The following is a 71,037-nucleotide window of genomic DNA, read 5'->3' as shown; positions in this document are numbered from 1 at the left end:
TGGGAAATGGTCTGCCCCTTTGTCCCTACAGGTCTGGATTTAGGGTTCAGTCTGAAACCGTGACTCTCCACTTCCTCGCCATCTCCTTGCCCCAAATACAGAAGAGTGCCCGGCTCTGGAATGCAATTCTAGAGTCTAAATGGTAGTTCTTAACCTGTAGGTCGAGACCCCTCTAGGGTCGCATATCAGATATCCTGCATATTAGATATTTACATGACTAGGTAGCAGTGAAAATAATTTTATGGTTGGGGATAACCACAACATGAGAACCGTGTTAAAGGGTCGTAGCATTAAGAAGGCTGAGAACCACGGGTCTAGAGCTGAAAGTGTCAGGGGTGGAGGTGTGGGGCTGGCCAGCAAGGAGAGAGGCTGATCGTCTCTCCCCTCCTCTTCCCCGTCTTCCCCCTCCTCCCCTTTATCTTTCTCTTCTCTCCCTCCCCTCCTCTTCTCTCCACTCTCACCTCCAAATTTCCAGAATCTACTTTCAGCCTCTTTGAGGTCAGGGCTGTGTCCTGTTTTGTGAGCGGTGGAGGGGAAGCCAGGTGAGCCACTCTGGCAGACAGAAAGAAACCTCCTAGGGCATGAGCATAAGGAACACGCGCCACAGTGAGCTTGGGGTCCCGATTCCCAGGCTGGGAAGGAAGACGGAGAAGTCGTGTCTCTCTCAGCAAGATAAGCCCACCCCATCCATCCTCCCTGACACTATCTGCAGGACTAGCTGTCTCCTCCTGGGGGAGGGGAGAAGCAGGACTTTAGAAACAGGATGCCCTGGCTGGCCAACTTCCCCCAAGAAAGGGATTTCCAAGCTGAGAGGGTCGTGCCCTTCGCTCGGGCCGCCTTGGCCTGCCCCAGGTGCTGGGTGCTGAGCACTGGGTGCTGGAGACGCAGCCTTGTCTAGTCCTCTCTCTGAATCTCCTCCCAGCAGACTGGAGCCACTTGAAACTGCAGCTTGTCTCTCTCAAGTGGCAGGGGAGGGGAGAGACCCAGAAAGAGAAAGTGAGGGAGCGGGAAGGCATAGTGCCGCCACTCTAGTGATCTCCAGACCTTCCAGGGTGTACTGTGGCCATTCTTACTGCTGTGAAGTGGGTGGGCTGTTCTCCCTGTCTCAGATAACAAAGTTGAGACTCAGAGAAGTTAAGTAACTCGCCTGGGGTCACACAGAGGACTCACAGGCTGGAACAAACCTCTGACAACCTCACTTAGGAGGCAGCACTCTGGGGAAAGGCCGAGTTAATCAAAGGACGACCCTACACCAAATTGGAGTCGGCTTCCTGAAGCTTCTCCCTGTTAAGTCAGCTGAGTGACCCTCACTCTTCATCTCCCCATCTTCAATATCCAATCCCCATTTATGGTCCTCCCATTTCTCCAGCAGGCATCCTGGTGGTGGATGTGGCCAGTGACTCTTGAGGTTCCATCTTAGCCATGTCTGTTCATAGATGCTGCCATCCCTGGGCTGATTGCCCCACCCCTGCGCACACTGAGCCTGGCAAAGGTGAGCTTGATCTCTCACCTCCCACTGCCTGATCCAGTTGAGAGCTTCCTAAGCTGTCACTATTGATGCCACCTTGAATAGCACCTGCAAGGCTAGCCTTTCAAAGTGCCGTGACTATTTTCCCTTTTCTTGTGTGTGTGTGTGTGTGTGTGTGTGTGTGTGTGTGTGTGTGTGTGTGTATTGGTTTGAATGCAACTGGTCCCCCATAATCTCATAGGGAGTGGTATTGTCAGGAGCTGTGGCTTTGGTGGAGTGGGTATAGCCTTGTTGGAGGAAATGAGCCACTGTGGGGGTGGACTTTGAGGTCTCCTGTGCTCAGGATACTGCCCAGTGTCTCAGCTGACTTCCAGTTGCCTGCAATATGTAGAACTCTCAGCTACTACCCCAGCACCATGTCTGCCTGCATGACATCCTGCTCCCTGCCATGATGATGATGGACTGAACCTCTGAAACTGTAAACGAATCATCACAACTATGTTTTCCTTATAAGAGTTGCTGTGGTCATGATCTCTCTGCACAGCAATAGAAATCCTAAGACAGTTGGGGGGGGGATGGAGTGAGAGAGGGAGAGGAGGATGGAAAGAAAGGAGGCCAAGGGACAACATCAGATGTCATTCTTCAGAAGCCATCCCTCCTGTTTATTGTTGCTTTTGTTTTATTTTTCTTTTTGTTTTATTTAAATTAGAAACAAGATTGTTTTACATGTAAACCCCAGCTCTTTCTCCTTCCTCTCCTCCCCTGACCCCCTATCCCATTCCCTTTCTGCTCCCCAAGGAGGGTGAGGCCTTCCATGGGGAATCTTCAAGACTGTCATATTATTTGGAGCAGGGCCTAGACCCTCCCCTCTGTGTCTAGGCTGAGAGAGTATCCCTCTATGTGGAAAGGGCTCCTGAAGTCCATTCATATACTAGGGATAAATACTGATCCACTACCAGAGGCCCCACAGATTGTCCAGAGCTCCTAACTGACACCCACGATCAGGGAGTCTTGATCAGTCCTGTGCTGGCTGGTTTCTCAGCCATAAGTCTGAGCTCCCCCTTGTTCAACTCAGCTGTTTCTGTGGGCTTCTCCAGCCTGGTCTTGACCCCTTTGCTCATCATTCCTCCTTCTCTCCAACTGGATTCCAGGAGTTCATTCAGTTCAGTGTTTAGCTGTGGGTGTCTGCTTCTGCTTATATCAGCTACTGGATGATGGCTCTAGGATGGCATTTAAGGTAGTCATCAGTCTCATTATTGGGGAAGGGCATTTATGGTAGCCTCTCTACTATTGCTTAGATTGTTAGTTGGGGTCATTCTTGTAGATCTCTGACATTTCCCTAGTGCCTGATTTCTCTTTAAACCTATCATGGCTCCCTCTATTATGGTATCTCTTTTCTTGCTCTCCTCTATTCTTCCGGGACTCAATCTTCCTGCTCCCTCATGTCCTCCTCTTCCCTCTTCCCCTTCTCTTTTTCCTAACTCCCTCTCCCCTCCCTCCATGCTCCCAATTAGCTCAGGAGATCTTGTCCCTTTCCCCTTCTCCGGGGGACCATGTATGTGTCTCTTAGGGTCCTCCTTGTTTCCTAGCTTCTCTGGCAGTGTGGATTTTAGGCTGGTAATCCTTTGCTCTATGTCTAAAACCTATATATGAGTGAATACATACCAAGTTTGTCTTTCTGTGACTGGGTTACCTCACTCAGGATGGTTTCTTCTAGTTCCATCCATTTGCCTTCGAATTTCAAGATTCCTTTTTTTTCTGCTGAGTAGTACTCCATTGTGTAAATGTACCACATTTTCTCTATCCACTCTTCAGTTGAGGGGCATCTAGGTTGCTTCCAGGTTCTGGCTATTACACATAATGCTGCCTACTGTGATCACAGCTGAACAGATGTCCTTGTATGAATGTGTATCTTTTGGGTATATGCCTAAGAGTGGAATTGCTAGATCTTGTGGTAGACTGATTCACATTTTCCTGAGAAACCACCATATGGATTTCCAAAGTGGCTGTATGAGTTTGCACTCCCACCAACAATAGAGAAGTGTTCTCCCTTCTCCACATCCTCTCCAGCATAAACTGTCATTGGTGTTTTTTTTATTTTAGCCATTCTGACAGAAGCAAGATGGTGGTATCTCAGAGATGTTTTGAGTTGCATTTCCTTGATGGGTAAGGATGTTGAGCACTTTCTTAAGTGTCTTTCAGCCATTGTAGATTCCTCTATTGAGAATGGTCTATTTAGTTCTGTACCCCACTTTTTAATTGAGTTGTTTGGTGTTTTGGTGATTAGCTTCTTGAGTTATTTGTATATTTTGGAAATCAGCCCTCTGTCACATGTGGGATTGGTGATGATCTTTCCCCATTATGTGGGCTGCTCTTTGGGTTTGGGCCACTCACTGGAACCTGGGACTCACCTATTCAGCTAGATGAGCTGATCAGCGAACTTCAAGGACCCAGCTGTCTCCACATCTCCAGCATACACTACCACATCCACCCTTTTTTTTAAGTGGGTCCTGGGGATTGAACTCAGATCCTCAAGATCCTCACCCTTGCAAGGCAAGCACTTAGCAAATGAGCCATCTTGCTGATGGATCACTTTTAGCAACATACAGCTACCTGTCCTCTGTTCATTCCAGGAAGAGTTCTGGACCTTGCCTCTGACTGTCCTGGATGCTGGGGATTGGGAAATCATCAAACTGCTTTCTATAGCTTACGGAAAATGTCTCTTTAGATCCAAGACAAACCTGTGAAGTCCATGGTGACTCAGGGCTGTCATGTGGGCTTCCTAATATTTGAAATCTCTAAACCTTCACTTGGGTATTTTAGTACAGTAAGATGCCCTAGGAGGAGACACTGTCCTGCAGTGAGGGGCTCTAGAAGACACTGTCCTAAAGTGAGGGGCTCTAGGAGACACTGTCCTGCAGTGAGGGACTCTAGGATACACTTTCCTGCAGTGAAGGACTCTAAGAGACACTGTCCTGCAGTGAGGGACTCTAGGAGACACTGTCCTGCAGTGAGGGGCTCTAGGAGACACTGTCCTAAAGTGAGGGACTCTAGGAGACACTGTTCTTAAGTGAGGGGCTCTAGAAGACACTGTCCTGCAGTGAGGGGCTCTAGAAGACACTGTCCTAAAGTGAGGGGCTCTAGAAGACACTGTCCTGCAGTGAGGGGCTCTAGGAGACACTGTCCTGCAGTGAGGGACTCTAGGAGACACTGTCCTAAAGTGAGGGGCTCTAGAAGACACTGTCCTAAAGTGAGGGGCTCTAGGAGACACTGTCCTAAAGTGAGGGGCTCTAGGAGACACTGTCCTGCAGTGAGGGACTCTAGGAGACACTGTCCTAAAGTGAGGGGCTCTAGGAGACACTGTCCTAAAGTGAGGGGCTCTAGGAGACACTGTCCTAAAGTGAGGGGCTCTAGGAGACACTGTCCTGCAGTGAGGGGCTCTAGGAGACACTGTCCTAAAGTGAGGGGCTCTAGGAGACACTGTCCTAAAGTGAGGGGCTCTAGGAGACACTGTCCTGCAGTGAGGGATTCTAGGAGACACTGTCCTGCAGTGAGGGGCTCTAGGAGACACTGTCCTGCAGTGAGGGGCTCTAGGAGACACTGTCCTGCAGTGAGGGGCTCTAGGAGACACTGTCCTGCAGTGAGGGGCTCTAGGAGACACTGTCCTGCAGTGTTTGCTGTTTAGTTCACCACATTGATGTTGACAACTGAATGACCAGGCTAAGGCTCATGCCTTCCATCCCTGTACTTAGAAGGCTAAGGCAGGAGGATGACAAGTTTGGAGACCAGCATGGATTGCAGAGTGAGACTGAATGAGAATCAGTAAAACAACTGAATGATTCTTTTTTGCTCTGGCTGTCCTGGAACTCACTTTGTATACCAGGCTGGCCTCTAACTCACAGAGATCCTCCTGCCTCTGTCTCCTATTTGTTTCTTAAATATTAAGTTCTGTGTACTTGTATATATCTGAGTGGGAGTATATGCATATGAGTGCAGGTGCCTGTGGAGGCTAGAAGACAGTAGAGGATCCCCTGGAGCTGGAGCGACAAGCAGTTGTGAGTTGTCTGGTGTGAGTGCTGGGAACCAAACTCAGGTCCTCTGCAGGAGCAGTAAGTGCTCCTAACCACTGAGCAATCTTTCCCACACCCAAAACTACAAGATTCTACATCATCTTTCCAAGACCCCAAGAGATACCCACCCCTGATTTTTAGCAGACTCCTCCATGTATCTGCCTCTGGTCAACATGCAGACTTTTGCAGCTAACTCTAATTCCTTGTATAGGCATCAGACTCGGGGACAGATGGATTTCTCTCACCTACACAGTGTGTTCCAGATGGAAGGCTGAGAAGCCAGTGCTCCTAAAATGCAGAGTCGTAAAACCACCACTTATGATGCTCCAAGATTCTAGCATCTGGATAGGGACAGAATGGGACAAGGGTAGCTTGACTTAGTGCCATGAGAAATCCTGCAGCAATGTGGAAGCTCTTGGCTCCAGAGATGAGTGGATGGTGCTGCCCCTAGGCTGGGGACTCACCTCTTAACCCTGTGGGCCTCAGTGGGCTGGGCTATGCCTCCTCCCAGCATGGGGCTGGGTGTCAAGAAGTGGAGGGGGCCAGGCTGGAGAGATAGCTCCATGGTTAAAAGTGCTTGCTGCCCTGGTTAAGTTCCCAGCATCTTCATAGTGACTCACAATTGCCTATGACACCAGCTCTGGGGTATCTGGCCTCCGTAGGTAACTGTCCTCATATACACATACCCACATAAAGATACACATACATAGATAAATGAAAATAACTCTTAAATAAAACAGATCATGGCTTAAATGAATGAGTTCATCCTATAGAGAATAATAATAAAAAAGAAGTCTCCATTTTCTTAAAAGGAGTTGAGGATGTGTCTTCCACTCTCAGTGCCTAGCTAACCTGTGGAAACTACTTTCGGCTGAGACCACGGCACTGGAGCAGGATGCTCAGTCACACTTTGTCTGAAGACGGTTTCTGCACCCAATGCCTCAGTCAAGGCAACAGTGCAGCCCCACACCAGAGAAATGCTGGAAAAACGTGAGAGCCTGGAAGATGGTTGGAGCCTTTTGGGGAAAAGCAGAGTCATCAGAGAACAAGTGGAATGCCTTGGCAGGTGTCAGTTACTAGTGATGTTCTTTTTTGCCTTTAACTTGTTTGTTCTTTGTAACCTGGATACCCCTTTGTGACTCTGGCTGACCTTGGACTCAGCTCCTTCTGGCTTTGCCTCCCCAGTGCTTGGATTAAAGGATTGCACCAACACTCCTGACACAGTTGTATGCATTTTGAAAAGCAACCTCAGATTCCTGAGACAGGATGTGGGTACCTAAGCACATGGCACACAATGCCACGGTTGACTGAGAACTCTTCATGGGGAAGTAAATGGTCTTTGGCTCCATAACTCATCATGCTGGAAGTGCTCCATATCAAGGATGAAGAAACAGGGGCTAAGAATATGACTCAGCTGGCTGACCACCTGCCTAACATGTATGAAGCCCTGGGTTCGAATTCCAGCCCTGCTGCATAAACCAGGCACAGTGGCAGAGTCCTGTAAGTACAGCTATTCAGGAGATAAGGCAGAAAAAAAAACACAAGTTGGAGGCTAGCCTGGGCTACAAAGGAAGACTCTGTCTCAAAATAAAAAGTAAAAGGAGGGTCGGGGGTGTAGTGCAGTGTAGAGCATTTGCCTAGCATGCACAAGACCCTAGGATAAAATTCCCAGTGCATATGTACGCACACACACACACACACACACACACACACACACACACAAACTTCCCTTTAAAAATCTATTTTTGCCAACCTTTGATCCACTTAGCCAAGGTCTTTTGGCCAAATGTTGGAGTTGGCAGATCTAACGAAATGCAGTCCATGGAGCTCAGTGGCTGAAACCTTGGGAGAAACCCCTCATGAGTGGGTGCTGGGTGAGGGCTATGGTAGGGAATGGTGGCCTCACGGAAGAGCAGGTGGACCTGTGCCTCTGTTGGCACCGACTTCTGTTCCTATTTTTGATGGAGGATGTGGGAGACTCCAGAAGACAAACAGCTTCGTTATCCGCTCTTTCACTACTCTTGGAAATACTCAGAATGCCTGGCCCTCCAGTCAAGCCCCAGCTTGGAGCCTAAAAGCTAAATCCAGATATGTCATATATTTATCCAAGGCAGCCATTGGCCAGGAAATGACTATAAAACACACATTTTGAATAAAACGGGAGATTTATGGTGCTTTTGTGAATCTGAGCCATATCTCTCTGCCTCCCCCAGGCCAAGATCCCCTTAATCACTAACATACCCCCAGCTTGGATGCTCAGTGGGCACAGAATTACTTCCTTCTGGTTCTGTCCCAGCAAAGGATATGATGGGGATGGCCCTAGTTCAGCTGCAAATGCATCGTTGGTTCATTTGGAACTCCAGTGGGGGCTTCCCCCCCCCCTTTGGAGGGCAAAAAAGAGGGAGAGCTTTTATATAGATCTTTGATCAGACAGGACTTGAAAAATATTCTTCTAGGGGTTTCTTTATCCGTAATACCAAGGGGCTTGGGGGGAGGGGGTTACTTGCCAGAAACAGCTTCTATGTGCATGGAGTTAGAACAAGGTCTCCACCCCCATAACCTCCATCTTCTTTCTTCAACTGTACTTTTATTCAAGGAAAAGAGGCAGGTATTATCAAGGAAAGTTGGAGAAAGCTGAACTTACAGATGTTTATTTCAAATGGAACAACAATGCTGAAAAAAATGACTATCCTATGAGTCTCCATGATCTACCTGGCTCTGCCTCTAGCACTAGGGATGCACCATGCTAGGCTGCTGTGTGGGTGCTAGGGAGCTGATCTCAGGTCCCCACATGTGAGCGGCAGGCTTTGTAGCTCATCATGGCATGTGGATAATGGCTAGAGTCACCCATGTTTCTGTAGGTAGTTCCAGCAAACTGAGTGGGTCACCAAGCTAGGCTTGGGTGAGGTCATTCTTACTGGTGGTGCCCTATCTGAGGTGAGCAGATGTGACTACACACACACACACACACACACACACACACACACAGGTCATACGACAATAGATACATCCTATGACAGACAGAACCCTTCCAAGAGGTGGGATGTGTCCTCTGAGGAGCACATCTGTGTGTGAACAGTTGGGATGTTCTTGCCCCTGCAGCGCCCTCCTAGCTCTAGACACCTGCAGTCCTGGAAATTAAAAAGAGTCAACAAGGAAAGAAGGTTCTCCAAACTGCCTTGAGGAAGTGAAGTGGTAGCTGTGATACTCCTGGTGATGATGGTGGTGATGGAGATGATGGTGATAGTGATGGCAGCAATGGTGGTGGTGACGGTGATAATGATGACGGTGGTGAGGGTGATGGTGGTGGAGATGGTGATTACAGTGGCGATGGTGGTGATGGCGGTGGGGATAGTGATGGTGGCTACAGTGATTGAGATAGTGATAACGGTGATGGTGGTGGTGGTGACGGTGATGGCAATTATAATGGTGGTGATGGTGACGGTGGGGATAGTGATGGTGGTGATGGTGGTGGTCATAGCGATTGTAGTGATGATAATAATTCCAATAATGCCAGTGGTGATGATGGTGACAGTGGCAGTGGACACAGTAATAAGTGTTATGTTTTCCTCACCCCGACTCAGCTTAAATCCACTGTAAAATAATAAAAGATTGTGGGGTGACTTTCTGAAGAAGAGAAAGTCAGGGAAGAGAAAGGAGAGTAAGAAGCAATGACGGTAGATGCCAATTGCTGTTCTTATCAGCTGAGGGCTCCCGGGCCTTTCCTCTATGCCAGGCTTCTGCAGCCTATGCTCGTGTCTTCCCTGACTCCTCACTACAGTCCTGCGATAAATGATGGAATATTCCATCCCAAGGATAGTTAAATGGAAGGCCACAGAGGTTAAGTGGCTTACCCAAGGTCAAGGGGACAGAAAGGGGTGAAGTGAATGTAACAATCCAGGCCACAAAACGGAGATAAGTGCCTAGTACAGAGTTGTGTGTGCAAGAGAGGGTGTGTGTGAGTGTTGAGTGTATGGGTGTTTGTGTGAGTATGTGAGTGTGAGTGTATGTGTGTGAGGGTGTGTGAAGGAATGTGAGTGTGTGTGAGGCTGTATGTGTGAGTGTGTGTGAGGCTGTGAGTGTGTGTGAGGCTGTGAGTGTGTGTGAAAAAGAGAGGATGTGAATGTGAGTATGCGTGTATGAGTATGTGTGTGTGAGGGGGTGAATGTGTATGCGTGAGAGGGTGTGTATGTGTGTGTGTGTGAAAGGATATGAGTTTGTGTGAGGATGTATGTGTGAGTGTGTATGAGGGTTGAGGGTGTGTGAAGGAATGTGAGTGTGTGTGAGGCTGTATGTGTGAGTGTGTGTGGGTGTGTGAAGGAATGTGAGTGTGAGGGGGTGTCTGTGTGTGAGAGGGTATGAAGAGATGTGAGTGTGTGTGTGTGTGTGTGACTGTGTGTCTGTGTGAGGGGATGTGAAGAGATGTGAGTGTGTGTGTGTGTGAGAGAGAGAGAGAGAGAGAGAGAGAGAGAGAGAGAGAGAGAGAGAGAGAGTATTATGCTTGCTAACAAGGAACATGGAGCTCAGCCCAGGACAATAGCCTCCCTGCACCAAGAGGACCAAACAACCACACTGGGAAGTCGAGGCATAAATATTCAGGCATCTCCTTGACTCTGAAACAGAACATTCTGTGGTTAACAGCTGGCCAGCTGGCACTGACTCCAGCCTGTCTCGGATCAGGCCGACAGTGCCACAAGTGAGGAGCTCTACCACGGGCAGTGCGGTCTTAATGCGTGTCTGTCGACAGAACAAATGAGTGCGGAGTAGACAGCCACCGCTGTGCACCTGTTTCTCAGCCTCCCACTGCTGCCTGCCTTTCTGCGTGAAATGCTGATTCTGCCAGTTCCCATTTATCACTAGACACAGCTCAAATGCCACACACACACACAACACTTTCTCTTACACACACACAGATGCATGCACACTCACACGCATATACACTAACGTCCACACACACACATGTTCACATCCACACACACACATACATGTTCACATTCACAAACACACACACATACATTCTCAAGTTTACACACATACAAATTCACACTCACACACCACCACAGACCAGGTTAGGTCTGTTTGTCCTATCCCTCAGTGACACTGTGAACTCTATCTTCACAATTTCCCAACACTACCATGGAACCTTAGGGTTCAATTGCTGTGAAGAGACACCAGGACCACAGCAACTCCTATAAAGGAAATTAGGGGTTTAGTTCATTCTCATCAAGGCAGGAAGCATGGCAGCGGGCAGGCAGACATGGTGCTGGAGAAGGAGTTGGGAGTTCTAAATCCGGATCAGCAGGTGGCAGGAAAAGAGAGCATTACTGGGCCATGCTTGGGCTTCTGAAACTCCAAAGTCCACCTCCAGTGATACACCTACTCCAACAAGGCCAAACCTCCCAACAATGCCTCTGCTTATGAGCCTGTGGGGACCAGTTTCATTCATAAGACTAAAGACCTTTGATTTCATTAAGGTACAAGCATCCAGGAATACTGAATTCCTATCACCTTATTTGTCCCTGCATCCCCAGTATGTGTACTGAGTCCAGGTCAGAGAGAGCTCACCCTAGACAGATTGAGAATGTAGCAATGACTGCTGTACCCCTTAACAGTCACAGAGTGAGGAGACATGAGCATTTGGGTATTACACCCCAGCCCCCCTGGTTCAATGGAAAACTCCATGGTAGCCAGGATTGAAGTATAAAGACAGATTTGAGAATTTCCCTTTAAAGATTAACGAAACTTGCGAACGTGCTCCTAGTTAAAATCCTTAATGATTTTGGGGGTGGCAGCAAGTGTTTGAGGGGTGGAGATGGGAATCAAATCGCTCTGTGACCCAAAGAGCTAACACCTAAAATGTTCCAAAATCCAAAACCTCATGAGTGCCAATCTTTGACCCTGAGTAGAAAATTCTACACCTGATTTCATACACTTAGGCAATGGTTAATGTTGAAACTCAAGTGTGCTGAAAACGGTACACAAAATTACCTCCAGACTGTGTCTAGAAAGTATACGTAAAACGTGGATAAACTTCATGTTTGCACCTGGGTCCCATCTCCCCAGATACCTCATCACGTAATGGCAACTATCCCCCAATACCAAATGCCTAGAATCTAGTCCCAAGCTTTCCCAGTAAATGATGCTCCTGTGTTTGGAGAGCCACTGCCCACCCACCCCCAAACCCCCACCCCTGCTTGAGCTTTTGAAACCACAAAGTGTTTGGGTCAGTGTTTGGAGTTCAGTTTGTTAAATGAGGTTTTTTTGGGGGGAGGGTCATCTCTTCAAAGACAAGCTGTTTCTCAAATTAACGCAGAATAATAAATACATGGCACCATTCAGTATTTATGTGGTGTGACCTTCCTAATTCACACCCTCGGGGACAGCAAAGCCATTGACCTAGTTTCTCTATTGTACATGAAAGATTTTGTGTGCTGTTTCATCATGATTAATTCACACTTCTCTGGAAGTCTGTGCCCAGGAAAGGTACCTGGTGGACCTGATTAAATAAATAATGTGTAATCAACAAGCCAATTGCTTTTTTTCCCCAAGTGGATGAGACACACATGGATGTTTTGGTCATCTGAGGAGTGTGGGAATCAAAACAATTACAACAGTAGATGTGGGGCATGGCTCAGTGCCACAGTGAAAACGTTCCTAATATTTATGAGGTCCTGGGTTCCAGCCCCAGCATCAAAAACGAATTATAGAAACAAAACAAGCTGGTTGGTGTGGCACCTGTCTTTAGTCCCAGAACTCGGGAGGCAGAGGCAGGGGGATCTCTGTGAATTTGAGGCCAGCCTGGTCTACAGAGCGAGTTTCAGGACAGTCAGAACTACATAAAGAGAGACCTTTGCTCAAGCAAAACAACAACAAAAATACTGGTCCATAAGTTGTAGGCATAGAGAGCCTCTCAGCACAGCTCACCTGAAAACAGGAAAAGACACCTTAGAAACACAGGCCAAGGTGGTAGCTATTGTAGGATAGAATCCACTTTTACACTAGCTTGCGTTACGGTTCGATTATGAAATGCAACCAGGCTGGATCCCAGGTGAATTCAGTTTTAAACACATCGCATCCCAGGGTTCTAATCCCGTGAGCGATGTATTACAGCCCACCCTGCTTGGGAGCGGTGAGTCTGAAATACCTGTAAGGATCAGCGGGATAGAACGGGATAGAATGGATGGCGGGCAAAAGTCAGCTGCAAGCCTCCCTGCTCCCCTGCCCAACAGCCATCCACCCCCTCTGCTTAGCCGAAAACAGAGAAACAAGCAAAAAACGGTGTCCACGTCTCGTGTACTCTTAAGCACATGGTATTTATTAGGCATTAATGGGCACACAAATGTAAGAAACGAGTACTTGATTCTCACCCACCCACCCCATTAGAGACACAAAAAAGACAAAAATCGCATAGGACACTCACTTGCAAACACACTCACTCGCTCACAGAATTCCACATCTTCACCCACACATATTACCCTGTTCTGTTTATTAGGGCCAGTTTAAAAAAAAAGGAAGAAAAGAGACACAATATTCTTTTTTAAAGACCAAGAAAGGAAAGCACATTCAAAAGCAAGAGGGGGCAGGGACATAAACGCAGTTTTGAGTTCCAATAAAATTAAAAGGTCTTGGTCAGCCCCCAGGCTGGGTTTCATGTTACTACTTAATTAGAATTCCTATTTATAAATAAATAGTACCAGTAAAATATTACATCTGAGAAACCCTACAATAATGTAGTACTTACACACTTTTTGTTTTTAATACTGCTTTTCTGCTTTTGATGCGTGTGGTTTTGTGTCCCAGGTGATTGGCGCTGGGGCGACTTCTTGCAGGCGGAGGCACCGGTAATATGGCTTCCTCTCCTTCAGCACCTGGAGCTGTTTCACTGTGCATCCCGATGATCGGGTCACAGAGAGGGTTTGAGCCAGCCTGGGGCTGACTTCCTGGCTGTCTTCTTTGCTTTGCTTTTTAATCACGAAGTATATCTATTCTTGCTTTTCTTTTTCCTCCCCTACAACTTGGAAGTGGGGAGCTTGTCCCCTTCTCTGGATCACAGTTCTGTTCCCCTGTGTCACCCAGGGCTCTTTCAGTTCGTTGAAGCAAGGTTTCCGGCTGAGAAGCGATAGGCCCCGTTCTAACCATAGATGGCTGGGGAGACCTGGAGAAATTGTGCTAAGAAGACGACGTGGCAGGTGGAGTCCGATATCCTAACTCCATCCACTCAGTAGAAGGCAACTTTGAATGCCATGAAGCTGGGGAGGGCGGATCAAAACCAAAAGAAAAAAAAAGCAAAACTCAATCCAAAAACCTAGCAGGTACCTCTGGGACCTTCGTAGACTTCTCACGTGACGGAGGTAGGCATTTTTGTTAGAGGAGGGTGTTGGATGTACATTTTAGCTCATTTATTGAAGGGAAGCCCCAAAAGTACTTGTTTTGAGACATACTTGTCTCTGCTCTCCCTCCATTAAGGGACTGGGTCCCAGTAAGAAAATTCAAAGAAAAAAAATATATTATTATTTATTATATAACAAAGTCAACATTAACACCAAGACAGAGAATGTCTCTCAGCGTGCACCGGGGTCAAACACTCAATGAGGCAGTATGTTCTAGAACCCAAAAGAAACAATCGGGGAGCAGGTCTGGGGTGCTGTGAGTGCGCCTGGTTGATGACAGTGGGTGTTGTGGGGGTAGGACTCGTCTCTTTTCCTGTTTTGTAGGTTTTGAAACAAAACAACAGAGCCACAGTTTCAGAATGGCGACTTCACTGATCGGATCAGTGGCTGTGGGAGCTTCAGGTCCAGAGGTGACGATAGGTGGCATGAGTTTCTCATCTGTGGGGTTCTCATCGCTACTGTCCCTCATCTCTCTCTCTCTCTTTCTCCTGCCCCGCTCTCCCTGGCAAAAGTCTGCCTTTAACTATTCTCACTCCACTCTGGCACCATGCCAACACCGTGTACTGAGTGATACTGGTGTGGGGACAGGGTCCTGGGCACGCCATGAGAGTAGAGGAACTCGGGGGGCTGGAGGCCACCTGGAGACTGAAGGCCAGTCTGAGGCCCGCATTGCCTGACCACAGGCTGATGGGCCACTGATGTCTGGTGCTGGAACATTCCCTCACCAAGCTGAGGAGACCCATGGTTGGCCATGCCAGCTAGCCGGGGGACCAAGGGCCCCGAAGAGAAATGAGCAGAGAAGTGCTGGTAGGGTAGACGGTCCATGGGCTGCACTGTGGTGACCGTGCAACTGCTGTAGGGGGGCATGCTGGGCCATGTGTTACAGCTGATGTCCTCCAGGCTGGGCACAGGCTCGCTGGGAGGTGCCGAGCTGGCATACATGCAGGCCTGCCGCTGGGCGGACTCTGTCCTGTAAGTGGCACTCAGGCCCTGCTGCTGGGGGTAGCCCGGGCGGTAGAAGGCATCCTCCTCACTGGGGGATGTCTCCATGTATGGCTTTTTATAGGGGTGCTCGGTGCTGGAGCATTCTTCATCTGCAAAGACAGGAAAGAAACTGGTCACCCCACACCACAGCCAGGACCAGAGATAGTCACTTGACCCGAGACTTGAGGCTATCAGCTCCAACCTTCATTCTGACAAAAAAAAGGTGGAGCTACGACTTTTGACCTTGAACTAACTAAAATTCTCTACTTACAAAATTCCCACAGAGAGAAACATTGAGAATTAAATAGGAAAATGTGTCCACTAAGCAATCAATCCAGAGACTGGTACAAAGAAAAGTGCTACAAAGCACATTATCATCATCACCATCACCACTGCCATCATCATAATTGTTACCATCCATCATCACCATTACCATCATCACCATCATTACCATTACCACTGCTGTCATCATCATCACTACCGTTATCACCATCATCACCAGCCTTATTATTCATGTTAATAATTAACAGTAGCACCATTGTTTCAACCCTCTTATACATTATCTCGTCCATCCTCTATCATCCCAAACCTGGCATATATGCAGCTATATTGTTAATAACAATAGTACAAGCAACAACAAGAAAAGCAAACACATATAGTGCCGACCATGCCTGGCTGTGTTCCAACCTCTTCCCTCAAGGTGACCCACTCAATCCTCATAGCAACCTTATGAGGTGGGTTAGTCCTGTTTTATACATGAGAGAAAAGGAACACACAGGTTCAGAAGCTTGCCCAAGGGCTTACATAGCGGCTGATAAAGGTGGATCTGTGACTAGTGATCTGGCTACCTCACTATAAAGTGATTGCTCATCAATGTCACAGTATGTGAAGGAAACAATAAATATCCATGCAGTGGATAGGTGGATGAATGGTGGATTGATAGGTGGGCCAGTGGGTGGATGAATGGTGGACAGATGGATGGATAGACTGACGGTGGATGGGGAGCTGGATGGTGGCTGGGTAATGAGTGGATGGATAGATGAGAGATGAATGGATGGATAGCTAGATAGATGCTTGGGTGAATGGTGGTTGACTGGATAAATGATGGATAGATGGGTGACCGGATAATGGATGGATAGATGGATGGGTGGGTGACTGGATAAATGATGGATAGATGGGTGACTGGATAATGGATGGATAGATGGATGGGTGGGAGACTGGATAATGGATGGGTGGGTGACTGGATAATGGATGGAATAGATGGATGGGTGGGTAGATGGATGTAATTTAAACAAATCCTCTTTACTAGTTGGTTAGTTAATACCAATCCCTGTATCTGTGTCTTAGGAAATGGATCATGCCCCTTCTCTGGGTACTAGTTAGTCTCAGTACAGGGTAATTGAGATAACTTCATCTTTAGAATATTCTCCATTAGGTACTTTGGGACTCTTGGCCCTCTTGGGAGATAACCAATGTGCTGGGGTGGGTCATTTTCTAGAAAAATTCCCAGAAACAGCATGTTTTAAAAATTGCATGCACACTCAGTTTTCTACAGCTTTCAGGTGGGGGCAAAAACTTACTAAAACAGAGTCCCAGACACATTTGGAATTATCTGACTCTTCTCTTAGTGTGTTGTTGTGGGGAGTGAGAGGTGGGGGGAGGAGTCAGACCTCCAACAACCATCTCATCACTTCTGATGCAGGTTAGTGATGTGGACCTCACTCGATGGTAAGATGAAATTGAGGAGAGAATGGGGAAGTGGATTTGGGCAAAACATATCACATGTATGCATTCCAAAATTCATAACAACAGAAGGAGAAGAGGAGGAGGAAGAAGAGGAAGAGGAAGGGGAGGAAGAGGAAGAAAGATGGATGTTGCAAGTGCCCTGATAACCTAAAAGCTGGGACAACATGGCACATCATTCCCATGGAAGACCTTGTCTCTAACTGCTGTCAGCTGCTTCCTTAAGATCATACCTGGAGGTACCTGCCAAGCTGTCATCTCAAACTCACCCATTTCTTAGGATTCCTCAAGGAGGTAGGGATTTGACTTTCCTGATTGGAGATTATCGCTCCTTGACTTCTGATCTCTTTCTAATCAGCATATGCCGACAAATTACATCTGGAGCTGGGATTACAGCCCAATGACAGAATTCTTGCACCAGATTTGATTGATTTGTGTGTACGTGTGCGTGTGCGTGTGTGTGTGTGTGTGTGTGTGTGTGTGTGTGTGTGTGTGTGTGTGTGTGTGTGTGTGTGTGTGAAATGAGGAGGGGAGGTAAAGAAAGGTGAGGAGTCAAAGGATCTGTATCAAGAAAAGAAACTCCATCAGCCCCTTCTGGGAGCCAGGACCGTGTGCAGTGTGGCTGAGTTTAGTTTATCTGAACCTTTTTTTTTTCTGTGTGTTTTGACACAAGGTCTCATTCTGTAGCTCAGACTTGTCTAGAACTTGCAATCCTCCTGCCTCGGCCTCCTGGGTGCTAATCCTCTCTGGGTTTCTCACTTTGTCAGTGGGGACAAGGCGTCTCAGAGCACTGGTTAGCATCCAGTAGGCTGTGACTTCCCCAATAGGTGGCCCACCTTTGGGAGTCATTGTGAATACGGGCTAACTTAACTTCGGACTCCTCTCTTAAATGAGACTGCACTTCAGGCTCCTGGTGGGATGTGTCTTTGGGGGTTTGGTGTGAAGGTACAGGCTTGTGGGTATGTTGTGTGCTTGTCTGGGGTGAGCTCAGTCAGTGGCAATTGTTTTGTTCCAGAAATTAGGGAGGAAGGGAGCAAGGGAGGGAGAGAGGGAAGGATGGAGGGAGGGAGGGAGAGAGGGAAGGATGGAGGGAGGGAGGGAGGAAAGGAGGGAGGGAAGGAAGGAAGGAAGGAAGGAAGGAAGGAAGGAAGGAAGGAAGAAGAAGGGGAAAGATAGAGGAAGGATAGAGAGGAGAGGAAACTATGACTGTTTTTGAGATGTACAAAGAAAAAAGTGAAGCATTGTCTTGTCCATGCATCTTTCTTGGATTGTCAGTAGTCATGAAGCTGGATGTTAGACTAAACAATATGAGGAATAAACTACTTACTAAACACCTATAATGCTACCCTGCACCATCTTACAGTAGCCCTTCAAAGTGTCTGTCTTTGTTCCCATTTCTCAGAAGCAGGAAGTGAACCTCAGAGAAGTGACAAGTACGGGAATCAAAGTGGGTGCTGACATCCTGTGCCTATGAAGCCCTGTCTCTGTGCTTTCCAGCTTTCCAATGCTAATGTCTTCCACCTAGCCACTCAGCAGGTATTTCCTGAGCTCTGCCAAGTGCCAGACAGTGTACCTGCTGCTTTGGATGGAGCTATGAGCCAGACAGACATATGTTCCCCCAACCCCACTCCATCCAACAGGGGACAGTGAATAAAGAAAGCTAACTATCTTGTCACTCAGAGAAAGTACTGGAGCATAGAGCTTTAAGTAAGCATCCACATGCCGGTGAAAACCCTCAAATGGATAGATAATAAGTGTAGATCTGGTTTCAGACACACAGCGCCACAGGTAACTGCATTCTCCAGGTGACACCAGCAGGCAGCTGGGAAGCCTCCCCACACACTGTGGATTATGCCTGCCTAATGGCATGGCACGCACGTTTATTTTTAGCTAGACATTTTGCAACACATCTGGGAACCATAGGGTTCCCAAACTTTGGTACCAAAAAAAAAAAAAGAATCAAAACACACCCCCAAGAAAACTGCAGTCACTCCTGCAGGTGTCCTGTGCACACAATGCCAACCACGCAGATGTTTGAAGACATCCAGATGTTTTGCAGTGTTTACTTTTTATTTTTCAACCTTTCAACTAGCTAGGGCTTTGGGACTCTTGACATTGCCACCCTCGGCTCACTTCCACGCCTGCCACCTCCTCTCTTAATTCCTTCCTTCCAATCTTCCTTCGGCCAACCTTAAACCCAAAGATCTCACTGTTGCAGCCTCACAGCCTTGGATTTTTTTTATTATTATTATCATTAACTAGGGCGTTCCCCTCCTCAATAACAGAAAGTACAGCTGCAGGGTACCCTTGGCAAGAGAAAAAAAAAGGCGAAAAGGAACTTTTTTTTTTTTAGTTTTTGATCCCTTCCAGATTCATTACAAGTTTTAAAAAGGGGTGGGAGGGAGGGGGAGAATAATAAGAAAAAGGTCGGAGCACGGTTTGGAAAATCGTAAAATTATACATTCCAACCTTTAAGGCTCAGAAAGGTCCGGTGCAGGGTGCTCAGAAAAGCTCCAAGCTGGGTCGCTGGTGAGCACTGGCCCCGAGGAGTCTCACATTCCTCCCAGGCTTCATCATACTGTAAAGGAGTTCTACCAGAGGGGCCAGGCTTCAGGTCAACCATGATCAACGCACTGTGTGCAACCTCGGTGTTTGTCTGGGGGGAAGACCCAGTTTCATTCTTTTTAGCATCTGGGTCAGGTTAGCTTCCCTGGTTGTGGAAAGAGCCATAACCAGGCGTCAAGCGTTCTAATGGGACTAGCCAAAGACCTGACGATTCTGCTTCACACACAGTGTGCTAAGAAAGAACACTCAAGGACACTTGCAACCCGTGAATCCAGGTAATTCTTTTGTGTAACAGGGAAGTTCTTCCTGAGTCTGACCACCCAATTGCAATAAAGTATCATGGGAAATGTGGGACTCCAATGCTTATGCTCCAAGTAGCCATGGATGCAGGCCTGAACTGGTCCAAGCTCAGTCCCTGACTGTACAAGGGGACAATACCCAAACTCTTCCTTAGGTTTAATTAAGGAAATACCAAGTATGGTCTCCTGTCTGTCTGCCTTGCACAGTAAGTCAGCTCAGCACTTGAAGTAAGAAATCTCTTACTTCAAATCTTCTCTTTTCGTATAACCCATGCCTACTCCCTTTCTCTAATTTTCTCTCTTAGCATACTAGGCAGATGGCTCTCTGAAGGTCATCCCGTACTCAGAGGTATTTGGGTGGATTCCAGAGCTGGAAGCTTCCCAGGGCCACTTTTCATGTCACTGATCCCATTGAGCAAATATAGTCACAGTTCCCAAGTGGGTCATATCCCTTGCTGGCTGAGTTCATACAGGGAAATGTTGTGGCATCTCCACATACAGAGACCCCAGAACCCAGCGGATGGAACTCTCAGCTAAGAGATCTGCAGGGAATCAGGAGATGGTTGTAATTCAGACCTTTAGAGTTACAGAACAGTGAGGACAGGTGGCCCTGGACTTTTTGCTGTTAATGTAACTCAACAGGTTCAGCCAACACAGAAAGTTGTAACACCTTATACAGATGGACAGAGAGGTGAGTGGATGGATGGATGGATGGATGGATGGATGGATGGATGGATAGATAGATAGATAGATAGATAGATAGATAGATAGATAGATAGATAGATGGGTGGGTGGATAAATGACCAGATAAATGGATGGAGAAGTTGATGGAAGGGTGGATAGATATATTGGTGAATGGATGGATAGATAGGTGGGCAAATGGATAGGTGGGTTAGTGGATGGATGAACAAATTAATAGATAGGTGGATGGACGGATGGTTGCTAGAAAGATAAATGAATGGATTGTGGGCTTTGAGCATATATTATCCAAACTCTCAGTACTCAGGTTAAAATGGAGACATTGGAATGACATCATAGGTAGATCTCAAGTAAAAACAAAGCACCTGTCTCAGAACCCAAGCAACCAGCATGAGTTTACCCACTGGACTCATACCTGGCTCCCACACAAGAATACGTTTCATGACAGCAGGTCTCTCTCCAGCTAACTGTCTATTTACAGGGAGGGCCCAGAAAATACTAAGTCCTCAGTAAGTATGCCTTCAGTGACTTCACCCCAGCTCTGCATTCATCCATCACTCATCATCATTCATATAACCTTAGAATTCGATATTAGTGTACAGTGCACCATTTGCCCTGGGAGGAATGAGGACTGGGCATTTCTCCAGCACAGGCTGCCTTGAATAATTCAGTTAAGGGAAAACCCTGAAGTTGCTTTTAGAAACACACAGCATCAAGTTGGCATGGTGGTTTAGCCAGTAAACGCACCTGCTAAATAACCTGGCAACTTGAGTTCGATCCCCGAGGCCCACACAAGAGAAGGCTGGAACCAATTCCCACAACTTGTCCTCTGAACGCTACATGTTTACCATGGTAAATGTGTACCCACGCACCTACACATACAGGCTCACACAACATAAAAAAATGTAAAATACTTAACAAGCATCATAGCATGAGAAATAAGAACGATTTCCGGTGCTTCCTCTGTACTGTTGACTTCCCTTTGATAGCCAGAGCTGTCAGTATCTTTGCTGCATCTTGATTTGGGTCATTTTGGTTGCTGACAAGAGGATGATGAGAGTCACTGTACTCAGAGGAAAGAAAGACAAACAAGTACTCTCTAGGACCCTCAGATGCTGCATTTGATGGAGCGGCATTGATAAAGGACCTTCCCAGCTTTTTTGACTCCATCCATTGGGAGAGATAGGCTGGAGACAGCCGGGTCCAAACACAAGGAAAGGCTGCTGGCCTGTGGGGCCCTTTGACATTGCATGGGGCCTGGCTCCTGAGATGGCTGGAAGGCAGACAGACAATGAGGGGAAGTCAGATAGCAGGGCCAGGCTGGGGCCAGGGGGAAAACCACCCACAGAGTTATCACTCCTAGGGAGTCCCAAACTGGAAGGAAGCCTCCCTGATTCGTTATCTCCTCACACCGTGGGGACTGATGATGAATTACCTTCTGACCCCATTGGCTTCTCTGTCACCCAAAGCTCCCTTTGGGGGTTGGGAGTGTGGAAAGTGGCAAGGAGGGCAGAGGTTTCTGGGAAGACCAGAGGCTGCAGAGTATGAACTGCACCCCCCATACCCCAAGTCCACTGGCTTCACTAGGGATGTCAGGCCAGGCTTCTCACTAATTAGGAGACTCTGGGAAAATTTCTCCATCTGTCTGAGCTCTACCATCCAATCTGAAGCAACAGAGAGGACACATTTTCATAGTCTTATCTCCAGCCGGTCCCAAAGTCCTGATCCACTCACTTCTCCAGCTCTGAGCCACCATGGCAGGCCTCGCAGCCCACAGTCACCTCTCAACAGGTGTCTGGTGTCATTCCTGTCCCCTCCTATCACAGAAAAGTGACGCTGCTAAACACAACATCTAGCCGTGACACTTGCAGGCTGCTGACCCCCTGATAGCCTCCCACTGGTGTTCAGATAACGCTTGGGTCAGTAATGGAAATGGCTTAGGAGGCATCCAGCTGGCCCTGCCTCTCTCTCTAGCCTTCATTCTCCACCCTTTACCCTTTGCTCTGGGTATTCTAACCCACCCCCTCCCTTACCTTCTCCCAGCTGCCTCCCACTTTCCCTGATCCCACACTCAGCCTGTTCTTTCAATTTGATATATATTAGCGATTTGCAGGTGTGTGTGTGTGCGCGCGCATGTGTGTGTGTGTGTGTGTGTGTGTGTGTGTGTGTGTGTGTTATTCATGTTTGCAGGTACACATGTGTACCCTTGTGCATGGAGGCCAGGGAACATGCTCAACCAAGCCTGTAGCAGACCAGGTACTAGCCATACCCCTCACCAAGCTAACTGGTAGGACTCACCGTTATCCTCAACCTGTTTTAGAGCTACTCAAAGCCCAGAAACATGAAGCGATTTGGCCAGGGTTACCCAGCTGCAAACCGACAGCAGTTGCAACCCTTTTTGCAACAGACAGACACCCACTTCAGCCCTGCTGTGTTGATTCTGAGTACATCCAACCAAAGAGGTTGACTCTGGCATTTGCAGCCTTCCCACCACATCCGTGCAGAAGGCGTGGCTAAGAGCTCTGCTGTGCAGAAGGCGTGGCTAAGAGCTCTGCTGTGCAGAAGGCGTGGCTAAGGACTCTGCTGTGACTATTGACCCTAAACGGGCTTTGATTCTTTTCAAACTTATTCCTACCCTCTCTTTTCTTTTGGTCTGGCATTAATTTAATCGACAGAGCTCCCTAATGCGAACCTGCTGAGTTCTTTATCGCCATGTATGACCAAGTCTCCAGTGCAGATGACATTTTGAGAGTGTGGTTAATGCTAACTCCGACAAGAGAGTGCAGGGCTAAGAGACACAGGGTAGTGAGGCTTAGCTTCCAAGTGCACTTTCATGAACAACTGGCCAGCCAGGTGCAGTTGGATTTGCCTGCAATCTCACTACTTGGGAAGCTGAGGCAGGCAACCGGGAGTTCAGAGCCAACCTGGGCTATGCAATGAGTCTGAGGCCAGCTGGGGCTACTCAGTGAGTTTCAGACAAGCCTGGGCTATATAGAGATTTTGAGACCAGCCTGAGATATATGGTAAGACCCTGTCTTAGAATAAGAAGAAGAAAAAAAACATCAGCTCTTCTCTGTGCCTCAGTTTACCACCTGTAAAGAGAGTTCCCCATACCTACATTGGGAGAAGACTTACTCAGAGACCAAGACAAAGCGAGAGCCCTCTCAGCCATCACACCAGGCAGGATGTTTGAACAGGAACTCCTCCTTGGATACTCTTTCCCTCTCTGAGAGCTGAGGAAACAGACACACTTGCCGCATCTGGTATCCAGCCCACCCAGCAGTGGATGTGTGGGGAGCCAGGCTGGGGGCTGTTGGGGTGACATTGTTCAGGCCTTGGAAATCCAAGGAGTTTTGAAGGGTTTGGGTCCATCTGGCAGTCAGGCAGCATCCCCAGCCGAGGACCAATGCCAGCACATCTCCCCTTTCCAAACACAAGGATGGGGCAGCCTGGGCTAGTCAGTCAGAGCATGTTTCTTTTCTCTGAGAGGCCTGACTCCTGAGAATTCTACTACAGCAGCCTTGCCAGTGGTGCCCAAAGTGGCTTAACCAAAGGTCCAGAGAAGTTCACTGAACTTCTGCCAGTGCTGAATAGTCACTGATGGAATGAGGGGCAGCAAGTCAGACTATAACTTAGGTGTTTTAGAACAAGGCAATTTCCACTGACCGAGCCCACCCCAGACAAGCACACAACACACCCACAAGCCTGTGCCTTCACACCAAACCCCCAAAGACACATCCCACCAGGAGCCTGAAGTGCAGTCTCATTTAAGAAAGGAGTCTGAAGTTAAGTTAGCCCATATTCACAAAAACTCTTTAAGTTATCCCATATTCACAAAAACTCTTTCGACTCCCAAAGGTGGGCTGCACCCCTGATGTCTGACCCTGAAGAACATGGGTTGAAGGCCACCTTGTCCCCTCTGTGTGACAGCAACTGTCTCTTCACATCTTCCAGGGACTCAGTATCCACAGTGACTACATGTCACCTATTGGGGAAGTCACAGCCTACTGGATGCTGACCAGGCATCCAGTGCTCTGAGACACCTTGTCCCCATTTACAGAGTGAGAAGCTCAGAGAGGATAAGCACTCAGGAGGCCGAGGCAGGAGGATTGCAAGTTCTAGACAAGTCTGAGCTACAGAGTGAGCAAACCACACAGAAACAAACAACTGTTCGATAAGCGAAATTCAACCACACCGCACGTGTTAACCACGATGGTTCTGGCACCCAGAAGGGGCTGATGGGGTTTCCTTTCTTGACACAGACCCTTTGGCTCAGAAGCTTAGGAAAAAGTCATTGACTTCTCACTTGGTAAGGGAACTATGGCATGCCTGAGACACCTGCATAGATGTAAATAAAGTGGGGGTGGAAATCAGCTGTGACTCTGTGTGTATGTGTGTGGGGGCAGGGTGTAAATGAGAGAGAGGAGGTGTGTGTGTGCTGTGTGTATTGTGTGTTATGCATATATAATGTGTATGACGCGTGTCTCTGTGTGCATTTGTACGTTTGTGTGTATATGTATGTATGTATACATTATGCATGAATGTGTGTATGTCTGTGTATGTGTATGTGTGTATGCACGCCCTACACACACACACACATATGCATGTGTGTGCTCGCACATGCGCACACACCCTTTATAAAGTCAATCTGGACACTTTCCATCTTCCTCATGGGGAGGCTGAACTGAGAAAATGAGTCTCTCACTTTTTCTTGTGTGGTTTGAATCTCTTATCACTTCTGTTTCTGTTTTTTATTATTCTGTCTGTTAGTATTTTAATAATAATAATAATAATGAATGAATGCCACTGTGCACTCCACCCCAAGGAGGAACGCAGTAAGAAAGGGTGGCAGGCCTGTAACACTCACCTTTCCTCTTGGTACAGTGGTAAATCTGGCTGTGCTCCTGGGCCAGTGGGTATGGGTTGGGCGGGGGCAAAAGGTCCTGGGAGGGGCCGGAGACACCATTCTCACACTGGTACTGGGACCCTAAATTGGATGAGGTGGAGAGAGCTCGGGTCTCACTGCTGAACGGACTGTGGTTGGAGGCCACTTTGTGCCTCACTGTGCTCCTGGGAACCACAGGATACTCTTTACTGGAAGGAAGAAGACAAAAAAAAATGTTATGTCCATCAGTGCTCTGCTGCACAGTCACCTCCTTGCTGAGCCACATGCCAACGAATCCACCAGAAACGTCAACAAATGAGAAAGTAAGAGATCTTTAATGATCAGGATGGCCCAGTGGCTCCTGGCATCCCATGCCATGAATACACACACTTTTCGCGTCTTGTACATTTGGAGAGCATGTTTAAAAACAGTCAGGGGTGGCCGGGCGGTGGTGGCGCATGCCTTTAATCCCAGCACTCAGGAGGCAGAGGCAGGCGGATCTCTGTGAGTTCGAGGCCAGGCTGGACCGACAGCCTCGAAAACAATACAGAGAAACCCTGTCTCGAAAAACCAAAAAAAAAAAACAGTCAGGGGTACACCTAAGAACGCTCCACAGCGTCGAGGCATTGGAACTGCTTTGACTTATCCAATTCAATTCAAAAACTGGATGTGCTGCCTAGACATTTAGGCTTCACTTGGGGATATATATTTATTTTAAAAGGCCTCATCTTTGCTCAAGTAGAGCAAACCATTCTGGATAGTCAAGTGCAGCCTTAGACCTTTCTGCTGTGGGCAGATTGCCGATTGTGACTTTGAACTCCTTTTAAATTGCAATCTTTGCCACACTGCTGTACCTAACTGCCTTGTGGTTTGGTTTTTCCCATCCGTAAGTTGGGGGCAATAAACATCCCTAGTTCAGGGCCAGGAAGGATGACTCAGGGTAAAGAACTTGCTGCACTGGGTCTGGGAAGATGGTTCAGCGTTTAAGAACACTGACAGCTCTTCTAAAGGACCCAGGTTAGATTCCCAGCACCCACGTGGCAGCTCACAACTGTCTATAACTCCAGGAGACCTGATACCCTCATATAGATATACATGCAGGTGAAACCCCAATGTACATTAAACAAATAAGTAAATATTTTAAAAAAGAACTCGGGCTGGAGAGATGGCTCAGAGATTAAGAGTACTGATTGTTCTTCCAGGAGTCCTGAGTTCCATTCCCAGCAACCACATGGTGGCTCACAACCATCTACAATTCAATTTGGTGCCCTCTGACATGTAGGAAGAACGGTGTATATGTAATAAGTAAACAAATCTTAGAAATAAATAAATATATAAAAAAGAACTCTCTACACAGCTTAGGGATCTGAGTTTAATCCCTGGAACCCACGTAAAGATGAAAGGAGAGAAACAACTCCACAAAGTTGTCCTCGGACCTCCACTTGCACACCATGGCATGTGCATGCCCCCAATACATATCACATGGACATATGCATGGACACACACTAATCGTAATAATAATAATAATAATAATAATAATAATAATAATAATAGAAGAAGAAAAGAAGAAGAAGAAGAAGAAGAAGAAGAAGAAGAAGAAGAAGAAGAAGAAGAAGAAGAAATCCTCAGGGGCTGGAGAGATGGCTCAATAGTTAAGTTCCGTTCCCAGCACCCATACCAGGCAGCTCACAACCACCTGTAACTCCAGCTGCAGTGGAGCCAATACCCTCTTGTGGAGTTTGTAGGTACCTGCACTTGCATGCGCACAATCCCCCTCCCACACACATATGTGCATAAATAAAAATTAAAATTTTAAACCTATATTCTTGAGACTATGAAAGTGCCCGGCTTAAAAAAAATAAACAACAACAACTTGCAGTTCAAAGTGCTGTTGAACAAAGGAATGAGAAGAACACATCCAGTGCCAATCACTGTGGCTATTGTTTTAGGTAGAGAGACAGAAAGGGGAGGAGATGGGAAGATAAAGGAGATGGGAATCGCAGAATGACATGAAGCAGACCCAAGTACAGGCCCACCTCCCATCACCACACAACCTGCTGGCCTCAGCATGCAGCCTGTCGCTTCCTCTCAGTATCCTCCCAGGTTCTCAGCGTCCGGTCCCTGCCACGCTGAGGGCATCACTCGGTTGGTAGAGTGCTGGCTTAGTGTACACAAAGCCCTGCATGTGATCCCCAACGCCAAATAACCCTGGCATAGTGGTTTGCGTCTATAATCCCAACACTTGGCAGCTAGAGGCAGGAGGATCAGGAGTCCAAAATAAAGCAATAGTAATGATTATAATTTGATAACCACCTCAGCATGATTAGTCTCCTTTCTAGCGTGTGCGTTTTATGAAGCTAATCACAGTATTCTGAGGAATTTATAGGTCTCTGGCACTAGGAATACATTTGGATACAAACACATCTGGATCAGGAAATCCCAAACATGTATGAAAGTATGTGCTTGGGATACTAACTCAACTCCTCTCATGTAGCTAAAGTAAAGGCTTCCTTGTGGAAACTAAAGTGTGCATTTGGGACTGGAGGTGCACACTCAGAGGCACAGGGCTCACCTAGCATGCATGGAGCTCTTGGTTCAATTCCCAGCGCCACAATAAATAAATGCTTGCATGCATGCATACATACATACATACATATATACATACATACATACATGCATACATACATACATACATACATAGCTGGAGATGCAGCTCAGTGATAGAGTACTTGCCTAGCAAGCTTGAGGCTATGAGTTCAATTTTAAGCACCACAATTTGTTAATTAGTTAATTAATAAAAGACTGGGATGTGGCTCTGCAGTAGGGTATTCATGTGGGATGTATAAGATCCTGAGTTTTAATAACTGAACTGCAAAAGAATTAGAAATAAAATACAAAGCACACACTCTACAATCTTAGGAGCAAGTCCCATATGCTCTAAAGGTCCTGGAGAATGCCACAGGGATGAGTCCATGGCACTCTTCCCATGAGCCGTGATGATGTTATGATCGCTGTGCCCATTTTACAGATTAGGAAGCTAAAGCCCAAAGAGAAGAGACAACTTGCCCAAGGACCCAGAACTGGTTAAAAGGCACAACAAGAATTCTACCCTAACCACTACCTAAATACTTCTTTCAATGTCTAAAGCAGAGGCCTGGGGTCAAGATTCATGCACCAGAGATATATCCTTCTCTACTCTCTGCCTGTCTCTGTTATGAAGAAGTACATCACAGTGGCCAGGCAAGGGACATGGAGAGCCTGCCAAGTTTCCATGACACTGCACACCCACTCATGACACCCAATGTCTCTTGGCTATGCTTCCCCTGGGGGCTTGTGCCATCTCAGATCCCAGCTGGGATCCTCCACAGGGCCACCAGTCAGCCAGGAAGTTAAACAGAATGGCATTAACTTGAGAGCTCTGGCTTTGTGGTTCAAACCATGTAATGGAAAAACAAGAAGAATAAAAGAAAAAGCATAATAATAAAACACTACCAAAGCCATCAATTCTCACCGGTAATCCTGCCTGGGTCTGCTAAGGTCAAGCGCTGGGCTGTCAGCACTCCAGAAGGAAGGGAGAAATCGTTTTGGGGTTTTATATGTTTAATGGGGATGGTTATTTTTTCTAATTAAAGAAAATAAGCCTCCAAAAATATTGGCTGAGGGAATTTACAAGGGAGCGTACCAGTGTGCCCTGTGGAATTCTCCCATCCAGCCTTGCCAAACTGCAGAATTACTCACCCCGAGAAAGGCCAAACCCTGTTTTATAAACACTTCCAGAAGTGGAAAAGTGATATTATCCCCAATAACCACGTGTCCCTCACAGCTTGCTTCCCTCTAAGGAGCCTCAAGCATCATCCCCAGCGTGTATCAAGAACATCTCGTTTAGTGCCTGAGATGCTGTGTCCCAAGGCCATCCGACGGTGTCGGGCTGTAGGCAAGGGAAGGCAGTGTGCCCCCTCCATCCAGCGTGGTGAGAAACACTCAGGGAAAGAAATATCCAAAGTAAACCACAGTAGGTGGTCCCTACGGAGCTCTTCAGTGGACTGTTCAAAGAGCGATCAGTTCAAAGGAACTGTTAGCGTCTCTCTGGTGGCATCATCACGGTGCCTGAGATGGGAAGGTGAGTTGTTTTCATCTGAAACTTGGGAGCACCCATGAAGAAGCCAGAGCATCACAGAATTAGAGTGAAGGTTGAAAGGGGTGTGTGTGTACAGCAGCGATGGAGGGTCAGTTTTCACCATAATTACCACCACCACCATCAACATCACCAGCATCACTACCATCATTATCGCCACTATCACCATCACCATCAGTATCACCGCCATCACATCCATCACCACCATCATCACCATCATCACCATCACCACCATCATCACCCTGATCTGTACTGTTCTTTAAATGCCTCCTCATCCATGTTCCAGCCACCGTACGGATTGTCTTCAATGCCTTCCCTCATTTGGTCCTAGACCATCCCTCGCTTTGTGCAAATACTTAACAGCTACCATACAAATAAGAACAATTCAAGTTCAGACAGCTGAAAAGAGCCAACAGCAGATTCATTCAAAGTCCATTTCTATTCTTCAACTCTTGGGGATTAACTTGGAGTGGTAATGTGGAGGCACCTGCTGTGTGGCAAGCATCTTTCTGCAAAGCAGGTAGATGAGGACAGAATTGGGGACCGGCTACAGTAGGGCAGGATTGAGGTCACTGGGCAAGTCCCACTGCTCATGACACGCGGCTGCCCTCGCTATCCGTCAGTCCCGCCAGCATCCCACCAACAGGCTCTGATCAGAGGCACCAGACACAAACCAGACCTCGGGTTCCTCAGCACTCCCTGGGTGCCATAACCCAGAAAGCAGACCCTCCCTGACTCAGGCTCCCTGACATTCTGTTCCCTGCGAGTGAGTGAATGACGCCATTGTCACTGGGTCTGGGTTGTAAAACATTACAAGGGAATATTGAAACCGAGGGCCAAACTGCACCATCAGCCTGCCGCCAGCTAATGAAGCCGTTTTCCACTGCACCGCAGCGGATTGAATCAGCCTTTTCACAAGAGCAGGTGGCAGGGAGTTGGTGCGCTGGGGGCTTTTGTTCAGTTTTGTTTTCTCTAGGAGATGCTTACCCAATTTCTGGCAGCATATTTAAACAAGCAAAATGGGGTGAGGGACATAAACGTCCCCTTCTTGTAGGGCAAATTCCTCTATGAGCGCCCGCTTTCATCGGAGACCCAAATTAAAACAGGGCTGGGCAAATAGAGGCCCTAGGGAGCTTCCCTGGTGTGCTCACCTTCTAATCTATTTGAGGGGGGTTATTTTGATCTGACATATGTGGGCACCATGGGAAACCAAGAGGGCACATGCAGCTCAGCACAGACAGCAAATAGATCTGTTTCTCTGCTCATGGCAGAAAGGCAGAGACCACCCCATTGTGGAGAATAGGCAGAAATACTTTATGTAAATTTCTCACTAGGGCTATATGGTTTGAGGGGGACCAAGACTCCTTCTCAAGCTGGGGACAGCCTTGCTTTGCAGCTATGGGGTCATGTGGTTATATCTCTAGAGAGAGTAACCTTGGGAATTGGCTCCTGGTTCTGATGCTGGCCTGGATGGTGGATGCATAGTTAAGCACAGATGGGGGGTAGGAAGAGGGAGTGAGAGAGAGAGAGAGAGAGAGACAGAGAGAGAGAGAGAGAGAGAGAGAGAGACAGACAGACAGACAGACAGAGGGAGAGAGAGAGACAGAGAGAAAGAGAGGGAGGGATGGAGGAAGAAGAAGAGAGGGGGAGGGAGACAGAGACAGAAAGAGAGGAAGAGAGAGAGGGAAGGAAAAGGATGGAGAGGAGAGGAGAGAGAGAGAGACAGAGAGAAAGAGAGAGAGAGAGCACCCAGCTTGACCTTAAACTCAATATATACCTCAGGATAGGCTTCAACTTTTGTTTTTTGTTTGTTTTTTTAAATGTGTATGCATGTTTTGTGTGAATGTGTGTCTGTGTACCATGTGTGTGCCTGGTCTCCATGGAGACCAGAGAAGGGCACTGGGTCCCTAGGAACTGGAGTTATATTTAGTTTTAAGCCACTATGTGGGTTCTGGGAATTAAACCCAGGTCCTCTGAAAGAGCATCAAGAACTCCTAGCCACTGAGCCATCTCTCCAGACCCATTTTTTAGTTTACATTTTAAAGATTAGGTCTATTTTTTATTTTATGTGCAAGAGAGTTCTTCTTACATGCGTGTCTGTGAACCACATGTATTCCTGGTGCCCAAGGAGTTCAAAAGAGGGTCCTGGATCCCCTAAAACTGCAGTTACTGACAGTTGTGAGCCAATATGTAGGTGCTAGGAATTGAACCTAGATCCTCTGGAGGAACAGCCAATGCTCTTAGCTGCTGAGCCATCTCTGAAGTCCTGACCTTCATCTTCTGATCCTCCTTCCTCTACGTCCCAGTGATGAGATGAAAGGCGTGTCCATTGGGCCTGGCTAAGGCAGTACTGGAGACGGGAACCAGGGCTTTGTGAATGCTAGTCAAGTGGTCTACCAACTGAGCCAGTCTCGCTTTTTTTTTTTTTTTGAGGGGCACAGTAGTTAGAGGATCCCATTATGCAGCCAACTTGGCTTCCCAAGCCCGATCCTCCTGTCTCAGTCTTCAGAATGCTAGGAGGACAGGAATTCATGACCCCGTCCTGCACAGCACACTCTGAAGCAAGGTTTTGTGCCTATCAGAGGCTCTGAAGGGGCTCTGAACTGCCTCCCCATTTCAAAGATCAAGTACTTCATTTCAGGCCTGCCAATTTTCTAGAGAGGGCTGTGAGCTTGCACCCAACTACTTGAAAGGAGTCTGACATTGCAAAGAAGGCCTTAGCAAATGTTCCTGAGACAGCTCTGAAATCATGGAGGAATCTGGACATATCACCTTTTGTCCCATTTCTTCCATTTACTGGAAGGGGAAACCAAGGCCCACCCTGCAGGCCGTCTGGGAGTCACAGGGAAGAAGGAAAGCATGGAAGTGGAGCTTGAATGGGGAGGAGCCTCAGTGAGCTCTCAGTCTGTCCATCAAACAGTCTTCCTTCATGTCTGGCCCACTGTGCTGCATAGCACAGACCTACAGGTCAGTCTCAAAAACTGACAAGTTTGCCAGCTGGAGAGGTGACTCAGTGGGCAACCCACTAGTTCAGCAAGCCTAAGGACCAGACTTTGAGTTCCCAGCATCCACATAATGCTGAGTAGGACTGACATCCCATCTGTAATCCCAGTGTGAGGGAGGCAGATACAGGGAATCCCAGGAACAAACTGGGTGTCTAGACCAGCAGAGCCAATGAGCTCTGAGTTCAAGTGAGGGACCTTACATCAATCTAGGAAGACATCTGACATTAATCTTGAGGCTACACACACACATATTCACACACATACATACACATACACACACACATACATGCATACACACACATATATACACACATACACACACATACAATACATACACATATATACACACATACATACACACATTCACAAACACGCATACATAAACACATACATGCATACATACACACATCCATACACACATATATACACATGTACATACATGCATACTTACATATGTTAATAAATAAGGGGAATAGGGATTTTTCTGGCATGTTCTAGAAGTTGATGGGGGTTTAGGTTTCACAATTATGTACATTTGTCAAGAAGTGAAAGATAATTTACAATGTGAACATTTCACTCTGGAAATCTAGAATAAAGGCAAGAACTGAGTACAAAACTTGAATCTCAGTTAATGATGCACACACTGAAGGTTTTGGGGTGAAATGGCTCATTCCTGTGACTTGGTGTAAGCTTCATCTGTTAAAATGAGAAGGATGGGTGAAGGGGCGGAGTGTGTGCACTGGATAGATGGATGGGTTAGATGGGTAGATGGCTGCATGGATAGACTGGACAGATGGCCTGGAAGAGTGGACACAGAGATGTATGGGTACATTTGTGATAGAGAAGATATATGAGCAGAGAGCCCTAGGAAGCGTTTGTCCCTCTCAGAGCTACAGACTGCCAAGGAGATGTAGAGAACTGTTTGCTAGCAAGATTGCTTGTAAGTCTGATGAATATTGATGAAATAGAGATGAAGGAAACAGACACATGATGATGATGATGATGATGATGATGATGATGATGATGATGATAAAAATGTGGGAGCCTGGAAGAGTAGCTCAGTGGTGAGGCACGTGATCAGCAAGATCAAAGCACTGAGATCAGCCCTCAGTATCCCAAAATAATTAGCTAAATAAAAATATAAATTGTGCGAAGGATCTAGGCAGGGATTTCTCCAATGAAGGCATACCAATGGAGGAAAGAGTCAACTCCACCACTCTCTGCGGAAATGCTAAGCAGTCTCTCCAGGGCTGTCAACTCACACCTGCTAGGATGGCCGCTATCGAAATGACATGAGATAACAGGTGTTGGCGAGAAGGTGGGGAAAAGGGAACCCTCTCCACCGCTGGTGGGGATACAGTTTGGCACACTCACCATGGGAAACATTGCAGAGTTCCTTCAAAAGCTAAAAATAGAAGCACTGTATGATCTAGCAGTCCCTTGCTGGGTCAGCATCCAAAAAGGATGGAATTGGTGACTGGATTCCCATGCCCATTGCTGTCCTGGCTATCAGAGCCAAGAAATTGAAACAACTTATGCTTGCAGTTGAATGGACAAAGGGAATGAAGGGTGTCTGTGCAGTAGAGTATGAGTCAACCTTCAAAAAGGAAGAAGTCCTCTCATTTGAGACACCATGAATGAACTTGGAGAGGGTTGTGCTAAGGAAAAGAAGTCAGACGCAGGAAGATAGAATATAGGATCTCACTTCTCGGTAAAGTCTAAAATGGTCCAACTCCCAGCAAGAGAGAGTAGAGTGGTGGCTGCCATTGGCGTAAGGAAGAGGCATGGAGACAGGCTGGTCAAAGAATAGAGAGTTCCAGGCATACAAGAGGAATAAACCCTAGAAAGGCACTGGATAGCCAGTGTGGCATAGAGTTGATAGTGTTTCCTGGGGTGATGGAAATGTACAAAGGGGTAGGAACTAGGTGTTTCTAGGGATAGGAGGGGAAGGGGACATGTAGAGAGGGAGGGAGGGGAGAGGGGGGAGAAGTAAAAGAAGGGGAGAGGAGGGGAGGAAAGGAAAGAAAAGAAAATAGTTAAGTGAGGTAATGTGTTGACTGTCGTATTGGACTATTTCATGTTCTCTGTGTCAAAGCTTTCAGTTACATACACTTCCACACATAAACATTTTGTCAACTAAACCACAGGAAAATGGTGAAAGTGTGGATGAATGAATGAATGAGTGACTCACAGCACTCTTTCTAGAAGGCAAGTTCCCTAAGGCCGGAGGGGCCGACCTGCAGGCAAGCAAATGGGAAACCATCCAAGCATCGTACCTGACATCCCAGAGGGAGCCTCTAAGGGCAACCTTAGCTTTACAACATCATGCATGGCTAAGCTTACCCCTTACAATCTCAACCTCCCTCTTGTTCGAGAAAAATGAGATCCCCCTTGCCCCATCCTGGAGGTGGGGAGGGGGATCCAGAATCACAGGAGAGTGGGAAGTCTGGATTGCTGACACGAGGAAGTCTCGAGTCACTTCTCTGTCACGGGGCATTCAGTTGACCTTTAGCCACAAGCAGAGAAAACAGGCGCACTGAGCCTTCCATGCAAAAGCCAGACATGTGTGGTCAGGGGCTGAAAACTGATTTACGAACAGAAAGAATAAAGGCAGGAACAGAAAACTATAACCTTGGAAGGATCCTAGGCCCCACAAATCCCTTGAAATTGTTGGATTTTTTCCCTATGTATATACCGCATTTCAAATCTTTCTTGAGTTCATTTGATTTCTTGTGTATATGTGCCTCTGTGTGTGTGTGTGTGTGTGTGTGTGTGTGTGTGTGTATCAGAGAGAAAGAGGAAGAGAGGGGCTTCTCTTGTGTGTGTGTGTGGGGGGGGGTTTCTATGTATCCCTGGCTGTTGACTATCCTGAAACTTGCTATGTAGACCAGGCTGGCTTTAAACCCAGACATCTGCCTGCCTCTGCTTCTCAAATGCTGGTGTTAAAGGCATGGGCCACCACCAGCTGCTTTCACTGGGCTTTAAGAAGGGGGGAGGACACAGTGGAAAGGGTGATACAAGCAAGACCAAGCAGAGGTGGAGGACAATGATCATGTATAATGTAGCCAGGCTGAGTTCCTCCAAGACGGTCACTGGGATGGGGTGGGGGTGCTGACCTGGCTGCTGTGTCCTGTTCCCCACTCTGTCTGCTGAGGACAGCTCAAAATGCAGACATGTCTACCTTAGGAACCACTTCCCATTAAAAGAGCAAAGAAACTCAGGTAGCATCACTCCTCTCCCAGGGCATCAGAGCCCTGAAGCGTGTCGACTCACACAATTAGCTAGTTCCTGGTAAGATTCCATCAACACAAGCTGAGTATCCTGAACTTCCAAACCCAAAATACTCCAAGGCCTGAAACCTTTTGAGCGTGGAAAATTGCTGCAATCAAAAGTGCAGGTACAAGACCAGCAAGACGGCTCAGCGGGTAAAGGTGCTTGTCAAAAAAGCCTGGGAACATGAGTTCCATCCCCAGAATACACATGAGGGCAAAATGAAAAAAACTTAGCTCCACAAAGTTATTCTTTGAGTACTACACACAAACATGCTATGGTATGCACACACACTCACAAACATGCAGTGGTATGCACACACACACACACACACACACGCCATGATAAGCACACACACCAATAACAATGATGATGATGACGATGATGATGATGATGATGATGATGATGATGATGATGCAAGTGTAGGGCTGGGGATATCTCTCAATGATAGAGCACTTACTTGACATGTGCAAAGGCCCTGGGGCCTGTCCCCACCCAACAAAAAAGAACAAACTACAAGAAGTCCAAAGGACTGACAAGCCCTGTAAAAATACTGTGTATTGTTACAGGCTGCATGTACAAGGCATCGAGACACAAATGAATCTCTGTGTGAGGAGTTGAAATCTCTTATACGCATGCAATGATCCAAATTGACAAAACTCCCAAGTCTGAAAGGACTCTGGGCTCAAACATCTTGGGTGAGGGACATTCAGTCTGGACCACCTGAGGCAGAAAGGCCACCAGAGCTCAAGTCCATTCTGTAGAAGAGAAACAAGGAGCGCCCAGGGGCCTCGGCAGCTGCCTCTAATTTAATGCCCATTCCTCACCCTGTAGAATGGATTCCCTTCCACCCCTTCATCCTGTGTATGGGGTTCCTCTCCACCCCTCACTCTGTAGAAGGGAGTTCCTCTCCACCCCTCTCATCCTACAGAAGGGAGTCTCCTCTCCATTCCCAGGTCCTCCTTGCTCCTAATGAGGGCTCTGCATCTCAGTTGCTTGGCTTGTGTGACCCTGACAGGTCCACTTGCTATGTGACTTCACCAAGATATATACCATCACCCAACACAGCCAAAACGGGGTGTCACTGTGGCCACATCTTTCTGTGCCTGCCAGGCAGTTTTAAACCTCGTATGTCCCTTGTCACTCCATCTAGGCCTGTAAAGGACATTCAGAATTCCCTGCTATAGACAGAGCCCATGTTGGAGAAGCTGTGCGTGGGTGCACCAGTGTGGGAGCCCACAGAAAGCTGGCAGCATCAAATGCAGATCATGGACGTGTGCTTGAGCCCTGGGTCCTCTGTGAGTTGGCTCATCTTTGCATATTCCAGTGACTGGCATACGGCAGGCATTTAGCAAGCATATAAGATGACTAAACCAACAGATCGAAACCTTTACACAAAGAGCCTCTGGGCCTCAGTTTCCCTTTTACAATGGGGAAGGGGCATGGATTAGATGCTGTCTCTTGGACACTAATGCCCAGGCTCCAGGAGCAGCTCTCACGACATCACCCTGTCCCTGCTTCTCTCCAGCTGCCTCTGAGACCTTTGGAATCTATTATACCCTACTCATCAAGACCCTACCCGCTGCTTCCCTGCCAGTCCAGAAAACCCTCCTTCTCAACACATTTAACCCCTATCCTCCCTTCTGGGAGCTACTGTGCCCCTTCCACAAAGCCTCCCCTGACTAGAGCCCAGCCTCAGACCTTTCAATTCCCAGACATTTTCAAGCTGTCTAAATACTCCAGACACCAAAGTCAAGTTCAAGACAGGAAGATCAACAAAGGGCAGGGTGTAAGGTTGTCTCTGGCCACCATGGAGTCCCAATCCTTCCGAGGGGCTGAGCTGGAATGCGCAGGTGCACAGTTTCTGCCGTCTTCCTGTTCTCATGACAGCATCACCTATTCTGAATGCTGTCAGTAATTTCCTTCAGTCACCGGGAGTTAGATATCCAGCTTCCTTCCTTCCTTCCTTCTTTCCTCCCTCCCTCCCTCCTTCCTTCTCTTCCCCCATTTCTTCCTTCCTTCCTTTCCTCCCTCCCTCCCTCCCATCCATTCTTCCTTCCCCTCTCCTTCCTTTCCTCCCCTCCTGTTACTTAGTCTCATTCTCTACACAGTGACATCTCTGAAACACAGGTGAGTCCATGCACCCCATCACTCATCTCTTAGGACTTTGAAGAACACTGCCTGTGAGACTGTGAGAAACTGGACTTTTTTTGCGGCAGTCCCCACCTTTCCAAACAACCTGGGTACCTGTGCACTGTCATGGGAAGCTGGAAATGGGTCATTTGCGTGTTTTTTTCCCCAGCCCTCTCGTGCTCAGTGATGGAGCCTGTAACTGAACACCATAAATGAATACTGTAGAATAGCTAAGTCACTGTGGTGTTTGTCCAAACACAGAATTAGAAAGGAGAGAGAGAGTAGAGTGGGGTGAGTGTCCAGGACATGGCCTAGCTGCTCCAGAACCCTGCCTCTGTCTCCCTTCTTCCAGATTTTATCCCTCCTCCTCATACAGTCAGCTGTCACCAGTGTGTGGGGGACAGGAAACAGAATTACAAGATTAACAGTGAGCCGGCCTTTATCACAGCTGACTCCAAGAGCCACAGTTCCCGCTTGTCACTACCTACTGCAACCTGGGGGTTGGGACAACAGCCCAAAATAAATCCTGAACTAAGTTAGAACTGAGTCCCAGGGAGATTTCCCCTGAACCAGAGAAAGAGTCCTGAGAATGGACTAGGATCCAGGTTCCCTGTGGGCATTTTCTCAAGTAATTCTATTTGTTTGTTTATTATTTTGGTTTTTCAATACAGGATTTCTCTGTGTAACAGCTCTGGCTGTCCTGGAACTGGCTTTGTAGGCCAGGCTAACCTCGAACTCACAGAGATCTGCCTGCCTCTGCCTCCTGAGTGCTAGGATTAAAGGTGCACACCACCACCTCCCTGCCAAGTAATTCTTATAAGACCCCTAAATATGTAGGCTACACTTATTTGTGCCCATTTCACAAGTGGGGACATCAAGTCTTTGGGAAGTTAGCTCACTTTCCCAGAGTTGCACAGCAAGTGACACAGAGCAGGGGACAACCCCAGCTTTGACTGACTTTGAAACTCTGTTAAGTCAGTCACTTTGCTTCCTCTGTTACTGTCCCTAAGGCCACCTGCAAAGAGCTAGATAATGGCACACCCTATCTAACCCCCCAGAAGGTCTAGCCTTCTCTCAGTTTCCTGACACAGCTCCTCATATGACCACAAACACCTATGATTCTTAGGCTGAGAGACCGGCTCCAACAAAGGCAGTCGGGACTAGTCCCCCCTTTCCCTCTTTCCCATGTGACACCTGACAGAGGAGACCCACCCAAACTGGAATAGGGGTGGTGGGGAGGGTGGGTTAGGGCATCCACGTGTCCTAGCTCTCAAACACCTGTCCTCTCCCCCACCTGTCTCTCTTTTCCTCTCTGACACCTGCTCCTGTGAGCGTCCAAAGAGCACGGGCCAGCAGGGAAGACTATTAAAGGAAGGAGGAGAGCTGGCAAGGGGAGGGAGAGGACCGATCAGGGACAAACTGAACACAGGTCCCCGCACCGCTACAAACAAGAAAAAGCAAACAGTTCCCAAGTGCCTCCTTTTCCATGAGCCAAACGAAGAGAACCAGGAGGTAGCAGGGCCTGATGGAAAGCCCACAGTTGGGCAGGAGTAAGGGGTCTGCTGGACCTCCTCCCACGGGATGGGAACCAGTGATCTTGTCTGGTTGTGTTTTCCAAGGCTTTCTGTGGGACTGCCTGGGGAAGACTCCAGAGAAGGGAGCTGCAGTCAGTCTAAGTCAAGAGGCTGCGGCTGTCAAGAAGGGTGACGGTTGGAGTTCAGTCTGACAGGAGCCTGGTGCTGAATGCTAAGATGCGCCGAGAAGAACCAGGCCGGGATGGGAGCCCAGCAGTAGAGCATGGGCTTATGGTGTGCAAGACCCTTGGTTGGGTCCTCAGCACAGCAAGAGGAACCTTAAGACTCGTGAGGTTAGAGAAGGGGGTTACCTCCTGACCTCTTCAAATCCATCGTGCCCTGGTAGGAAGGATGGAAGAGATGGAGGGTGCTAAGACGGTTTGGTGACCTGTGCTTCTACAAGGCAGCCCAGGTTGAACCTTCACCTGTAGCTCCCAACAGGGCTTCCCTCTGCAGCCAAGTCATCATGAGCCTGGAATGTGACCCTGACCTTGGCTGTGCAGGGGCTTCTGGTAGGTGTATCCGCCGCTGCTTAGATGGGATTTTTATTGACACAGACTCCTCTGACCCTAGAACTATAGCAAGTGTCGATTTAAAAACATTTTTTAAATAGTGAATAAATATTCCTGGGCCTGGAGAGATGGCTTAGCAGGTGGGAGCACTTGTTGCTCTTCTAGAGTACCTGGGTTTGATTCCCAGCACCCACATAGCAGCTCACAACCATCTGTAACTCTAGTTCCAGGGGATCTGACGCCCTCTTCTAGACTCCATGGGAACTGAAGGTAAACAGTACATAGACATATGCACAGGGAAAATACCCATACAAGTAAAATAATATTTTTAATTAAATTAATTTCATAGCACACAGTTCTTAGCCTAATGTTTAGACTCCAAGAGTATGGAATCTCCATTCCTTTCTCTGTTTTTGGTCCCTCACCCTTCTTTGAATGACCATGTCCCAAAACTGACTTTCCCTTTTCTTCTCTTCCAGAGAGTCATCAATGATTTCATTTTATGTGAATCACTAAACCCACCAAGGGAGAGAGAGAGAGAGAGAGAGAGAGAGAGAGAGAGAGAGAGAGAGAGAGAGAGAGAGAGAGAGAGAGAGTGCACACATGCGCACACACAACATACACATTTGATCGAGGTGTGATTTCTAATTCTCTTGCCACATTGTGGGTCGAGCCAGAAGTTGGGAGAACAATTGACAGACTGCCTTGCCTGCTCAATCATTTCAGTCAGACCCAATTCCCTCTCTGTACATTTGTTCCAACCCTTTCTATTTGTCATATCAGCGACTGCGACCACAGGATATGTAAAACTAGCAATTGATTTTTAGCACCGGCTCTCAACCCCCACCGCCACCCCCCTGAGGTGCCCTGGACACCACCTGGTGTCAAGTTGGTCTGTGTTTCACCCCCAGGAAACAGAGTTGTTCACTTCTCTCTCATTTATGGAGAGCTGTTGCCGAAAGAGCAGCCTTCATCAGCTGAGATGAATGGGAGGAAGAGGGAAAGGGTTTCGTGATGGGGGAGAACACCAGGAAGAGGAGGCAGACAGTGTTGGCTCCCTGGCCAGCTGGACTCTAGTCTCCTACCCAGACGTTCACACTGCAGGCTGCCTAGAAGCACCCATCCAGATCACAAAGCTTATCAGAAAAGGGGCTGAGGCCCGGGGAGATAGCTCACTCCATAAAGTGCCTGCTGCACAAGCATGAGGGCCTGAGTTCAAATCCCCAGAACCCATGAAAATGTCCAGGCTTGGTGAGGCTTGCCTGCAATCCCAGTTGTGGGGAGGTGGATACAGGAGGATCCCTGGAGCTCAATGGCCAGCCAGACTGACTGAATCAGGGCGCCCAGGTTCAGTAAGAGACTCTGTCTCAAAAAATAAGGTAGAAAGTGGTTGAGCTATGAGAGAGAGAACACAGACAGAGACAGAGATCGGGGAATGAGATATCTCTTTCTCTGCTGGATGGTGGAAATGCTGCTGGGGGAATTTATGGGGTACATTTGGCCCCGACTTCTTACCTTTGCATCCTTGACATCCTGTGCAGTTCCATGTCATCACTGCCCCGAAAGCCTTTGGCGAAGGGGTTATTCTCAATTTTCAGCTGTGTAATCTGAGAGGAGGAAGGAGAACAAGTTGGTTCACACTTGATTACTACAGGAGGACCTTGGAACAAGAGTGCATAACAAATGTGAAAAAGAGGCTCCGGACAACCCTTAGAGGACACAATGCAGCCTGTCACAGTGGCAGGACTCCCCCTTAGAGCGGAGTCTTTGAAAAATGTCCTAGGTCAGACGGTTGTTAAAAGGAAGAGGGAAACCTGGATTTGGTTTATTCATTAATTGAAGTCATATTCTGCATTGTGTATGTGTGTGTGTGTGTGCATACGTGCACATGTGTGTATTGAGCATTTTGCATTTCAAAGAAAAAGGAAGCCTCAACATTTGGCTCCTCTTCCTTCGAAAGCCATGAGTGCTGACATGGTGACTGCATATCCCACACACTGTGGTAATCTCCAGATCGCAGAAAACACATTTTGATCATTGCTTTCAAACGTCCGGTCATGCCCCATTTCCCCATTTTGCAGACAGCACTGACTAGCCCAGGTGTAAAATGCTGCCCAGTACAATAAACACCAACATCCGAGGCTCCCACACATGGTAGCTGTCCTGTGGCTCCAACCCTCTGTGGTTTTCTAGGCAAGGAAGTAGGAACTCTGTCTTTAAAATCTGTGTCAGAACCCTGAAGCAGAACTGTGTGTTTTTTCATGTTTTGGTCCAAGGCCCAGCACTTTAATTTAAACCATCAACACATATTATGTTAGTGTCAACGTAATAGTGGATCCAGGTGGCAGACTGCATCCATATGGAATTTGCTACAAGTGTATCCTAAAAGCTGTGTATGAGTTTAATTGTCACATACAGAATCACATGACAGACACCAGGGCATTATAACTGCCATCAGTGACTCAGGGTTCCCCTTAGGGGCCACTGCCACATCTAAGAGCATCTGTATACTGCTTCACTTAAATTGGGGTCTGTTTTGTTTTGTTTATATGTACATGTGTGTATACATGCCTGTGTGCATGCATGTATGTTTAGGGGCGTGCATGTGAAAGCCCAAAGTTGACACTAGTTTCCTCCTCTGTCTTTCTCTAAAGTATCTGCTGTGGCAGGATCTCTCCCACGAGCCCAGAACATGCAGATTCAACTAGTCCAGCAATCCAGCTGCCCTGAGGCTCCCATCTCCACCCCCTGAGTAATGTGACTACAGGTGCCGACTGGGCCATCTCAGCATTTGTGTGGTTGCTGGTGATCCAAACTCCAGACCTCAGGTTTGGGCAACAGCTACTTTTTCTGTGGAGCCAGTTTAATTTTAAGATTTTCTTTTAATTTCCTTTCTTTTTTCTGAGACAGGGTCTCACTATGTATCCCAGGCTGGTCTCCAGCCTAAGGTAATTCAAAGTGCTAGGATTGTAGAATTGCAGGTATGAACCCCCCACACCCAGCTATGATTTTTTATTTAAATCAACTCCCTTTCTATTCAAAAGTATTTTATTCAGAAATATTGCTCACAGCTCTATATGACAAAGGAGAATTCAGGCATGCCAGAGCCACTTGGTAATCAATAAAAAGATGACAAACTCTTTTGACATCCACAGGAAGTTCTGAAACCAAAGCCTGCCTTCTGGTTTTAAGGAGGAAAAAATCGATGCCATTAGGGAAGGTTCTAGAACAAACTAGATCTGAACTAAAACTCTCTCACGGAAAACTAGAGTCTGTGGATGGGATTGAGTCTTCCTCTGTGTCTCATCCTCTTAAACACTGAGAGCTGTCTCATTCACCCATCGGTGCTCACACTTCAGAGGATTCAGAGGATGAACCTTGCCGCCAAGCTTGATGACCCAAGTTCAATCCCTGGGTCCCACATGGGTGGAAGGCAACAACTGACCCCCCACAAGTTGCCCTCTGTCCTCCACACCAATGCAGCACCCCCCCATACACACACACACTCAAATAATTTTCTGATAAAACTGAAACTTCTCTTAGGGCCAGTGAGACTGCTCAGCAGCTCAGCAAGCCTGGAGAACTGCATTCCATTTCTAAAACACAAGTAAAAGCAGAAAGAGAGAACCGCCTCCATGGAACTGTCCTCTGGCCCCCATCGGTGCTGTGGCGTGCACACACACCATCACATTTACACACACAATAGCAATAATAATAATTAGGGGCTGAGAAGACGGCTGTGCTGGGAACAGAATTCAGGGCCTTGAACACACTGGTCCAGTGCTCAGCACAGCACCACATCCCAGCCTCCCTTCTTTTAGGGACTGCATAGACGTCTCCAGGGTATATGCATTGCTAGGGGAGAGTTGGGGTGATAGGTCAGGGGTAGATTGCCTCTAACACTAGGCTCTAGGGGTGCAGAGATAGCAGGAGCCCCAGGAACGCACTAGCTAGCCAGTCTAGCCAACTGGGAGTAACCCGTCTCAAAGAGAAGATGGGGCCAGTGAAGTGGCTTTAGCTGGTAAAGGTGTCTGTCACCAAGCCTGGCAACCTGAGCTCTGTCCCTAGGACTGATAGGAGAGAAGGAGAGGATTGACTCTCGTAAGTTGTCATCTGACCTCCAGCTATGTGCAGAGTACACAAACACACACACACACACACACACACACACCACATGCACACATCCACATATGTACACATACAAACACACATACTCATATGCACACATACACACACACACCACATGCACACATCCACATATGTATACACACACACCACAGGCAAACACACATATGTGCACACACATACACTTATGTACACATACAAACACACATACACGTATGCACACATGCACACATGCACACACACACACCACAGGCATACACAACACACGCACAGGCACACACAAACATGTGCACACACACAAAGAGAACCACCCTTGAGAAATCCTTCTAGACCGTGAAACACGGCTTATTTTGCACACGGCCTCAGACACTATAAACCAGTCTATAAACTGTAGGCTGCACATCAGCTTATGAACCCCCAAATCCACACACCTGGAAGCCCTGCGCCTACCAAAAAGCTCCAGGGAAATCTACTTCTATTTACCATACAAATACACTCCCTTCCAAAATCAGCACAAAACCGGATATCCGGGGAGGGAGAAAGTGGAAGGGGGGGCAAATATAAATGCCAGCTCCAACTGGTGAGACAGCGGTTGTAAAAATTAATGAAAATAATTGTTGCAAATTCTTGCTTTTGAGAGGAAAAAAAACTCACAAGGGCCAAAAATCTTAATTATGTCTCTCTATTAGGGGCTTCATTTCCTGGTCCTGACCAGAAAGCTAGTACCTCATAAATATGGACTCCACACACAAGGACTTAAGCTGGAATAAAGCACCTCAGAATGGAAAAGCCAGTTAGCATTGGGGGATAGGCATGCTTGCATACACAGCCATTGTCGTAAGAGCCGCCGGGAAATGAAATGCCCGAGTGACTTGTGTTTAACACCTACATATTTCTAGGCGGTGTGCTGAGAGTTGCTGACAACTGCTGTGAAGACCCAAACAAAAATGTGTTTCCCGGAGAGTACATGCATCGCAGCTAGGGAAGAGTTGAGTTTTCAAATATCTTTTTTTTTCAGGCTGTCAAACATCTGGGGAAATAACTCCCAAATCCAGCTTAGGATCACAGCTGGGCTGAGAAAATATGGCTCACCATTAAGAATCCTGTGCTGAAACGGTGTGTGTGCCTTATCACCTAAGGAAGGAACCCTGCCACACACCCATCCCTACCTGGCACCTGGCTCTTGAGGACAAAGCATCCTGGGACACTGAGTTCTTTGAACCCCTACCCAAACAGTGGCTTGCATTCTTCAGGTGTCCACTCACCCAGAATATTTTCCCCAAACTCTTTCATACAAAACAAAACAAGTAAGTTCTTGACTGGCAAGGAGATCACAAAGACCAGCATCCCTAGTTATTTTTTTCAACCACAATGATAGATTTAATTTTTAAAATGCCGGTCATTCAGCTTATTATATAACCAAGGAGTTTAATATAATGATGAACAGGAAAAGATTACACACACACACACACACACACACACACACACACAAATAATAATAATCAAAAGTTTTGAACAGAGCTAACCCGTAAACAAACCAGTGGCTAGAGACACACCATTGCCTCATCACAAAGCCATTCCCAGAGATTATTTTGTGATTATCTTATGAAATCCTCTCAAGGACCTCGTGAAATGGATGCTGTTGTGAGTCCCATTTTACAGATGGGAAAACTGGGTCAGATTTTGCCTTTGAATCTTAGCTCTCTGTCCTGGCCCCCTCCCTCGGGGGTACACCCCTTAATCCACATGGTGCTAACATCTCAACTGGCTTACCCGTGCCCTCAGCCCTCTCAGCACCCATGCCAGCTGGGACAATAAAGTGAGAGACGCTGCCCACAGATCATGAGAAACCATGGCCCAGTTTATTTAAGTCGCACATCGTATATCCACCCAAGGAATGTTTTCTAGGGTCTTGAACTTGACTGGGAAGTGTGTCACTTTGGGCACTTCACATAGAAAATGACTGATTCTGATGGAAGATGTGGGAGGGCAGAAACTTGTCTCCTGTGAACCCCTCTTCCATGGATCCAAAACCTCTCCACCTGGCTAAAAAGGCCTTCCTATGCAGTTCAACTAGAGTCCCACAGGCAACTAAGACAGGAAGCAATCTGGGTGGGTGGAATTTCTGTGCGGTCATCAAACACACACCCAAACGAGTGGCTGGAGATCCACGCTGGCAGATCTGTGAACGGTTCTTTGCACTGTGCTCCAAACTCATACGTGGGCCAACAAAATGGCTCAATTCCCGGGACTCACGAAGAGGTAGAAAGAAAGAGTGAACTCCCACCAGATGTGCTCTGACCTGGACAAGCAAACCATAGCACATGTATAACCCCCACCCCCACACACACATAGAAATATAACACTGTTGGGGGTATGTCACATGTGACATAGCAGTCTTCGAGAGGCCAGAAATGCAGCTCGGTGACAGGATGCATGCTTGGCAATGCTTGAAGCTATGAGTTCAAACCCCAGCATACTCAAAAACAAACCAAAAATCAAGTGCCCACTGTGTGAAGCTAAAGACAGAGACGCGAGGGAAGGGATGTGCACAGACTGCACATGGTACATACATCACAGCATTATCACGACAAAACTCAGACCATGCCAAGGATCCAAGGACCCACTTTTTAAAAGATCGTTTTATATGCACACGCACACCCCCCCACACACACACACACCCTTCTTCTGTGAACCTAAGCTTGCCTGAGTGGGAGATGGATGTATCTGTGCTCCTTGTGTCCAGTCTGGGAGTCTTTAAGCAATGATATGGCCAGAGTTAACCAAGGATTTGGGTTTGCAGCATCACGGAGGAAACCCATATCTGGGAGTGTGACTCGGGGTAGACTTAGTCTGGCTGAGTCAGCTGAGCTGACCTCACCATTTTGCCCTTGCTGGGGTCAACTCTGTTCTTTCCCCCTTTAAAAAGTAATTGTGTTTGGGGAGGGGGCTGGGGTTTCTTCTGGGGCAGGGGAAGGAAACTCTCCATAGATCTGGAAGGAATCATCCATCATAGTCAGGCCACTTACAGTCTGAATTCGGAGACTACCCACCGTGGGTTGTAACAGGATTGGCTGAGGTATTCTCTACCACCCAGCCAGCACCAGAATGACCTCCACTGGACGGCCCGGAACTAAACCTGCCTGTGACCCTTCTGTGGCCTGGCCTGCCGGCTAACGTCACCCAGATTGAGGAGGAGCAGGGTCTAAGAGAGGGGGTGGGCCCTCACTGAGCTCACATGGGGTGCCCCTCCCCCGTTAGCCTCGGCTATGCCACCTGCCCACTGGTCTCAAGAGAAAGGGCAATCCTCACCCACGGTAGCATTAGCAACCTGGTACCTTTCGCCCCACAGGCTTGCACCAGTTTTAAGTGCAAGACAAGTTTGGTTCTAACTAGAAAACGGTGGGTGAGAGACATCCTCCCCCACCACGAATATAATACAAACAGCTCCACCTCGACTTCTGCCCAGACCCGGGAGGAGAGAATAGAAGCTGAGCAGCTGGACTGTGGACCCACCCTCAGCCTTAAAGAACTGTATTTCTACGAAGACCCAGCGCATGCGTCCATGTAAACCAGCAGGCGCGCCTCCCCCTTGCAGGCGCCCAGAGAGTGAGGCTTACCTTGTGATTCTGGTACGAAGTCACTGCGATAAACGCGGTCTCCGGAAAGACGTGGGTGCAGAACGCAGTATTCTTTGAACCAAATCCATTATTTTCGTCTGCTTTCACGATGTGTAATCGGGGCTGGTATTTGTGCATGGAGTTCAGGATAATCTAAAAAATAACAGAGAAAATGAGATTGTCCGAAGGAGAAAAAAAATCAAAACTCCCTTTGTTTCCAGCTAGATCCTTGCTCCTCCCCCATCTGCAGTGCCAATTAGCTTTATTATATAGGCTCTCAGGAAGGAAAACAAATAGTCTTTTTTTTTCTTCTGTTTTGAAAAGGGGCCAGTGATTTCATTTAAAAGAAACATTTCAAAAATGACAATTTCCACATAAGAAAGGCAAGGTAATATTCCAGGAACCTACCCAAAGCACACACGGCAGTAAATCAGAATTCTTAATAAAGTTTGCTTAATAAATTAACTCTGTATATAAGGGCACTTCCCGCCCCCAACGGGGGCCTGGTAAGTCTGGAGGCGGGAACCAGTGGGGGTTGGGAAAGGCGGACAGCAGTGTGGCCACCGGGGACAGGAAGAACATGTGTGCATACGTACATACAAATAGTCGTGTCACACACCCCTCCTCAAACTCCTCCTGACCAAGGCCAAGGGCTGATGCAACTCTAGCCAGAAAGGCCTCAAACCTAGGCCCTTTGTTTTGAAACATGAAAAGGAGTCAGAGAGAGAGAGAGAGAGAGAGAGAGAGAGAGAGAGAGAGAGAGAGAGAGCTCTGTGAGGCGGTGAGGAGGCAGACTGGTTGACCTGGAGGCTTCCTTTCTCTAACATTTGGGGCTCAGAGACAGATCTCCATGTCTACTAGGAGGGGGGTTTGTGTTCATCTCCCTTCGGGGTACTCTGGGTGGGGCTTACCCTGCTGCTGTGTCTATTGTCACAATCACATTACTATTATTAGGAGACAGAGGAGGATCCCTGGTTGCAAATTGCGGCTGGAGTCAGGACTCCTGCACAAGCATCCATAGCAATAAAACTGAGTTTGCCGTCCAGATGATGCCCATATTTTGATGCTGGGGGTGGGGTGACTGCTTAATAGTCACCAAAACTTTTCTAATGCAGCAGGCCACATTTACCCATTCCCTGAACCTGGCCTGCTTTTCCCACAGGATGCCATGCCCCAAATGTTGCTTGGTGTCTCTGATTATTTGCATTGCTAACCCTGGCTTGCAGAATCCCTGGCCCAACCCAACAAGACCCTCGAGGGTTCAGAGATGCAATCCCTCCCTGCCTGGGGGCATCTATCTCTAACAACACACACACACACACACACACACACACACACACACACACACACCTCCCAAACGTATAGTGAGGGTGGCTGACCCGGGCCCGCGTGGCGACAGGGAGACGCACTGGGGCCCCTGGATTGACTGCCACATGCCACAGCCCCTGGGCCAGCACAGCCGTCGTCCCAGCTTAACCAAATTGCTTTGACAGCTGGGGACAGTGTAGAGACTTCAGAAAGAGGGTGATCTAATGGCCTCTAATTCCATCAGAGTGACTCTAGATTAAAAGTTGGGGTAGTGTACTTCTCTTGTTTTTCCTTGGGTTGTTGAGAGGGGGGAAAAACAGCTAAAGCTAAATACCCTGTATTTGTTGATAGAGTCAAAGACCTTTCCTGGAATATCTACTCCAGAGTGACCCAAAAAGCACTATTAGAAAAACAGGGGAAGCAGTTTGAGCTGAAATGGCATTGGGAGACAGACTCAGTTGCCAGCTGATGGTTCTACAGAAGCCCCCACTCAAAGGGCTCAGCACTCATATGGATGCAGCCAGAGGAAGGAAACAGGCAGGGTATCCAGGACCTTGAACTTAATGTACCTGGTTAGTAACCTCAGGAAACCCCAAACCTTCTAATCCTGCACCAGGAGAGCACCCAGACCATTTATGTACTAGAGTCACAATCCAACCTTCTCCCCTCCTATCTGCAGAACCCCTCAGGGGACCATCCTGAAACCAATCCACTACCGTCCCCAGGACCCAGTTGGCCTCTGTCACCACCACCCAGAAGGGGTAGATTCAACATTTGAACTTATCTCCTACCCAGACCCTTATTTCCCCAAACTGGAGACTGTGTGCCTCCATGGTGAATCCTCTGTCCCAAAAGGAACTGTATTAGCTTGGGCACATCCTCTCCCTTCCCCCCACTTCCTTTTGTAAAAACAACCTTGAGTACCAGCTTCCCAAAGATGAGCACATTCGAACCTTCTAGCAAAGGGCTCTGAATGCAGAATTCAAAGTCAAAGAAATTGAGAGATTTGGGACTATTTCTCCCAAAAGCCGGTGTTTTGTGTTCTTTGGGTAAAGAAGGGTGAGGTTGGGCTGGGAACCCACTGAAAGCAATGGATCACCAGAGAGAGGAACTGTACACAGTCACTATACACACTCAATGCACACACTATACACACTGTACACACTCACTATACACACTTACAATACACACTCAACTATAAACATTCACTATGCACACTCAATACATACTCGCTATAAACACTATACACACTAATTATACACACTCACTATACCCATGTTATTTGGGGGATTCCTCAGGTCTTCTCTTAGAGCTAAACTGACTCCAGGTTTAGGGTTCTGGTTTAGGTTTGACCCCTCTAAGCATGGAAAGGAGACTGGATAATAAGACAAAATAAAATCTATCTTCCCAAGAGTTTACAGGAGGTGCTGGTGTCAGGGTTCACTTGCCACCCATAAGAGATGGGGCAGGAGACCGGGCACTCTCCTTCCCTTGGGAGAGTCAATTCTAATTCAGGGCTTGGAAATAGATTGGCCTGAAGCCCCATCTCCAGCCACCCAGGGAAAAGGAAAGACAGATCCTGGGCTAGACCACAAGGAAGATAGAGCAGAGGATGTCCCCTCAGTTGGGGAGTGGTGGAGCCAAAAGAAATAGAGGGAAAGGAAGGTCAGGGGTAAGAGTGACTTGAGAATGTGACAAAGAGGGGAGAAGGTGGGACAGGAATTTCCAGATCAGAGACACGGAGAATGGGACTGGTGCGCTGCCTCTTGCTGATAATTCCAGCCTCTGGGAGGGTCCCAACTAGTTGGGGGATAGCTTGGGGTTATGTAAATGGAATCCTGGAGATAGAACTAGAGAAGTGTGGAGGCAGAAGAGAGAGAGAGAGAGAGAGAGAGAGAGAGAGAGAGAGAGAGAGAGAGAGGGAGGTTTAGAAGTCAAAAGATAGAGTCCCCGAGAGGAGTAAGGAAATGGGGGCGGGGAGTGAGGGTGAAGGGACCCCACACGCTGATGGGGGGCAGGCTACTTACGTGCCCAAATGGGTCCAGGTGGTTGTTGGTGAGCTTCAGTTTCTGGAAGGAGACAAGTTGTCGCATCCAGTGTGCTCCGGTTGCCGGGGAGTCCGGGTGCACATAAAGGCGACCTGGCATGGCGGGTTCAGCTTTGCCGGTAACAGACCTAGGTGAAGGAGACCAGGAGCTGCGGGGCTTTCCGTGGCCCAGAGGTAGCTGACCTGAAGAGGGCTGCTGTTCTCGGTACAGCCCCCCTCCCCGCTCCAGAGCTCCCCACAATGCATCCAACCAAACCCCTCGCCTGACTCCTTCTTCTTCCCCAGCCCAGCACCAGGAGTGTGTGGGGCCTCGAAGCTTATGCTGCCCACACATTATTGGTGAGATGTGAAAATCTGCACATGCAAAACTCTTGGAAACTACTTAAGTGCTTTCAAAGGAGCCATCCTCTTCCAGCCTCCCAGCAGTGCAGTGGAGCCCAGGAATGAATGGCTTAGGCGCTCCTGACTGCTTCACCACTAAAGCCAGGGGCCAGTTTTGCAGTTTCATAAAAAACGGCATGTTCAAAGCAGGTAACTCATAAAAAATAACTGTAAATGGTTTTGTGCCCCCCAGAAATATATCCAGTACTTGGTAACAATACCCTTTTTACAAAAACTAAAATAAAATAAAAAATGTGCAGCCCATGTGGCTATAGAGTACACAAGCAGCCTCACTTCCCTGGCAGCCTCAGTTTTCAGGCCTATGAAATGGGAGACAGTTGCTGCAGCCCCTTTTTATACAATAGAATAGGCACACAAGTCTTGAGCCTTAGTAGGAGCTGTTAGTAATAATAATAATAATAATAATAATAATAATAATAATAGTGTTTACTGGTTCAGTTGCTGGGAAATGGAATAGACATTGCACTTCCCTCCCAGCTTTCCTGTCCTCTGGAACTCTGGCCTACCATTTATTATCTGCAAATTTGTATCTGTGGTCATCTGCAGGAACAATATCCATGAGAAGAATGTACTTCGTTTTGGGATTCAGGCCAGTCACCTTCACTTTGTAACTAGGAAACATCCGCCTGGGAGAGAGAGGGAGAGGGAGAGGGGGACACACACCGAGAAAGAAGTGGTGGTTAATTCCGATACTCAGAAGAACCATTCCTGATCCTTTAGCAATTCCCGGAGAAATGAAGGGCACTGGCCCCACTCCATCCCCGGTGAGATCCAGCCCGGGTTTCCCCTGAAATTACTGGGAGGAGAATAGAACTCAGAAAGAAGGAGGCAGCTGCAGCGGTAGCCCGCACCCAGAAAGAAAATTGGACTCAGAGATTGAAGCTTATGGACTTCTATGTTTAAGAGACTCACTTTCTGGGGAACCTGGTACAAGGGTGAGGAGTACAAAGCTAGCGGCCTTCTCACTCTGGGGTGAGAAGGTACCCCGGGGACACATCACCTTAGATACTAACTTTAGTCCTCTGCCCTTGGCGGTGCAGGTTAACTGTGGCTGCCATAGTGGTTCCTACCCCGCATTGCCAGCGTGCGGGGTTTTTCATAAATGACCTGTAACTTCTCCACGGAGCTTGGCAGATTTCCCTGGGGAGCTTAAAACTCCCAGGCACTCAGGAAAGAAATTCCAAAGCCTTCCAGAGTCGGTTTTAGAGAGAGCCGAAGCCTCTACTAGAAAGCTGATGGCATACAACTGGTGCCGGCCGAACTCGAATCCCTAGGGCTCCCCAGGCCTCGGCCCCACTAGAAATTTTTCCTTAAGGTCAGGTGAGGACAGAGCCTCAGAGAGCAGGGGATCCGACTGGATTTGTGCATCTGGACAAGACGTTGGACCTGGGTTGGTGCAGCGTGAGAAGAGAGGCTAGGAGGCACCCGGAGCCCGAACCTCCTCGTGTTTATCTGCCCTAGCAAGAGCGCCTGCCCCGTAGGCAGAGACACAAGAAACTGACTTTGCAAGCCTTTTATAGTTAAATCCTCCCGGCTCCAGCGAGGGGGAAAAAGGCAGCAGCCGGCTGGGGCTTTCCTTCCTGGGCAGGATGGGAAAGGGGACCTCAGATGTCTGATATAAACAGACCCACCGCCTTCTAGTTCACTAGGGCCTTGGGCTGAGCGGGGGAGCCGACATTGTTTAATTTCAAGAAATAATAAACGTCACCGTTGTCAGTTTATTGAGCGCGGCTTGGGCTGGAGAACCCGCGGAATCTGGAAAAATCAACTCCACCCTTTGCCTTTACACACCCGGCAGCTCCGGCCCACTGGCCTGGCCTCTGTCTATTCACACGCTGGCTCTAGCCAGACTCCCGACCTCTTAGATGCTCTCAGATGGTGGGGACCTCCGTAGCATCGCAGACCGGTCAGGAAGCAGAGTAGGTTCCCCAGGCACAAACGCTGGCGGGAACACCAGAGCTTGCACCTCTCTGCCACCCTTCCCCCCAGGCCTAGCCTTTCTAGCTGAAACTCCTGCCGGCCTTGTGAGCGATTTTGGGCCCTGCGCAATGGCCTGGCCGGTCGGCTGTGTTTATCCGTGTCTGTGTACAGAGCTCCGAGGAGCCCTCCGCTCTCTTTCAAAGGCTTTACCCGCTCTCTATAAACAATGAGAGAGGTAGCGAATACATTCAACAGTTTCAGGATTTGGCTATCGTGGGGTGGGACCCTGGAATTATTCCAAGGTCAGAGAAGATAGGAAAAGGGTGGGGGCAAGGGATCGAGTCTAAATCCAACAACTCAAAGTCCTTCTCCAAGTTCTCCGTTCTCTGTGCCTGTGCCGTTCTCTATGTCTCTCTCTCTCTCTCTCTCTCTCTCTCTCTCTCTCTCTCTCTCTCTCTCTCTCTCTCTCTCTCTCTCACCTGTCCAGATAGCTTGGGCACCTGCCTGTGCACTTTCATCTTCCTATAAGACTGGGAAGGAATATCCATCCCAACCAGAGGTAAGCCTTAGGGGTAGGTCTCCATCCTGCTGAGGACTCTTTAGCCAGAATGGACTCTGATTAAATATTGTCTCTGTTCTATTTTCTTCTCCCTGCCTAGCCTCCCTGTTTTCTCCCTCTCCTTCTGTGCCAGGGGCCGGCTCACCTCCCCGCCTTTGTGATGATCATCTCTGTGCCCACTTCATGGAACTTCAGCCACAATTCTCTTTCATGAAGAAACACCTTGATTCCTTCCATGCCCTGAGAAACAGAGAAAATTTTTCGGAGATAAGTCTTAGGGGGCAATCTTTTCCCAACACCCCCCCCATGCAGAGGCTGCTTTTCTATTACCCTCTGAAGCCTGTGAATTCAAAGAAAGGGGGTTCTGACTTCTGCTGAATGACAGGAACTCTAGGGTAACCCAAGGCATCTATCTGCCTAGGATTCACTAAGCAGGCTTGAGATGCTTCCAGCAACCTCTCAGCTCAAAGTACCTGTTTGTCTCCTCCAACAGCTTGAGGCCTGAGAATCATCTCCCAGCACTGTGCTTCTCCATAGAGGACCAGGACAGCTAATTTTGATCCATTTTTTAGCTGAGATTCAGTTTGGGGGGTGGCAATCCAGAAAACCCCACTAGGATATTCTTGTATGGTCGCCCAGATACAAAACACATAGCTACGCAAATGTATGACTGTCTGTCATCCCTGGGTGCGAATATAAACATACAAGAATTTTTCAGTCCTATTATTATTATTTCTTGAGACAAGGTCTCACTCTGCAGCCCAGGCAGGCCTGGAATTCACTATACAGCACTTGTATTGGTATCAAACTCTTGGCAATCCTCCTGCCTCACCCTCCCAAGTGCTGAGATTCCAACACACGTGGGTCACTATGTGGGAATTTTCATTTTTAAAATGTTTTTTCCCCAAAGACCAAAAACAAAGATTAACTCTCAGTGTCTTTATTAGTAATACTTCCAGACAGGCCCTCACCATACCGCTGCCCAACCTTGACTTGGGGCAGCCCCAGAGACTTTAACATTTTCCCTTTCAACTGGCAGTTATTTTCAAAAACCAATACCAAAGCAGTCAGACACAACTATTCACTTTGAAACAGTTATTAATCGACTAAAAGGTGGACTGTTTTCCTTTTAAAAAATCTGCACATTTCCCGCAACTATTCTTAATCCTCTCTGATTTTATTAAAACACACACACACACACACACACACACACACACACACGCATCTTTTGGAAACATGAAGCTAATGAAGCTAAGAAGAGAGCCTGGGAATCGAGCTTCCTAGGAAGAATTTCTGCACCAAACCCATCTCCCTGGTCAAGCCTCCCTGCTCAGTGTCTGGTGACACCTAGCTTTTAAATCCACCTGGAGCACCCAAAGCATTGGCCTTCTCAGAGTGCGGAGCACAACGTGAGACACCCCCTCCCCGCACTCCGCCCCTCCACTCGGGACCAGCCGGAGGAGGTCTCACGGGGCTCTGGGTGCCCTGGTCCCAGCCCCCGTGTGCTCTCCTCGGCGGGTCAGGCGCTCCTCCAGGTCCCAGAGCAAGATAAATGGTGCAGCGTGAGGGGCAAGGCGGCCTGCGCAGAGCAGGCGGGCGGAGGCGAAGGCTAAGAAAGATCTAAAGGGGGTCAAGCCATCGCTCATGCCGGCCTGAAGCGGCCGCTGACCCGACCCTTAATAAGGTATACCCGGGGCAGCTGGAAGAGAATTATCTGAGCCATTGTTAGCTGACCCCAAATAGTCGGATAATTGAGAGCTCTCCAATAATGTAAATAGGTTTCTAAAATACGCAGGCCATAAAGATAAACGCCTCGATAAAGTGGATTGGAATAGAGTGGAATTGAGGGAGATTGGATGAGACTAGCCAGGAAAGGAGGGGGGAGTAACCGCTAGTTGGGAGCCAGCCTGGCTTAGGCCTCGGTATGAGCTGCTGGGCCGACTTTTCTTACCTGCTGGGTGAAGGCGGCCTGCGGAGATGACGGAGACTTGCTGGGAGCCCCCAGGGCATTCTCGGGTTTTGAATCACAGGACCTGTCTTTGGAGTCAGGCTCCAGAGGCGTGTGCGCAAGCCCGAAGCCCTCATCTGCATCCGCCATGGTGCGCCCGGGGTCCCGTGCCGGCGCGAGGTTCTATTCTGAGGACAAGAGTCAGAGTTGGAGAGTGTCTAGCGACATCGGGGGCAGCTGTTTGACCCTCCACTCCCAGCTGAAAGAGGTTGCGGAAAGTCTTTTTATTATTTCACTTTCCGACCACGCACCACCGCTTGCGAAATACCCGCTTCAGACAGGGAGGAGGCGGCAAGGCCCCCCGCATCTCCCCTGCTCAGGCTCTGGGCGATAAGAGAGCTGTCCGTCAAATTTGTCTGAACTCCTGGAAGAGCCAATAAAGATAAGGCGTCGGTATTTTTGGAAGCCATCGGGTAGGAACCCAAAACAAAACAGAAAACAAAATCCCAGAGCCCCTTTGAGAAATGGTCTTTGTCAAATTCAGGAGGCCTTGGCAGCATTTTTTTTAATGAAACCCGTAAAAGACATTATTTTCCCACAATAGTCAAAAGGCCCAGAATGACCCGCGTCTTGCAAAAATAAAAAACCGCAGGAGAGGAAGTAGTTGAAGAGATACACCGGGAGGAAAGAGAATCGTGAACCTCTCGCCATTTCATACAGGCCTTAAGATGAAACCACCTTTAAAATGAAGTCTTCCCCTCTCCCAACCTTAAGCAAGACCAGTTTTTTGTTTTTGTTTTAATTAAAAGTAGCTACACTGAAGAGAGGAGGGAGGGATCGGAGAGGGGCCAGCAACTCTGCTGCTGGCGGCTCTACGCTGCCAGCCAGTGGGCTGTACTCTCCCTGCTCCTTCAGATCGTCTGGCTGGGGTTAGCTAGGCGGGCAGGCGTTTTGTGGAGCAGCCGGGCTAAACGGAACTCTTTTGAGCTTCACTCAGAGCTAGCTTGCTCAAACTGCAGGCCTGGCTCCTGGTTGGATAGTCTAAAATCGGTCCCAGACAAATCCGGGGCTGTAAGCATTGAATGGGCTGCCAGGGACCTACGCAGTTATTAGGGCAGCCAGCCCCGGGGTTCAACCGAGGAAGATGAAGCCTCCTTCCTCAAGGAAAGATTTCTACCACCGCCTCCACTTCAAAGTGCCAGAACGGTTCAGAAAAGGGATGCCATCACACAAACCCCGACACACACACACACACACACACACACACACACACACACACACACACACACACAATTTTAGCAGCTTCTTAGGCAAGAAGGCTGGATCCCAACCTGGTTTGTAGCGGCCTGAGACATAAATGGGGCCGCGGCCAGCTTCTGAGGCCCAGTTCTCTGACATCTTTCTTCTTCTGGCCCCAGGAGTTGGGGAGAGGGGACTGCCAAGGGAGCCCCATAGTCTTTTCATAACAAAGGAAAACAGGGCTGGCGCCCCACACGCTCTCCCATTCACGGCCAGCCACCGGGAGAAACCCACCCTAGCCCTTGCCAGAATCCCGGGAAGCTGGGGGGATGGCGGAGGCGAACAAGATGTGGTTTGACAGAACCAGGCCGTGTGCCTCGTAAGCCTCAGTGCTGCTCCCCCAGTCTCGGCAGCCTCCCGGCTCCCTCTTGCCTTGAAAGGTCCAGGCCCGTATAAAAACTCTGCAAGCCAGACTCTGCAGAATGCAAGACGGGGCTGGAGTCCGCCATTCTCCGCTTCCCCAGCCGACTGTTGCTGCCTGCTCCCGCCCGGCCATCTGTTTGTACCGTTACCTCGCTCTGTGCAGCGGGATGCATTCACCACTACCCCTGTTCCTCTTAACGGGAAAGTCGGAGGCCAGGTGGGGGTGCAGGCATGGTGACTCTGGAGTTTGTGCTGGGAACTGCTTGCTTGCCCTAGCTAGCTGCTACTGTTGCTACGAAGAAGTACCAAGGACGGGAGCCTCCCAGCGACTGCCCACCTCCAGCGCACACCTCCTCCGCAGCTCGCTGGCTGTGCGCTAGTCTAAATGCTTTTAAGTTGTCAGGCTCCAGAAGGGTTCAGAAGAACACGAAACTAAACAGCAGGTCCGGGAGCACCCCCAAACCATACCATACAATCTCAGGACCCTGCTCTGCCCTTGTATCCTCTGAGAAGAAAAGTTGGGAAGTTGGGGGACCTGGGAGAGCCTTGGGAATCGGCCAGCTGCTTTCAGAGAGACCCTTTTGGGGTTAAAGTCCCAGAATTTGAGGTATGAGAGCCTCTCTCTCTCTCTCTCTCTCTCTCTCTCTCTCTCTCTCTCTCTCTCTCTCACCCTCCCCCCTCCCTCTCTTGCTCCCTCCCTCCCTTAGACAATCTAACTCAGCTGGGATGCCAGGATGCTTACAAAAGTATAGCTATTGCTTCTCCAACTCTCTCTGTGGGTCTATCTGTCTCTCTCTCTCCCTTCTCTCCCTCCCTCCTCCACCTCCCTTTCCACTTTCTCACTAGGTACTGCCCCAAACACTACAGGACCCTCATTCTAGACCTGGTGGTTCCCTGCCCCCACTCCCCTCCCATCCTCCTCCCAGCATCTCAGTTGGCTGCGCTGAGCTGCAAGGAGGGCTGAAAGGAGGAAAGTCAGAAAGAGAGAATGGAAGGAAGAAAGGAACGGAGGATAGAAGAAAGAAAGAAGGAAGGAAAGCTACAGGAGTCAGGGCAGAGTCAACCAACTTCTCTCAGGGGACCCCACCAATTTCAATGGCCTGGCCATGCAGAGAACCAGGATTGGATGCATTAGGCGTGTGCACACACCCAAGGGCCTGTGCAGCCTCACCCGATTTCTGTCTCCAGTGCTGACCTCAGACAGAGAGCGGTGTGACCCTTCCTGGCCCCATGCAGAGCCAGGACTAGCTAGCTGCCTTGACAGCTCTCCTCCACCCCAGATGTATCACTGGCTCCCTCAAGCTCTCTAGGACTTGGGGAAGAAGATGCCTTGGGATGGGGCACCAAGATCAAAGATGCCAAGAAATCATTGTGTGGTGTGTGTGTGTGTGTGTGTGTGTGTGTGTGCACCCCCCTCACACAGAGACACACACACACACACACACACACACACACACGGTGCACACAGGACAGTGCTCAGGTTTATTGAGATAATCAGTCACTGAGGGCTGGCTGGGGTTTCAGCTCCCAGTGCTCCTTGGCCTGCCCTTTGCCTCTCCGAAGGCTGCTGTTCAGAGAGTGAATGGAGGCAGAAAGCAGCCCACAGCAGAGACACTGGCAGGAGGTCTTGGTGTAAGCAGAACCAGGCTGGGACAACATCGCCTGAAACAAATGCCAGTGATCCCATTCTGTGTCCCACTGCAGCCTCCATATACCCTCGCAGCAGGCTTCTTTTCTGGGACTTTAATTAGAGAATACACCTTAGAGCCAAGGACTGGAAACAGAGGAAAAATGCCCTGGACTGGACTCCAGCAACAACACAGCATCTGTGGCTGCAAAACTGCAGGCCGCCCCTGCACTATTTCTCCAGTGGACATTTTGGTTGTAAATGTGGGGCAACTAGGGAGAAACCCCACCTTCTATCTTCAAGGTCTGTTTTCAAGCAGACCTTGGCGAAGGGCAGCTATTTATTTGTGCAAACACCTTCACTCTTCCAAAAGTCTGCACTGAGCCCTTTGGGTTTGAACAGAGGCAACCTCAACCTCGGGCGGAGAACAGAAGGCCAACCTGACCTCAGGATGAGAGCCTGCCTCTCTGGTTGAAGGAAGGGGGAAATCCAGACAGACCTCTCCAATCCCTTTACATTCTCAGAGATTTGAGGATAAAATTAATCCCCATAAATAATCAGCAGGCTCTTCCCGAGAGGGAAAATCTGGGCTTCTCCAAGCAACAACCCAGCCAGATACACTTCCTTCGCTGAGCTTAGATGGCGCACAGCGCCAGCCACAACACAATGTTGTTTTGAGTATTTTTTTTCTTAAAACCTGGAGGAAGAAATCCATTCTTGAAAGTGATTGTAGGTGAAATCAAAGGCGTAGATGGCGTAAGGAGGGGATTCAGCCAGGCCTAGGTAGGGTGGGAAGCTGGGGGTTCCAGGGAAAATAAAGGCCAGCCTATAAATATCTACCCCCCCCCAATTCTCCCAAACAAGACTCACCTCCCGTAATCTCACCTCTTCTTTCCACCCAGAAGTCAAGAAATGCTCACTGAGGTAAGGCAGTTCACAAGAAGTTTTGAAAGGACATCCCCCCCAAAAAAGAGCCCCTTTTAAAGCGAAGACTTCTTCCAGGGTCTGTCAAGAGAAGCAAGTACCTCCCAGTCTGTCGTTGGTTTGCGGTCTCCGACAAATTAAATATTACTGTTTATTGCCAGGCATACCCCAATAAAATAAAGAGGCGACCGGGCGATAGCGACTATCTCACCAGCCGCTGCTCCTATAGGGCTTGGAGACGTCACAAGTCACGCAACCAGCCCGCGCCTAGTCACGCTTGACTGGGGGGCAGTGGCGGGAGGCTGAGTTCTCTCCATCTTCGTCTATCAAGGTCTGTTGTAAGACACAAGTCCAGAATGCCTGGACCCTGAAGAAAATGAAGAAATAAATAAATAAACCCAGAGCTCCCTGGGGAAGTAGGGGTGATGAACAGGAGACACAAATAGAATGAAGACCAAATGAGATGGGAGCCCACATCAGCTCCCATGTGTAGGGAAAACCAGTGTTTCCAAGGTCCATTGCAAAAGGCAAAGATTTCTTACTTACACAGTTTTATTTTTCTGATGAGGAGGCCGTTTTAGCTGGTTACATTTGGGGTACCATATCTCATGCCCAGGTCCGTTCCTGCACTGAAATAATTACTAGGGGCTATCTTAGTGGATATCGTGTATCTCAGATGTCTGCCAAAGTTCCTTGTAGAGAGAAAGGCCGCTCCTTCACTAAGGTCCTGGGATGCAATCGGTCCCAGAGTGGCCAGACGGGGGCGGGGTGCAAGTGTGTGGCGGGGCGGGGTGGGAGCAGGGCTGGAGAGGGGTGCACTGTGAGGAGAAAAAAAAAATCAGCATCGGGTCTTGCAGAGGGACGACGCACTCTTGTTTTGTTTTGTGGAAATCGGCAATTATTTCCAGTTGGATCAATGGGTATAATTTCTAAGTGGTCGGGTGCGTCTGCGTAAGCTTCTGCGTGCATTTTGAAACCCATTCCGTTTTGAGTTGCGAAACGAACCGCGTAGACTTGCCCCCACCCCGGCGGCGGCGCCCACCAATAAGTTAGGCCTGCTTTACACAGAGCCAGCGAGCGCCAGGCCTTCCCGAGGGTAAGTCCCCCCCAACCCCCACCGCTAACGGCCTCGGGGGAGCCAGACTTTTAATCTGAACTGGCCCCTAGCTTCGGCGGGTTTACCATGGGATTTTGTGCTCCCCGAAACCTTAGGATCCCCAGCAGCTTGACCCGGTTTCAGTCGCAGTCCACTGGGGACTGAAGCGGCAGTGACACTGGCGGCCGAGCAGCTGCTGAGCCAAGGTCAGGCCCCGGGGGACAGCGGGCAGCAGCGGCCAGCGGGCTGCAGCGGCCGTAGGACGCAGGACATCAGCGCATCCCTGCCCTCCTTCCCAAGAGTCCAGGCCGCCTGGCCTGCTGCTCCAGCTTAGCTTTCAATTCCCAAGCAAACGATTCTGACCCTAAATTCGAGTTTTCTGCGAGACACCAAGAATGCAGTCCGGAATCCTTGCCCGGCTATCCCAGTAGGGTGACTAGTAAGACAGAGGCGGGCGAGAAACCCCGACCGAGGGCGCACAGCGAGTGGCCCGAGTTCCTTTCACTTTCCCCTTTGCTCGGCAATTTCGGATGCAACTACCTGTACCGATCTTCAACGGTTCCACCAGCCCAGCCTCGGAGACTCTCCCCGTACTCTGGAGGAAGTAACAGCCACAGAAAAATGCTACAGCCTCAAACTCAAGCTTAGCGTCTCGTTCCTTTCCCTTCATCCTCTGCGGATGGAGTCCGATAGGGCCGCAGCACACCTCCCTCCATTCTTTCCAAGAGCTGCGCTTCCCTAGCCCCTTTCCCGGCTGGCTTTTCTCCCTGCGCACTTCCTTCTCTTTGCAAAATTTCCTCCTTGATTTTTAATACCTTGAAAGATAGGAAGATTCATGATCCTATTAAAAACAAAACACAAAGGGAACCATTGCTACTACTATTATTATTACTCACACTTCCCCTTCCATTTTAAAGTAAGTCACATCAAAACCTCGGAAGAGAACACGCAGGAACACACTCAGTTCAGTACCCCTTCCCACTGGCCCAGTCCCTGCTGGCTTTGTCCCTGCCTTGGGTCCCCGCCGGGGTCAGAAAGTAGAGAGGAGTGCACACTGGCCTGGGAAAAGTTAATAAGAATTTTAACGACAATAGAAATAATGGGAAAACTAAACTTTGGCCAACTTAGATCGCAAAAGGAAGACTCCTAGGGAGGGTGGGAAAGGTTTTTTTGCCCCCTCGGGGGTCACTTTCCCTCTTGCCTAGTGAAATCTGACTTTATTATAATTTTTTTCCAGGACCTCAGGAGCAGCGGAGTGGTCTTTCGAAGGTTTTATTCAGCTCCCAGCTTCCCAGCTCTGGGCCTTCGGGGAAAGAGCCTTGGCTGTGTTTATTATTAGTCAGTATTCGATATGCACTTCCAATATTCCACCAGTTGTGGTTATCGCTCTTGATTCATGTGTGTGGATGGGTTGTTTGGTTTTTCAAATCAAGGATTATGAGATAAGAAACGGGACTGTTTCTCTAGACAACCAGCTGTTAGGAGAGCCGCTCTCTCAAAGACACAAGAAGGCAACAGTAGAGTTCGCTGGCAAAGGATTTGCCTTCCAAGTCCCCTCTAGTTTGGGTGGTCACCAGTCCCTAAGGGTTAGGGGTCTGAACTGAGATTACCTGGAGACTCTGCAGGCTGCGCTGAGCCCAGGGAATTCGAATCCTATCTGCAACCCAGAACTCGATGAAATCTTGCGGGTGTAGACACCATCAGCAGCTCCAAAAAGTATGTGTGTGGTGACCTTGTTGCCAGAGACTTAGGCTACTAACGCTAAGCCTGGGGTCCCCCATCAGGGGAAAGGAACCTGTCTGGACCCCCGACACATACCCTGACTGAAGGGTGCCATGGAAACTTGGGAGTGCACTGTTCTCTGGGGCTCTGGAAAAGACAAATTTTCTTTGGCAGAAGGAATGGTGTCGCGCTGTCGACACGAAAGACTATTTTTCTTGTTCCCTTTGGAGGGAGGGGGTAGAAAGAAAGCAAGAAAGAAAGGAAAATTAAATCCACACGTGTTGTTGAGCTTGCTCGAAGGGCCAGATTGAAAATCAGAGATGAAGCTACACCCCAAAGTCAGCGGCCTCCAGAGGCCCTTTCCAGCCAGCCTACCCGAGGAAGCAAAGCGAGGAGTCCCACCAGAGAGAATCCAACCCCAGTTTCATAAAGGGCTGTGCTTAAGGGGGAGGGGAGGCGATGCCTCACCCTGGGCCAGGAAAACAAAGGAGAAATTGAGAATGGTTACTTCTGTATATCAGTTCAATGTGATGCCTCCAAACTCAGTTCACATTCATGCAGAGGCCAAAGCGGGCCAGGCCTGTGGTTTGGGAACTCTGTTCCTTCCTTACTCGTGGCCACATCTTATTTTGAACTACATAGTCAAGAGGACCTAAGCAAGAAATAATTTTACCTACACTGATGCAGCTCCTCAGTCTTCCAGGATAATTCTTGTGGCCCTCAATTGCCTTTATTTTTTTTTTCCTCTCCTGAGAGAAATTTGCAAGACCCCAGTCTGGGAGTCGGCTGCCCTCAGCTGGGGCCCACTGAGAGGGAGAAGGTGCAGAGAGTCGACACTCCTGCCTGGAGCTGCGAGTGAAAACTCTGGTAATGACTTTAGAGAGGTGAAGGGAGGTGGGGTGCGGGTGAGGGTGAGGAGGGCAGCCAAACCCCAAAGTGGAAGGATCCGTCACCACGATGATTGCTTGGTCGGGACCTCTAATTTTTCTTCTTTATCAGCCTGGGTTCCCACCCCACCCCCAAGTCACTCCCTTCCAGCCTTACGCAGCCCTGATAGAAGGCTCTGGAAGCAGAAACATACCGTCCCTCTCTCCCAGTCACAGCTGGAAGAACACTGGAGAGAGAGGCCGGAGACATAACTGGTCAGGATGGGAGAGCTATGTCGTGGACCCTGGGTTTCTCATCACTATGGCAACAAGAGTCACCCACACTTTCAACAATAGAAATGGAGGGACAGAACAGCCCTGTGCCCCTCAGTGTCCTAAGGCCTGAAGATGCTCCCACTTGTGTCCTTGGCTTTCCCAAGAAAATGGATAGCATCGGCCTCACCCAGGACTCCTAGACAGAACCATAACCAGGCCTGGAGTTTTAGGTGTTCTCCACTCTATGCCCCCCTGGTCCCTTCAGTGTTGGGGACACCATGGGCAGGTACTCTAGCCATCCCTCCAATGGCCTGGAGCAACTTCTTCATGGCAGGAAGAAGTCAGACACTAATGGTAAATGACACCCCGCTTTGTTCTAGGAGCAACAACAGCAACAACAAAAACAAGAGTTTGGTTATGGATGTGGCAGAGGAAATAAAGGATTATTCTGTTTGAATTGTCCCTTAAATCCTTGGTGTAAGGAGAGAAAATGTTCTTCTTTTGGGGGTGGAGGTGGGCGGAGGCCAGTACAGCCTAAGTGTCTTGTGTCTATGTGAGAGGCAATAAGCTTGGAGAAAGAAAGGGGTGCCACCCCTGCCACCACTAACTGCACAGCTTGGCAGAGAGAAGAGAGAGACAGAGAGAGAGAGAGAGAGAGAGAGAGAGTCTAGATCCAGAGATACCCATAGAGGCTCTGGGACTGAGGGGTGGGAGCTTGTTTTCTGCTGTGGGTAAACCCAACACTCTCAGAACCGACCAGAGGAGATGAATAATCAGTCATCTCTTTTATCCAATTTCATGGTGGAGCAACTAGTGTTAGCAAAGCTCCTAGCCACCCACCCGGTGGCATATTACCCAGCCTTTCTGGTCTCAGCCTGGTGAGGCAGGTAGGGGTGGGGACAGATACAGTGTCCTCCACTTATTCTGTTCTTAGCTATTTTCTTTCAGTTTTTTTTTTTTTTTTTGGAGATGGGGCTCATGTAGCCCAGGCTGGCTCCAATTTCCTATGTTTGCTCAGGATGACCTTGAACCGATCTTCCTCCTGCCCCCAACTCTCCAGTGCTGGGATTACAGGCTTGTTTTTTGGGAGTACTAGGGGTGGCGAGGACTGAACCCTAAGTAAGCACTCTACATCACCCAATTCTCATTCCCACTATTTTCGTATTCTTGTTTTCTCAAGAGTCTCGCTGGTGTCTACACACACACAGATATTTTAGACTCATGAATCTGCCAGCACTTGAGGTTCAAGACCAATGAACTTTTTCAGCAAGCAAGAACTGCCTTGACATGAGTCCCCATGGCTCATTCAGCTCCATACAGTCCTGCCAGGAAGAGACATTCACATGTGTTCCCAACATTGTAGAAGAGGTTTCTGGGGGCACTGACCTGGGTCCCAGTCAGGAGAAAGTTGACTCCAGGCACTCTGAGTACAGAGTCCCCCCAGCACCTTCGTCATTAGCCTCTGTGGCTTCTCTGAAGAGCCTGGGGACCACTCCCGAAGAGATCCATTAGGCTGGGTAAGTTCAAAGGTCACCTTGTTAGCCTAAGATGCTTCTCCATCCAGTAAGAGATGCTCAGACCTCTCCAGGTACCTGATTTCTCTCTAGCAGTCCCATTGATACCCAGAAAACCAGTAGAGGACCCTGGTCTGCTGGCCTTTGGCAACTGGAGTCCAGGGTGGAAGATGCTGGAGCCTGCTTTCCAAACCTCAGGGTTGTGTTCTCATATCCTGGTCTCTATGTTCAGTAAATCCTTATGGCCAATACACACTGTGCCCTAGAGGTGGGGTGGAGGATATATTTAGGGATAGGGAATGTGAAGACAGCCCCAGCAGTAAAGCCACGCATCCTTACCCTAGTCTCTGGCACCCCAGTTAGGATCTGAGAGGGAGTCCCCAATGCAGGGGAAGCTGCCCCCAGAATGCTAGCCAGTTGTGGCCTAGCTTGCAGAGGGAGCTTCTGGGACAGGGCTGTGAGGACTATGAGGCCTACTGGCTTCCTCTTCCTCCTCCTCCTCTTCTGTTTTTCAATACCGGGTTTCCTGGCTGTCCTGGAACTAGCTCCATATATCAGACTGGCCTGAAACTCACAGAGATCCGCCTGCCTCTGCCTGGCTAGGCCTACTGTCCTTATGTTCCTCTTCCTCTTCCAATCACTCTTTTATTTCAGTGGCGGAGAGAAGCAGGTCATCTTGGGTCTCTCTGCTGCGGTGGCTTCCTGGGGCTCAAGTGCGGGTCTTGGAAGAGTGCTCAAGTCTGTACCCTGGCTGCCTGAATCAAGAAGATGAGGACTTCCTTGGAAGGGGGATTGCGAACATAGTCCAGCAGAGTGCCCGAAATGGAAACTTTGGAATTCCTACTCTCAAGTCCTCTCCCTAGGATCCCTGCACCTGACTGCCTGCACCTGCCTCTCTGCACCTGGCTCCCTGCACCTGGTTCCCTGCACCTGGCTGCCTTTAACCACCACACTGGGAACACTTTCGAGAGAAGACTTCTAGATCTCCAGGACTGGGGCCTTCCAATCTTCCCACTTCTACTCCCACGTGCTGGCTGTAGACATTGCCAGCACACCCATTTATGCTGTGCTGGGGATGAAACCTGGGGCCTTATACTTGCTGGGCAAGCTTCCTACTGACAGAGTAACATTCCTAGACGCTGTTGTTGTGGTTGACTTTTTGTTTGCTTGTTTTTAAGACAGTGCCTCAATATACAGACTAGGCTGTCCTAACACTCACAGATCCTCCTGCCTCTGCCTCACAAGTGCTAGGGTTAAAGGCATACACCCCCATGCCCAGCCTATCATTGAATATTAGGTACGATTGTGTGTCACCTGGCAAGGGAGTTTGTGTCATTGTGTGGACTTCCTTGAGGTATTAAATATACACACGTAAATATGTGTCAGTTTGGAGTTGTGTGGATGGATCAATGCATAAGATTCCTTGGAGTATTAAAACATGCATCTATTTACAATATGAGTATATAGATTCAAATACACACACACAAATTTTTTCTATGTACCTCCTTACAGGAAAATACCCATGAGCTATAGTGTGAACTATAGTGTGCAGGGTCATGGGACACAGGATGTGGAGGATGATCATGCATGTGTCTGTCATTGTGGAAGAACCATGTATGTATATGTGCATGTGTGGAAGTGGGGTGGGATGAGGGTGTGAGTGTGTGACTGTGCATGCCTGCACATGCATGTGAGTGTCAGAGGACAGCTTGCAGGAGTCGGTTCTCTTCTCCCACCATGTGGGTCCTGGGGATTGAACTCAGATCATCAGACTTGGCAACACACACACATACACACACACACACACACACACACACACACACACACCACCCTTCTCTCCATTTTTATCATCTACTTTTATGACTATTGTTTCCACCAGAAGTTCCAGGTGTGAGCCTGAAACTGGCCTCCAGCAGTCAGTTCGCTTAAGGCACGGCCTTCTAGAAGCCAGAAGGGATGTCTACAGACAGCCAGGGGCCACCCGTCTATATTTGGAAACAAATTCCACAGCCACTTCCTGGGAACTGGGCAAAAGGTGCCTGAGAATGAAGGGGTGAGTACAGCTGAGCATGCCGCTCACTGTCCCCCAGCGCGTGGGGAAGCCCCCCACTCACAGCAAGCTGGCGGGACCAGGTGCAAGGTGTACAGGGGTGCATGGTGCGAACAGCCCAGAGCGCACGGTGGTTGCAATGGGAGGTGCAGCGATTCCCTCTCCAGATGGACACGCAGAACCCCAATCCTTCAGAGCCCTTCCGGCTCTCTGGTCCCTGGACCAGTGATAATGAATTTCCTCTAAGCCTTACCCCTAGCCATTTCCTTCGAGCTGTCCCAGTGCTCAGCTCCAGGCAGCATTTCACCTTGTCCCTAGTGAGCAGGCTCCCAGGAGCCAGTGGCTGCTTGTGGCAAACCACTGTCTCATGGTGTCCCTGGCCAGGCCCCTCCTCTGCTCCATGGTGTTAAAAGGAAGCTGGGTTACCTGGTCCCAAGAGCCAGGACCCTCTCTGCCACACGCCGGCACTTCTTTAGAGAAAGCATCAAGCAACAGGATGCCCATGACCTAGCCATGTAGCCGTTACTTAGGGCACACATGGCACAGGTGGCGGAGCAGTTCTCATGAGAACGTAACACACAACACATGCCAGTGTAGACACAGTCATGACCACTCTCTGTCACTCACAGACTCAAGCCAGCAAGTGTGGGGTAAGGAAAGAATAAGACACAGGCACACTCAGTGGGCCGCTCTCCCCACCTGATGCGGCATCACACCAGGTCAGCCTCATAGTCCAGCACACAGCACAGCCACGGCACACGTTCATTCTCCACCACGCACACTCACAGCTGCGTTTCGTTTGTGCGGCTGACTCTTTTGAAAGAGGGTCTCCAGTCACTCGGGCCAGCCTCAAGCTCACTAGGAGATGAGGTCACTCGGGCCAGCCTCAAGCTCACTATGAGATGATGGGACTGGCTTCGAACTTGAGATGCTCTTTCCTTCATCTCACTGGCGTTTGCTGCCACACCCTGCAACCTAAAGATCACAGTACACAAGCCCTGTGTGTAGAGTCTGTCTGTCTGTCTGTCTGTCTCTCTCTCTCACACATGCACACACACAGAGTCACAAATCAGCCATCAACCACACTGAATGTCCACAACACAGTGCATGCCAATTAGCCCACCCCACACATAAGTACATGCACTCTCCAAGAGTCCCATTCATATGCATTCATTTATGATTTATACCACATCTATGCTCTGCCATACACAGACCTAACCTCTCCCCTCATGGGCACAGCCAGGCCTGGTGTGTCTACCTTAAAAGAATCTTCTGACTCAGTAGGTCCCATGCAGCCTGAGAGCCACCCATGGGGAGGAAAACGGACTTGGCGTCAGACAGAACTATCCCATCTCTATCTGCACCTTGACCCTCAGCCCACCTTTTCCTGACCCCTGGTACCCTCACAGAGGCCCCATGGCCTTGAGGCAAATCAACCCACCCCGGAAGCTGGGAAGCACCTTGTGGGCTCAGCACCCACTGGTCAAACTCCTTAATTCTGCTTGAGGAGGAATAGGTGTCTAGAGGGTCAGGCTTCCAGAGCACAGCTGAGGCTGGGACGGGCATCTTCTACTCCCTGGACAAACCACACCAAAGTGACCTCTGAAAGTTGACCCTGATCCATCACCCATCGCCACCTTTGCATCAGTCACCCATCTGCCTGCCCCCCAGGGGCCCCTGGGCTGCTTGTTTTGTAACAAACAAGAGGCTCCATGGGGCACCCCTGCCCCCAAGCATAGCCTTCCAAAGGGCATCTGAAGGTCTTGGATGAAAATCCCACCTCCACACATCCTGAAGGCTATGCTGGCTCCTGTCTATAGGTCCCACCTCCCACCCAGCTCCCTTTCTGCCTCCACACCCCTACTCCTCCTGCGCCTGCCCCCAGGACATTTGCACATATGGTTCCTCTGCTCTCTCTCTCTCTCTCTCTCTCTCTCTCTCTCTCTCTCTCTCTCTCTCTGTCTCTCTCTGTCTCTCTCTGTCTCTCTACCTAATGATATTCCCACTGCTCATTGTTGTTTATGTTTATTTGTTTGCCATGCTTTTTGCATAATGGGCACTGGGTAAATATGTGCACAATTAAATATACCAAATATATATATATGGCAGATGTGCTAAGCCCTGAGAATGCGAGATGGGGAACAGATCATATATAATCAGTAAAATGTTGCAGCGATCTTCCGGTTCCTTGCAATAAAAAGAACAGCAGTTCTGAGCCAGGTGGTGGTGGCGCACACCTTTAATCCCAGTACTCTCTCTACCCCTCTGTCTGTCCATCTCCAGTCCTTCATTAGTCCCCTTCCTTCTATGCTTTGCCTCTTCCCAGGACAAGAAGGCAGCTGATAGGTGAAAGTGGTATTTTTATAGGCTGATAAACCCCTCCTTATCTAGGAAGTTCTGTCTCATGCCCATCCCCTAAGTGTCCCTACTCAACTGTTTATTCACCAGATCTGCAGGCATCCTGGGAAGGGTGACCCTGGCCACCTCCCTGGGAGTCCTCAGCTCACTTTGGCTCGGTCCCCTCTTGCCCCATCCCCCCACAGAGGACTACCCCACCCCCAACCCTATGCTTCTGTAGGGTGGCAGGTGACAGGAGATGGGGAGAGAGACAGGGGTGAGGAAGGGTCTGCATGTCCCCACGAGTTCTCTATACCACTTTTTCTTTAATGACACCAGCTATATTAAATTCTGTACTCCGAAGTCTCTTAAATCCATTTACGGCCCATACTGGACCCTGAGCCATAATAACAATAAAATAAAACCAAGCATTTATACATCCAGGGTGTTGCCCGTAGCTAGCAGAAAAGATTGCTCTTCTAGCTGCTTTTGCTGGCTTGTCACCCATGCTCGACCTTTGGGTCTCATTGGTTGGGGGTCTTGAAGGAGGGAGGAAGGAGTGCCTGGCTTCTGCTGAGCATGCAGACTTAAAAGCTGCCAAGCAAAGAGGGACTTTGCTGGGCTCAGCTCAAACTTCACCCTGTTTCTCTCTGAACCACAATGGACCCAGGAATAGGGAGAGATGACTGGTGTGGGAAATTCGTAAAGAGAAGGCTATGCTGCAGAGCAAAGCTTTTGGACGCGGCTGCATCATTGCACATGCCCAGCGAATGTTCTTTCGTTTCTCCTGGCCTTGGTTTCTCATCTCGTGCAAAGGGTCTCATTCCCCAATGGGTGGTTGTGAAAGGAGAAAAAAAAAAAGATAAGGTGATCGTGTGTGTGTGTAAGGCCTGTGCATCAGCCGGACTTGAGAAACGTGTTGTCAAAGACCTCAGAACCTCATGGGGGGGGGGGTAAGGGATGGGGGAGGGGGGGCACGGGGAAGACTCTGCAGGCCAGTGTGTCTGTCCCTGGTCCCCTGGGGAGGAAACGAGTTCTACTTACTAAAATCTGCAAGGAGAAGTTGAGGGTCCTCTGACACAGGATTATAATGAAAGAAGGCAGAAGGAGGAGACCAGAGATGCTCATGGCCCCAGACACCCTGGCCCCAGCTCCAAAGTGGGGGCGGGGGTGGGGGTGGGTGGCTGGTCCTTGACTACTTCATTATCTGGGGCCTGGCTGCCCTAGGCTGCTGCAGCCTTTGCCCATATCTCCAATCAGCACTTAGCAGCCCAAACTAACCCACTGGTTCTCAGGCCCTCG

The 71,037-nt window shown here is 48.7% G+C and overlaps 1 protein-coding gene and 2 long non-coding RNA genes across 9 annotated transcripts in view; 1 reads left to right on the top strand and 2 right to left on the bottom strand.

Moving 5' to 3' along the window:
- The window catches only part of LOC121133911, an 8,717-nt gene extending 2,619 nt beyond the window's left edge, over positions 1–6,098 (bottom strand). Inside the window, exons 1-3 of one of the 3 annotated variants that reach the window (XR_005870925.1) lie at positions 6,003–6,098; positions 5,784–5,879; positions 462–574 (exon numbers count right to left, since the gene is read on the bottom strand). This is a non-coding gene — a long non-coding RNA (uncharacterized LOC121133911). Of the gene's footprint in view, positions 1–461; positions 575–5,666; positions 5,880–6,002 lie in introns of all 3 variants that reach the window. The other 2 variants (XR_005870924.1, XR_005870926.1) reach the window with 2 other exon arrangements.
- A 6,734-nt stretch (positions 6,099–12,832) lies between these two features.
- Tbx5 (T-box transcription factor 5) lies at positions 12,833–60,604 on the bottom strand. 4 transcript variants are annotated; one of them, XM_021232378.2, is made up of 10 exons: positions 60,421–60,604; positions 59,821–60,241; positions 55,665–55,849; positions 53,859–53,953; positions 51,741–51,860; positions 50,813–50,960; positions 47,478–47,630; positions 41,248–41,339; positions 25,086–25,312; positions 12,833–15,022 (listed from the first exon to the last, which is right to left on the bottom strand). In XM_021232378.2, the coding sequence occupies exons 3-10, from the start codon at positions 55,809–55,811 to the stop codon at positions 14,448–14,450; spliced, it is 1,557 nt and encodes a 518-aa protein (XP_021088037.1). In that variant the 5' UTR covers positions 55,812–55,849; positions 59,821–60,241; positions 60,421–60,604; the 3' UTR covers positions 12,833–14,447. The 4 variants fall into 4 exon arrangements, with proteins under 4 accessions (XP_021088037.1, XP_040587366.1, XP_040587365.1 ...); XM_040731432.1 differs by having other exon boundaries at positions 59,836–60,241; XM_040731431.1 differs by lacking the exons at positions 59,821–60,241; positions 60,421–60,604 and adding an exon at positions 57,473–57,891.
- Positions 60,605–60,689: 85 nt separating this feature from the next.
- On the top strand, positions 60,690–66,724 carry LOC121133973. 2 transcript variants are annotated; one of them, XR_005870983.1, is made up of 4 exons: positions 60,690–60,970; positions 62,208–63,559; positions 63,790–65,351; positions 66,003–66,724. It is a non-coding gene; the product is annotated as an uncharacterized LOC121133973 (long non-coding RNA). The 2 variants fall into 2 exon arrangements; XR_005870984.1 differs by lacking the exons at positions 60,690–60,970; positions 62,208–63,559 and having other exon boundaries at positions 63,570–65,351.
- Positions 66,725–71,037: the final 4,313 nt, after the last annotated feature.

The sequence above is a fragment of the Mesocricetus auratus genome, unplaced genomic scaffold (genome assembly GCF_017639785.1).
Source record: "Mesocricetus auratus isolate SY011 unplaced genomic scaffold, BCM_Maur_2.0 Super-Scaffold_100025, whole genome shotgun sequence".
Lineage (NCBI taxonomy): Eukaryota > Metazoa > Chordata > Mammalia > Rodentia > Cricetidae > Mesocricetus > Mesocricetus auratus.
The sequence above is the reverse complement of the archived record's forward strand: the minus strand, read 5'-3'. Positions and strand labels throughout refer to the sequence as shown.

Bases quoted from the DNA above. Each gene is read 5' to 3' on its own strand.
- Tbx5 (XM_021232378.2), bottom strand. From the start codon at position 55,811: ATGGCGGATGCAGATGAGGGCTTCGGGCTTGCGCACACGCCTCTGGAG. The intron at 51,861-53,858 runs GTGAGCCGGCCC...TCTCTCTCCCAG, and splicing joins ATCATCACAAAGGCGGGGAG to GCGGATGTTTCCTAGTTACA. The intron at 50,961-51,740 runs GTAGGCCAGAGT...TCCTTCACCTAG, and splicing joins AAATTTGCAGATAATAAATG to GTCTGTTACCGGCAAAGCTG.